This window comes from Dendrobates tinctorius, unplaced genomic scaffold (assembly GCF_039654945.1).
Source record: "Dendrobates tinctorius isolate UK_male_01 unplaced genomic scaffold, ASM3965494v1 ptg000388l, whole genome shotgun sequence".
Classification (NCBI taxonomy): Eukaryota; Metazoa; Chordata; class Amphibia; order Anura; family Dendrobatidae; genus Dendrobates; species Dendrobates tinctorius.
In genome coordinates this window covers 3,143,030-3,215,118 of record NW_027362054.1, presented here as the reverse complement: position 1 = coordinate 3,215,118, position 72,089 = coordinate 3,143,030, and the positions used below count along the sequence as shown (strand labels likewise).

At 43.4% G+C, this 72,089-nt stretch overlaps 1 protein-coding gene across 1 annotated transcript; it reads left to right on the top strand.

The window, feature by feature from the left end:
* Positions 1-12,113: 12,113 nt before the first annotated feature.
* DDN (dendrin) lies at positions 12,114-69,439 on the top strand. Its single transcript, XM_073563478.1, has 3 exons — positions 12,114-12,633; positions 40,155-43,726; positions 68,860-69,439. The coding sequence occupies exons 1-3, from the start codon at positions 12,446-12,448 to the stop codon at positions 68,889-68,891; spliced, it is 3,792 nt and encodes a 1,263-aa protein (XP_073419579.1). The 5' UTR covers positions 12,114-12,445; the 3' UTR covers positions 68,892-69,439.
* The last annotated feature ends 2,650 nt before the right edge of the window (positions 69,440-72,089 follow it).

Here is a 72,089-nt window from a genome sequence, read left to right as displayed (position 1 = left end):
TTTCGAAAAAATATGGTCCGCCTGGATGGCGGTGATATGATTGCTAAGACTCTCAAGTATACCCGGCATAAGGAGTATTGGGGGAGGGGGGAGGGGGGGATGGCTTTGATTGTATTACTACAAGATATGTGAATTGTTACATGTATATTGATATCCACTGTTTATTGTTTAAAATCTTTTGAAACCTAAATAAAAATAACTGGTTTAAAAAAAAAAAAGAAAGAAACCGACTCCATGAGGATGGTCTGAGGGCCTGATGTGAACAGATAGGGGTTGTGTTCACAGCCCAACACCATGCGGCCCTCTAAAGAAATGCCACATCACACCATTACTGACCCACTGCCAAACCAGTCATGCTCAAGGATGTTGCAGGCAGCAGATCGCTCTCCATGGCGTCTCCAGACTGCCATGTCTGTCACGTGCTCAGTGTGAACCTGCGTTCATCTGTGAAGAGCACAGGGTGCCAGTGGCGAATTTGCCAATCCTGGTGTCCTGTGGCAAATGCCATGCGTCCTGCACGGTGTTGGGCTGTGAGCATAACTCCCATCTGTGGACGTCAGGCACTCAGACCATCCTCATGGAGTCGTCTTCTAACCATTTGTGCAGACACATGCACATTTGTGGCCTGCTGAAGGTCATTTTGCAGGGCTCTGGCAGTGCTCTTGTTCCTCCTTGCACAAAGGCTGAGGTAGCGGTCCTGCTGCTGTGTAGTTTCCCTCCTATGGCCCCCTCCACGTCTCTTGGTGTACACAGCAAACCTTCTTGCCACAGCTCGCATTGATGTGCCATCCTGGATGAGCTGCACTACCTGAGCCACTTGTGTGGGTTGTAGAGTCCGTCTCATCCTACCACAAGTGTGAAAGCACAACCAACATTCAAAAGTGACCATCAGTCAGAAAACATTGGTACTGAGATGTGGACTGTGGTCCTCACCTGCAGAACCACTCCTTTATTGAGGGTGTCTTGATAATTTCCAATAATTTCCATCTGTTGTCTATTCCATTTGCACAACAGCATGTGAAATTGATTGTCAATCAGTGTTGCTTCCTAAGTGGACAGCTTGATTTCACAGAAGTTTGATTTACTTGGAGTTATATTCTGTTGTTTGTGTTCCCTTTATTTTTTGAGCAGTGTATAACAAATTTGGCACTCCCTTTCTAATTTCAATGTATAGTTGTTTGGTTTATAGTTAGACAATCAAAAAATGTGACGTTTCGGTCAGACTACATGACCTCACCAGTACCTTGGATTGCAGGAGCTAAGCAGGATGCAGTAGAGAAGCGCAGTCAGTGGCAGTGTGACCACTTTGGGGGGAGGCATGTTTCCTCTTCTAGCTCCTGTAATGACAAAGCTGTCAATTAGGGAAGAGTGGTGCAGAAATAGGTGGATGGGTGCACTGAACTGCTCTGCCAAAATATTGCATATTTAGGGAAATTGCACTTGGTTTGCATAAATGAATGTGCACTTGTCAAATGTTTTACAGGTATTTGACTATAAAAAAAATGATCTCATATAAACAAATTATTTTCTGGTTTCCGACCATGCAGAGCAAATAAAACAAATGTGCGTGTATTTAGTAAATGGCTACTCTACTCTTTCCATAGCAAGAACATAGATGAGATTGCAGGAATCAAATTCAGATTTTTGGAGCAGGTATAAAGCTTTTTTTATAATATTTGATACAGAAACCTTTGCAATTACAGAGGTCAGACGTTTCCTGTAGTTCTTGTTAAAGTGTGCACACGCTGCAGCAGGGATTTTGGCCCACTCCTCCATACAGATTTTCTCCAGATCTTTCTTTTCTTTGATTTACGGTCAGATGGCCATAGATTCTCTTGTCTGAGATAATCGTGATCCTATTCTCTTGGATGACAAAATTGGAGCACACTGTGAGAAGATGGAAAAGAAAATTTCTCCCATCTTCTCCATTCTGTGAGTCTGCTGAAATCGGACTGCACTTTGAAGTCATCCAAGTGCACCTCGATGTTTTCTATGCACCCCGTAGACTTGAATGGCTTAGCGTCACCGGATTTAAAAATAAAATCAGAGCCTGCTGTGATTTCTTTTCATTGACAGATTTTGCACTGCCCCATTGAATAACATTGGTCTGAGGGCTATCAGATAAAATATCGCATTGCACTCATCCAATATATACGCAGGTGTGAATAAGCCCTAACCTGGAGAATCAAATAACCGGATCATTGTTGGGATTGCGTGTTGTTTCACTATTTCCTCCCACCATTTCTGAATACATTATATAATGTCATTCAAAGATACAAATTTTTCTATAAAAAGCAAGCCCGCATATGGCGATGTCAATGGGAATAAGAAGTTATGGTTTCTCTTCCTGGAAGGACAAAAGCTAAAAACAAAAGTGTAAATATAAACATTGGCCCCGTCAGGAGGGGGTAAAGCATTTTCTCCATTATATAGTATAAGCGCATTTATTACCAAAGTACCAAGTTGAAAATCTTGCTGTGATTCCACTGAAGATGGCACAAATGGCGATGCTAAGCCCGCTGCCCCTCTCTTCTGTGACATGAGCCGGGAGTTGTTTTCTCTGAATTCTGCTGAGTACGAGGACCTCTTGTGCGGCTAAATCCCTGTCTGTCCGGTTCAGTGCATTCTGGAACAAAGCCGTGTCCTTTGCTGAGTGGCGGCAGAGTTGGATGGAGGCGCGTACAGTGAGGTTGGAGGTTTTCAGTCCCTGCAGGTGAGTGTATACATGTTCGCCCATAGGTGCAATGGCGCACAAGTCTAGAGGTGGAAGAATGAACGAATTAGAGCATTGTGTAATAAGCCGATTTTTCTTAATTACCGCACTCCATGCCACTTCCTTATCTTTTTGGAGTCTCAAAAAGTCCCACCAGTTCTTAATATAAGAGTTATACTGAACTTTTTCTCCCAACTCTATATATCAGTCTGATCATCTCGTGCTCTATAACATTCTGTACATAGATTCCACAGCGTTTCCAAGCAGATTTTAATCATTAGTAGAGATGAGCGAAAACGTTCAGAAAACGAATCCAAATTTGCCATATTCATACCAAATTCATGCTGATTTTATGTTTGATGATCGTTTCCGAACATACATTATTCGATCATCTGTGCTCCCATTGACTCCAATGGCGTTCTGCTATGTAGGAGAATATTGCAAATATGACGGTCATAATCCGAACAGAATATTGAATTATTCGCTCATCTCTAATCATTAGTAAAAAGTGGTCATTCATAAACAGAGAAATATATTACTGTTTATTGAATCCATGGTAGGAGATCAGGCAATGTCATTGGCTTCTGACATATGGTGCCATCTCCTGTCAGCAGACAGGTTGTAAGTGTACATATGGAATCTATGTTTTTGTGTCTTTAAGTGTGTGTGTGTATATATATATATGTAGAAATTGTTGATGGGTTTTGAATGCTTGTGTGATCCCATCCCAAATTGCTCAGTGTGGGAAGGATCAGCTCAAGGTGGCTGTTATCTTTTAGGAGAATATAGTTTTGTGGGGGAGTGATGGAGGCTTTTGAATTAGGGTATGTGCACACGTTGCGGATTCTCCTGCGGTGTACAGTACCATTAAAGTCAACATAAAATGAAAAACGCTGTGCACATGCTGCAGATTTTTCTGCGGTTTTGAATCCGCAGCATGTCAATTCTTTGTGCTCATTCCGCTACGTTTTTACATCTCTTCCATTATAGGAATTCGCAGGTGTAAAAACGCAGGTGAAATCCGCACAAAAACTGCAGAAAATCCACAGTAAGGGTGTGTGCACACACTGCGGATTCTACTGCGGATTCCACAGCGGTTTTGGTCCTGCGGATCCGCAGCAGTTTCTGCTGTGGTGTACAGTACCATTAAAATCAATGAAAAATGAAAACCGCAATGCAGACAGTGCGGATTTTTCCGTGCGAATTTGCGGATTCAATTCAATTCTTTTGCGGATTCCGCTGCAGTGTGGCACCTGCTGCATGGCAGGTGTCAAACCGCAGGGGAAAACCACAGAAAAACTGCAGATAAACCCGCGGGTCTTTTGACCTGCGTTTTTTGACAAATCCTTGCAGAAAAATTCGCAGGACAATCCGCAGCATGTGCACACACCCTTAATCTGCACTAAATCCGCAGATAAAATGCAGGTCATTTTACCTCGCCTCCATGATGAAGCAGTGCGAAACACGCGTCGGGGCATAAGGGATGCTTAGGAAGCACCACCAGCTTGCGGTATGTAGTAATGGCAACAAACAATACAATCTGGCTTGTTCATTAAGCATGTGACACTGATAGGGATGACATATAGGGGCTATACATGATTGTCCTACTAACTTCAGAAATATGCCTGGTGGTAGTTGAGAGTTGTTATAGGGGACTACATCACTCTATTGTTTATGCCTCTCTTTTTGTGCCTCTCCTTTCTGGGAATGCAATGAAGTAATATCTAATATTTATTATGCCATATATTTATGCCTTTAATCGCTGTAGTGTCGTGCTCCCATAATTAATGGGTTTCTGTCAATGTGGTCTGGCACCTTCTTTTTAATTGGTTTCAATTGTGTATTTTTGTGCAATAAAAATTGTTTTTTTAAGATGTACCATTGTGTGGCACCTGTTCTTAATTAGAAATCAAGGTTGCCACAAGGTGATAATAGTATTGGTTTATGGTATATCACCCTTTCTTGGGGATTCAACAGTGTATGGGCATTTTTTTTGAGAGGATAAGGTCATTTTACCTGCGGATTTAGCAAGATCCGCGTGGAAAAATCCGCAGGGTAATCCGCAACGTATGCACATACCCTTAGACAAATGCGTAATAAATGATCAGAATGACCTGATTGGTCAGGAAATCTTACGTTTAGGAACTCAGACTTGCTCACACTAGTGCATAACACGGTCGAATGCTACCCAATGTTTTATTGGTTAGCACTCGCACCAATGTTATTCTATGGGGCTGTGGTGATCTACATTTTTCTTCTCGTCCCAATTCAGCATGAGAAAAAAAAATCACATTGTGCTACAAGTGACTCCGCCAATTGAATCATGCACACCCATACAAGTCTATGGGTGCGTGTAAACCAGCGGACTCAGACAATGGAGAAGGTTTAGAAATGAACATCTCCATTTTCTCCGCTCTTGTGATACGATTCTTTCATGCGAGAGAATCAGACCACAGTAAACTGATACTTGGATAAAACTGATCAGTGTTTGATCGGCGTGTCAGCTATATAATCTCTAAAGAGAGAATCATCGCTTGTGTGAGTCCTTCCAGGGATAGTCACTTTCAAGAAAATGTGACCCAAATTTTGTAAAATACCTAAAATAAACTAGATATTCTCACCTTCCCTGGGTCCAGCACTGGCTCTCTGCCGCGTCTCCGGGTTTTTAGCTGTAGCGGTGACGTCACCGATCTAGGCCAATCATTGAGCTTAAAGGGAATCTGTCACCCCTGTTTTGAGATATCATATAATTATATCATTCAATTGTGTGTCACATAAGGATTCTCTTAGTACTTTTGCTTCCCCCTTACGCCGCACCTTTCATGCATAAATACCTTTTTTATATCGGTTCAGATGTATGTAAACTGCTGTGGTCCGGTCTGCTGGGTGGGGCTTATTCACCTGCTCCCCCCCCCTGTCTTGCTCTATGCATTTCTTGTGTAGAGCAAGACAGGGAGGGGGGGGAGCAGGTGAATAAGCCCCGCCCATCTGACCGGACCATGGCAGTTTACATACATCTGAACCGATATAAAAAAGGTATTTATGCATGAAAGGTGCGGGGTCAGGGGGAAGCAAAAGTACTAAGAGAATCCTTATGTGACACACAATTGAATGATAGCATTATATGATATCTCAAAAAAGGGGTGACAGATTCCCTTTAACGACACATGACGTTTAATTCTCATTTCCTAGCGTGTCTGCGTGCAGAATCCCTCTTTATTGGAAAATCAGACATTCATTTATATGATGGTCAATTGTGACTGAAACATTACGAATAGAGTGGATTGCAATAGAATATCACTTAAGCCATTTTTTCAGTTCCTCGTTTTGTTAATGATTTTAATCCATGTCACGGATCAAAATCACACAGATGAGTCTGTAACAATCCACGGACAGCACACTGATAGAAGTATTGCAATTTATTTGATTTTTATTTGATTTTCATGTATGGACAGAATAAATATAATACAAAGCTTCCTCTAAAATGTCATTCACGGACAACCCTCAGATCCTTCGCTGACACCATCCGTGTCCAGTCCATGATTTTCACAGACCCATCGACAAGTGCCCGAAATGTTTGCATATACACACGAGGTTATCAAGATTCACACAATTTCTCAAGACCAAGGTTATTCATGTCGATCTTCATATGTGCTCAATTCATATGCCGCGGATTCATAAAGAGGTGCACGCCTCTTTATGAATCTGGAGCATCTGTAAACTGGTGTGTGCCTCCATGCCCCACTCCAGAAATCTTACTCCACTCGGAGTGAGACTTCTGACATGGGGAACGCTACGGCTCATCATGAGTTAGACCAGCTGTGGAGTATCGTGCCAGCTCCGCCAATAGTGTCAGAGTTGGGAGAAACTGACGTGATGACACTAAAAGTTGTAAAATTTAGGTGGAGATCCAAAATTTGCAACTTTTCAAAGCTTTTATGATAGAATATTGGCGCGAAGGCTTTGGCGAATGGTAAGAATTTAAGAAAAAACATATATAAGCAGCCCCACAGACTATAATGGGTACATGTTTTAGGCATGAAAATCATGAAAAGAACACATACATCAAAAAATGGAATCATAGAATCGTAGAGTTGGAAGGGACCTCCTGGGCCATCTGGTCCAACCCCCTGCTCAAAGCAGGATTCGCTAAATCATCCCAGTCAGATGTCTGTCCAGCCTCTGTTTGAAGACTTCCATTGAAGGAGAACTCGCCACTTCTCGTGGCAGCTTGTTCCACTCATTGATCACTCTAACTGTCAAAAAGTTTTTTCTATTATCTAATCTGGACGTCTGGAGGAGACCTTATTCATAGAAGTGATTTTCCAGGTTCCAGATTTGCCATGAAATACAGTGATATGCAGAAAAAGCAGAATAGAAGGAAAGATTGAAGGATAGAATCATGTTTTATTTAGCCCACTTTTTTTATTTGATTACTAAAATACCACGCTTCGGTGACGTTAACAAACTCTGACTGTACAGGTTTCTGTCGTGTGAACATGGAGGAGTTTTGTATGGCGTTAGCCTCAATAATGAAGATTTCATTATTTGTTTGCCTACCACATATTACAGACAATAATTGGGATTCCTTCGTTCGGAGGAGGCTGCCCCAATAGTGATATAACTAGAGGACGCATGCTGACATTGATATTTGTGTGCATGGTCGTGTGCTGCCGTGTCGGCGCTGAGCTTATACTTTGCATATTCTGTTGATCCAACAGCAGGAATCGTGCTGTTGCATCCAGTTCTTGGTGTCTCGCAGTAAGTACTTTATAATTTCCATATTTAACTCATATGTATTATATTTCAGAACGATTTTACTTTTTCAAGGTCACGGTCTATCCATGTGTTCACAAAAATCTGGCTAAAATATAGCGATGGGCGGCATTAATAGCCGTTCTAATACTGAATTTAAAAATTTAATTGTTGCAAATAGTGATGAGCAAGTAGCACTGTTGCTGGGGTTTCCCCGAGCATGCTCAGGTGTCTTCCGAGTATTTTGCCGTGCTCGGAGATTTAGTTTTCCTCGTCTCAGCTGCATGATTTGCGGCTGCTAGACAGGCTAAATACATGTGGAGATTCCCAACAAACAGGCATTCCTCACATGTATTCAGGCTGTCCAGCAGTCGCACATCATGCAGCTGCGTCGACAAACACTAAATCTCCGGGCACGCTAAAATACTTGGTGATCACCCGAGCAACGAGTATGCTCGCTCATCACTAGTTGCAAATATTAAAAGAAGCTAGCGATATAAAGAAAGAAGAAATGTCATCTGTTTACTAGCTTATGCTATATATTGCAGTGGATCCTGAGAAAAAACAAGTAATAATCAGAAAAAAACTTACCCAAACTGCTACTCACTTTGCAGAATTTGTAAGGACGCAGCAACTTTTAGCCTTCAGTATTTTTTTTTTTATTTTTTCAGGATCTCCATATTTAAAAAACCATGATTTTTTTTCTAATCTATTTTTCTGTTGATGTAAGAGCATGTTTTATATGGAACATGTTTTATTTTCAGCAGCTTCATTTTGGGTTATGTATAATATAGTAAGTAACAATTCTCTTTTTTTTAATTTATGTTTATTATTTTTTGGGGGGTTGGGGGAGTAAAAAAAAAACATTAATGCTGCCTTTGGGTTTTTTTTAGCCTTGCTTTTATGGAGTTTATCATTTGATTTAAACAATTTTTTTCTATTTTACTGGTCATTGGTGTCACAGCTATACAAAATTGATAGTTTTTTGTTTGTTTTCTTTACAACTTTTGAATAATAGAAACATATTTGCTTTAAAAAAATGTTTTTGTCATCACAATTTAAAAGGCATAAGTTTTTTTTTTTTTTTTTTATATATATATATATATATATATATATATATATATATATATATTACCATTGATGTAGCTTTTATAGTGGCTTCTTTTTTTTGGGTCAAGTTATAGTTTTCATTGGGGTGCACGAGGTTTATTTATCAGCATTGAGGATGCTACCACACATTATTTTTTGAGCCCAAAATCGGGAGTGAATTTCCTAAATCAACTCTTTGCTTTGATATTTGCATCAGAACTTTTCATGTGAAACTCTCGTATTAGTTTTTATTTGAGGCGGATGCTTGAACAAATAACTGCATTTCTGCGATTGCTTTTTTTTATATGGTATTCATTGTGTAGGATAATTAAATCTATAATTTTATGCTATTTGTTGTTAGGTTGTGACAATACCAATTATGTGTTGTTTATATGTAACAATTTTTTTTAGTCCCGCCAAGGGAATTCAACGTGCAAGACTTAGCTTCTATAAAACTACGCATTACATAGGAACTAATAAGCTCACAGACATGAAGGGTTATAGCGACCTCTACAATATCTTTATGGACACACAGATGGGACCTTTCCCTATGTCTAACCTCTTAGAAGCCATCAGAATGATCTCCAGTCCTGGCCATTGCGTTGGGATGTCAGTTGCAACTTATCAACTGATGAAGGTTCAGAAAACAGTTACTGAGTATGCTAATGGGATTATGCTGCAGAGGACGGGTGGAAGGAGATCAGAGGGGTGGGCATTGTCTATCCATGTGCTATAGGAACCTGCTTAAAGGGGTGATCCAAAACTAAAATTTATCTTAATCTTAAATCTCTACTTTCATTTCCTAATTTAATATTTTTTTCTATATTTTAATTACAAAGTCTCCATTGTTCCATCATTATTTTAACTGCTTTATTATTTTTTTTAACTAGTTCCTGTGTGGTGACGCATCGTTTGAGAATCCCATGCTCTCTTGCCGGGTCTGATGAGAAGTGGCGAGTCTGCAAGAGAGTGCACTGTCAGTGCGCATTGTAAGGAGAGTGCGAGAAGAAGCCAGTGCCACGCCCACAAGAGTCAGTGAGAAAGCGTATTGTCACTGTGCACAGAGATGAATAGTGACAAGACCCTACTGAGCAACCGTCGGAATTGACAACGCATGTTCAGTGAAGAAGGAACTAGCCCAGCCCCTGAAATGGAGGTCACAGATGACTCATCGTTTCAGGGAGGGCCAGAGGGCTGCGGTCACTGTATGCCATGGAATTCTCAAACGAAGCGTCCTCAAACATGGAGTAGTAAAGAAAAAATAAATAAAATAGTTAGAGAATGATAGGGACTTTTTATTTAAAGTGCATTAGAAAAGAGATTAGATTATGATATTAAATAGGCATTTAGGATTAAAATAAATTTGTTTCGGATCATCCATTTAAAAATGCTAACTACATGGAGCATATCAAGTGACATGTTTGCTCCATACATAGGGTTAGACACAAGCCCAACCAAAAGTACCTGCGTCATGTCCTCCATATACAGTGCGGCCAAATGCCACCTATATTTCCCAGTCATCGCTCCTTATCCCTATGCGGAATACTCAACAACTCACAAGTCCCGAATCTCATTAATGGTTTTAGCGTATATTCACATGGTGCAGCGGTTGTAGCAGGGCTTCCGAGAACCACGTTGTAAATGCTGCACGAAGCTTTATTGTACAGCGCAAGTAACAGTTTGGTTTATTAAAACTGGAAAGCCAAAGCAATAGGGTTTTTTTTTTTGTTTTTTATCATCTCAGTCTGCAACTTTGGACTTTGTTTGAACTTTTTCCGTCGCCGTCCGTCATTATGACTGACACAATAGCACAGTCTATAGCGCACTTTGTATTCTTCATAAGACATACAGCGCCAAAAAAAAAGGGGCAAACAGAGTCCAAAGTTCCTGATTTTGGATTCAGTTTGCGCCAATATATTCAATGGTGTCATCCTTGCTCTGTCTAAATCCAGTTTTTCTGGGATTAAGATGGAATCCTCAGAATGAGACCGCAAAGGAGGCAGAAGCGTAATGTAAAAACCCCTCCATACATGGAACTGAATATTTTCCTTTGAATAACAGGTGCAGCTTGAAAGTTAAAACTGGAAACTCTTGCTACAGAAGGTCTGTTTGTAACCTCGGTGTTAGGCTAGGGTCACATGACCATATTTTCTTACAACCGAGAAAATCCGTCCGATTATGCTAATCACACTCTGATCAGAGTTTTAGCACAGTGTGATCCCATTTTCTCTGTTGAAGAGAAGATGGGAAGAAAAATCTCCATTTTCTTCATCTTGTCAGTCCGTGGAAAGTAGGACCACACTTGGGTGACATCTGAGTGTGGTCTGATTTTTTTTTTAATGGACTCATTTACTCTGAAAATTGGATGCAAATCGTGCATGATTCTATTTTTTTCCTCAGACCGACTGAGGAAAAAATCGGACATGTGCACAGCCCCACAGAATAACGGTGGTCTGAGTGCGATCCAATGATTTGTCGGATAGCAGCTGGACAGAAAATACAGGCATCTGAGCGGGCCATTAGGGTATATTCAGTCACGTCATGTTTTTTTCGCACCAATTTTCAGCAAAGTTTCACGTATTTATGTTGATTTAACACTAGTTGCTGTAAATCTGTGACTTATCCGCACCATTTAATTACACATTTACAACCAGAGACTGCCTTTATCTGATCTTTGTAAAGCGGAAATGTCCGCTATCTATATACAGTATAAACAGCTTCTTTATTTCGCAGGGTGCGTTTACACTGGATGATTATCCTAGGAACGTTTGTTTCCCAAAAATCAACTAGTGTAACCAGGCTGCCAATCATCTGACGAATGAGCAAAAAAAAATTAATTGTTGGATGGAATGATTTTTACATACACTTAAAAATCATGGTTCTTGGAAGCAGATCATCTTGTGTAGACTGGACATGTGTTACCAAGAACAGTGATCGTCAAGCGCACAGAACGATAATGTTAACGATCATTCTGTGTACATGGAAGTGTGGTCGACGGGTCTCTAAACAGGTTATTAAGTGATCATCCACTGATTTCTATGTAGATGTTCAATCGTCGCTTAACGCCGTCTTAATCACCCTTCGTTTTGAAAGCAATTTGTCACAAAATCCGATAAAAATGTGAGTATTTGAATTGAATTTTCTACGTTTACTAATTTTGGTCAATTCAATGTAAACCATTGATGGCTTCAACTGGTGTTTTTCTATATTTTCCATTCCGTAAAACACTTAGGCCGGTTTCACATTTGCGTTAAAGGCCGCAGCGTCGGCCTGCGTACGGCTGTCGCTGCTAAGCCTCCGCCGGTAGCTCCACCTCCGGGCGCATGACGCTGCGCTGCATGCGTCATGCGTCCCCTATCTTTATCACTGAAGACGCAGGCTGTGCACAGTATGCATTTTGGCGGCGCCTGCGTCCTTTTGACGGTGCGCTGACCAGTGCCAAACGCAACCTGTTGCAATTTGTTTGCGCTCGGCGCACCGTCAAAAGGACGCAGACGCCGCCAAACGCATACTGCGCACGGCCTGCGTCCTGAGTGATAAAGATAGGGGACGCATACAGCGTCATGCGCCCGGAGGCGGAGCTACCGGCGGAGGAGCGGCAGGGGCAGGGCTTAGCGGCGGCCGTGTGCAGGCAGACGCTGCTGCCTTTAACCAAATGTGAAACCGACCTTAGATAGAGTTATATTCTTCCAATTATACTTTACCGAAGTAAAAAAATAAACCTCACAATCCTAAACCATCTGGATTTGGTTAATGAGACAATAGACTTCACAACACAGCTAAACAATATCTTTACATGCATTCACAAGGAAGTGCTTGTTATCCCTCGTGTGAATAATGTTTCACTAAAGAATTTCTATTTTTCTGCAGTTTTTATAACTTTTTAGGATGGACAGGCTCAGATGGATGGACTTGGACGGCTCATGGGTGTACAGTACAAATCCCAGAAGGCAGCCAGACAATCTCCTGAAATACAGTACTCTACCAAGCAGAAATCATGATAATTACAGAACAGTCGCTGATAGTTCCAGAAGATCAGAAGAGGACAGAGGGAAATATGGCACTATACCTGGCAGGTAATATAAGTATGGAAGTTCTTTATACACAGCTGTCATAGTAGTCGCGCCCATGTTTTTTGTAACATACATTATTTTGCTTGTTTGGTTCTTCCTTCGGTTGTATCGGGGTATTTGCTTTTGCATTACGATTATTCTACCACTGATAATTAGGAAGGGTTGGAAATAAGTATTTGGAACTTATGGCAATTGAAGCCTTTGTTATTTTCTTTGTGTATATTTCATGATTTTTTTCTTTTTTTTTTTTCAGCTTTTTAGTGTGGATATATATATATATTTTCTTTTAATAGCTTTGTCTTGGAGGCTGCTTTGGGATCAGTTTATTCAATATTAGAAAACTGCTGAGCATCTCAAGAGATACATCTGATCCATCCCATTGTGGGCTCTGAAACATTTAAGTTACATAATGCCTTATTAGATTACTAGGATGTTGTGGATCCAAAGGAGAAAAGTCTAAAAATCATTAGAGCTCAGTCACACTAAACAGAAATAGAAGGAGCTGAATTCTAACTTACTATTTAGATAGCACTTGTTTGATGTATACTCTTGTGTGAACGAGCCCTTACATTTATACTGACAGCAAACTGGTACATACCAAGTGCCATTCTTATGTATACACGTGTAAACCATTTCATGTAGTCTAGGGTCAATCACAGTAGTAACCAGACTGTGATACCTATGGGGCACCCAAAACGCATTAGCAACAAGAAGAGGTCTGTAACTATATTAGTCTACAAATCAGTGACTGGTGTCAGTCTGGTCGGAGCCCAAGATTCTCAAGTTGCAACTGAGCAGTTTACACAGACTTTATACTTACATTAAAGGGAGATGATCCAGTATTTAGAATCATCCTGCCCATACAGTCTTAGTATGTAAACTATAAAATGAGGTGTGCACCAATATGTGGACCCAGACTACTGGTAATTCTATGAATCTGGGCCAGCATAAAGCCACAGAATATATTGATTGCCCATCTGTATAGGGTGCCTTTTATATATCATGTAGGTTTATGAGCATTAATGCAGTTTTATAAGTGGAGAAGTGTTTATTGCTCCTTTGCTGTATCTCATTAAATAGGAAGGTGTAAGATTTAATTTGTTTGTGGCCTTTGAAGCTGAGATCAAAATTAAACATATTCCTCCTGGGTGGAGGAATGATATGTAGGCAAGCCTGACAGAGCCGCAGGTGTACCACAGTCCCCAGGAAGGTAGAGACCTGCTGCCCAGGTGAGAAAAGTTTTTGATACAAAGATGGAACATGTCTGTGTAATTCTAGTTTTCCTAAACTGCAGAGATGCTGATCACATTCTCAGTGAATTGTTTTCTTTTTTAATAACTAGGAAAGGTATATACAGGCTCATACATGTCGTAAATGTATAGAAATGCACAGATTGCCATGCCGGCATTTGGAATTATTTGTAAAAGAAAGGTTAAATTAAAAAGGTTGTGGCTACCAATTTTCATAAAGTAAACTGTTATTGGCCATCACATTAGTTTGTTTTTAGCATGTGGCAGATCCTCATGATTTGGGTAGGATTAGTAATGTCTTTTTGATGTCACTTGTATGTTTTAATGAATAAAGCAAACATATCTAACATTAAAAGTTATCTTATATAGGTTTACTATATATTTTTCTATTTACGTTTTCCGTGATGTTAAAGACCTATAGAGCACAGACCCCTTGGGAGCTTGTTTTTGAGGGGATCACAGTGTATTCTACTAATATTGTTGGGAGTACCACTTTAAAAAGGACCTGTGACCAGTATCACGAGTGACCAGATATTGCTCTTAATTTTGTTTTTTACTGCTGCCCCAGAGTATTCTGTTTTTTGTTTTTTTTAAAAAAAAAAACAGATACTGGTCTTTTTATTTAGTGCTAATTTTTATGGTCATTACAAGAAGGCGTGGCTCACTGAACTATTGGGGGCGTGTCGTTATACTGCTCTGCATTTTACCCTATTAGTCACACCCCCTTGGTAAAGATCATAAAAATTAGCAACAATTAAATGTCCCCATATCTCTGGAACTGTATGCCGGATTTCAGAAAAACAAAAAAGCAGAATATTCAAGGGAACCTTAATTAGACTGTTCGGGTTATAACTTGTTCACTATCTTTTTTGGGAAAGGCCAGGTGATGCAAATTTCCCAGATTTATAAAAAGCTATCCTCCTCTAACCTTGTGCCAAAAAACAGGTGCCATGGGTTCTTCTAAGCAGCTGCTTAGCACTCTGATAATGAAAATGGTGGAGGTCCACAAAGCAACTGAAGGCTGGAAGAAGATAGCAAAAGAGTTTTCAGGTTTCCCTTTCCTCAGTTCGAAATGTAATTAAGAAATGGCAGGTAACAGGAAAATGGGAGGCCAAGATAAAGTCTGGAAGACCAAGCAAAATTTCAGTGGGAGCTGCTCGTAGGATTGCTAGAGAGGCAAATCAGAACCCCCGCTTGACTGTAAAAAACCTTCAGAAAGATTTAGCAGACTCTGGAGTTGTGGTAGATTGCTCTACTCGTCAGAGACACCTGCACAAACTCTTCATGGAAGAGTCATCAAAGAATTACAAAAGAAATGTGTCATCTTTAACTTTAGGCCTCTTAAAGATCATTTCATCTTCAACTTGCTTAACTGTTCACAATAACAGTAATTTTTACCAGGAGTGCCCAAACTTTTACATGCCACTGTATGTATAGAGTGTATATACCTTTTGGAATAAAAAGTCAGTAACCGGGGGCGTGGCCTGGATCTCACACAGGGAGGACGTGTTTTATGGCAGCTCCCGCTCCTAGCCACAACATTGCCTTATTTGGCCTGGATAAAAGCGGCAAAAAGGATTTTTAGAGTGCCCCGGGCTTGGAGAAGAAGGTGAGGGGTGGTGTGGAGACGTGGCACCGGAGCGCTGAGCGGCCTCGTGGAGGGTGCTGCGGCGCTGGAGGGAGACGGGCGCCATCTTTATATATCCCCCTGAGCACAAGACCTGGAGATCCGGACCGCAGGAGGCCCTTGGTAGAGGTGTGAGACCACGGAACAGGGAGCGGTCTCGCCCGTTGGAACACAAGGCGGTGAGAGGAAACCCCCGGTGAGCTGTCTGTGGGGCCTGCGGGGATTGCTGTCGCTGCATGCGGTGGAGGAGGGTGCTGGCTCTGGGCCAGACAGGTTGTTGACGGCCCCCGGTTTTGCTGAGACTTTCTGCAAGGCCTGAGTTGTTTTTGGAACGGGGGATATCGCTCCCCCCACATAGAAGTGCTGCTGTCTGCTGATTTATGAGACCCTGGTGAGGAGAACATTGTGTCTTTTCTGAAACGCAGCAGTGGAGAGTTGGCGCTACCCTGTCTCTACCGGCTCCAGCAGATCCCCGCGGATGTTTCCAATTATTAACCCCTCGCCCTCCAAGTTACATGGGGTTATTTTTATATAGAAAAATGCTGTACTAGACTTTTCTTGACGCACGGGTGGTAAATTTTAGGCACGCTTCAACTGAGCAAAATGGTCAAAACTAATAAAGAGCGTGCAAAACCGCTGGCTGCGGAGGTGTATCGAAGCAAACAGGGTGAAATGGATACATTTTTGAAAAACAAATCTGCTACGTCTAAGCCTAATGCTAAAAGGCTCCCTGTAGAAGTTGTGGAGGAGGAGCATGCCGAGGACTCAGACTCCAGTGACGATGCTTCTGGCAGCGATGTCACTCAATCAGACTCTGGGAAACTTTCTAGATCGTTTTTTAAAAAATTATTAGCACAGGCTATGAAACCATTGGTTAATGAAATATCTGGTATGAGAGCGGACTTGTTACACATTGGTAATAGAGTGGAGTCTTTGGAGTCCTCTCAGTCCTCTATCATTAGCCACTCCAATGCCATGAGAGAGCATCTAGATTACCACAGAGTACAGCTTAACAACTCTTTTCTGGCCCTTGAGGATCAGGAAAATCGGAGTCGCAGAAAGAACATACGGATAAAAGGCTTGCCTGAAAGTGTTTCCACAGAGATATTAGAAAAAGCTACTAAAGAGATCTTTGCCCTCTTAATCCCACAAGAAACATGTGACCGAATTGTAATAGAAAGGGTGCATAGATCGCTTAGACCAAAGCCGAAACCAACGGAACCTCCGAGGGATGTGATTTGCGGCCTATTGAGCTATTTGGATACCAATGCTATTTTGTCTGCTTCAAGAGACATTAAAAATCTTTCTTATGAGGGATCTGCTATTCATCTTTATCAGGACGTTGCGCCGTCGACCCTTGCAAAAAGAAGAGTCCTAAGGCCCCTCCTGGAGGTGTTACGCTCGCGTAAAATCTTATATAAATGGCTGTTTCCGTTTGGTATATCTATACAAGGAGATGGTAGGCAAATAATGGTTCGGACCCCTGAAGATTTATCCAAAATATGGGACGCTTTTGGCATTGCCCCTATGGACATTCCTTCCTGGCTACCTCTTGACATGGATCATCGCACACCTCCCCCTGTCCATGCTTTTACTGGAGGACAGGGGGACTGGGTCTTGGGAAAGAGACGCTTGACTCCCAAAAGAGGGAAATCTGGAGCGGAAAAGGAGATACCCCCTTGAGCTTTCTTGTGATTCTCCCGGTTGTATTTGTTTTTTCCATACTGGAGCCGGACCCCTCGGCCCGTTCAGACATACTCTATCTTATTTTAGCTTGCTAAGTTTGACATTTACTCAGGTGTTGATATCATTCAATTGCCGTATAGGTTAACATATGCCACTCGTGTGTCAGAAATGTTTTTTCCTGTTCTGTTATGGGAGGTATTTTTGACCCCCTGCCTCTGCCACAGACAGGTAGTTGGTTCTTGTTGTATTTCTCATGTTTTATCTTAATAATTTTTAGGTTTTTTGTTATTTTTCTCATTTTTTTGTTTTTTTCTTTTAATTTCTGTGGTTTGATGACGGAGGAATCCTTTTTATTACTTTCTTTAACAAACTATGGGTGATAAGGTGAACCTAGCCACTATAACTGTGGCCTCGTATAATGTAAAGGGCTTACGCTCTCCGAATAAGAGAAGCCAAGTGATGAATCTTTTGCACTCAAAGAAGTCTAGTATAGTTTTCATGCAGGAGACACATTTTAAAAAAGGGAGAGTCCCAGATATGTCTAGATCTCGCTACCCGACTTGGTATCACAGTACGGGCGGTTCAGCGTCGGGTGGAGTGAGTATTGCTATAAAGAAAAATGTTCCCTTTATTTTGAGCGATTGTTTATCGGATTCAGAAGGCAGGTACATTATAATTAAGGGCTTTTTGGCTAACACTAAGATTACCTTGTGTAACTTATATGCCCCAAATAGGAACCAGATAGGTTGGCTGTGTAAAACATTGAATGTTTTAGAACTTTTTACTGAGGGTCTGTTGTTGGTGGGAGGGGATTTTAATGTATCTTTGAACCCAGCCTTAGATACTTCGACGGGCAGATCGGCTCTTTCTCAGAGGGCGCTGAGACGATTACACCTTTCATTACAAAAATTGCATCTGATAGACCCTTGGAGAACGCTTTTTCCTTCGGGCAGAGATTACACTTTTTATTCCCATCCGAATAATAGCTATCACAGAATTGATTACCTACTGATACAAACAGCTAATCTCCAATTAGTTAGGAAAGCTAATATAGATATCATTTCTCTCTCAGACCACGCTCCCATTTTTCTTGACATAGAGATAAAAACTCTACCACGGCCGGCTGGGTCGTGGTCACTGAATGAGACTCTTTTGGACTCGGATTCTCACATTGAAAAACTGACAAGCACTCTTGACTTCTTTTTTCAAAATAATTTGCACTCAGGCCCGCCCTTGCCTATGGTATGGGAATCTCATAAAGCAGTAATGAGAGGAGAATTTATAGCCCTAGGCTCCTATTTGAAAAAAGAGCGAACAAAAAAGGTTGTGTCTATTCTACATCAAATTAGTTCCTTCGAGAGACTACATAAGAGATCTCAGGTAAATAAAATATTGTCGGAACTGACAGATCTGAGAACCTCATTAAAAAACCTTTTAAACATTCAATCAGCAAAAATTTATATGAGTAGACAGAAGTTTTATCTCCATGGCAATAAAAGTAGTAAGCTTATGACATCCCTACTTAAGAAACGAAAGGAAAAGACGTTTATTAGACAACTAAGAGCTTTAGATGGCTCTTCAATTCTTGGGACTGCAGATATTGCCAGGGAGTTTAAAACCTTTTATGAAAATTTATACAATTTAAATACACCTGATAGCATGCAGGAGCCAGTCACAGCCTTAGCAAAAATAAGAGAATTCTTGACCTCGTTACATCTCCCTAAAATAACTCTTGAAGGTCAGTCCTTGTTGACTGCCCCAGTTACCCCTACGGAGATCTTAGACACTCTTTCTACTATTCCGAACGGAAAGGCACCGGGCCCAGATGGTCTTCCCATTATCTATTATAAAAAGTTTATAAAACCACTGTTACCTCACCTAGTGTCTTTGTTTAATTCCTATTTAGCAGGCCAGCTCCCCCCTAGACAATCCTTGGAGGCATACATCACAGTCCTCCCTAAGGAGGGTAAAGATCCGAATCTGTGCACTAGCTACAGACCAATATCACTGCTTAATGCAGATATCAAGATGTGGGCTAAAATATTAGCGGGCAGATTAAGCAATTTCTTACCTAAGCTAATTCATGCAGATCAAGTAGGCTTTGTAAGAGGCAGGGAGGGGAAGGATAATTCTACTAAAGTCATTCAGTCTATAATGTTTGCTAAGACCCGGGGTATGCCCTTGATGCTCTTGTCGACGGATGCTGAGAAGGCTTTCGATAGAGTGAGCTGGAGGTTTATGGAACAAGTAATGATTAAGTTTGGCTTCCCTCCTCAATATATAACAGCAGTCCTCTCGCTTTATTCTCAACCGACGGCCAAGGTCAGAGTCAACGGCACCCTGTCAGATAGTTTTGGGATTAGCAACGGGACTAGACACGGTTGCCCCTTGTCGCCTTCTTTGTTCATTTTAGTTATAGAAACTTTGATACAAAGCATCAGACAAGACCAACGTATAGAGGGGTTGACGGTGGGTCGGAGGTCACTTAAAACTCTAGCTTTCGCAGACGATTTGCTTTTCCTTATCTCCAATCCATCCCAGGCCTTTCCAATTATCCTTCAGGCCTCTCATCATTTTGGTCTCCTTTCTAATTTTAAAATCAATTTGTCAAAATCTGAAGTGCTAAACATTGGTCTCCCTCACTCTCAGACCTCCACCATTCGTACGCAGATTCCATTCTCTTGGGCCACTAATTCTATTAGATATTTGGGAATAATGATAACTAGAGACCCCACCAACCTATTCCATGACAATTACACTCCTTTAATTCAAAAGGTCAAAAACCTGATACAGAAGTATAGCTTACCCACTTTATCCTGGATGGGTCGTATTAATGTGTTTAAGGCATATATAATGCCTATTATACTATATACCATGAACATGGTTCCGATTCGGATTCCCCTGACATTTTTTGGAACATTAAAATCCCTTATCGGAAAATTTATTTGGAAAGATAAAAGGGCTAGGTTACCATATAAGTTTCTTTCTCGCCCTATCTCTTTTGGAGGGTTGGGGGTTCCAGACCTTCTTTTATATTATAAGGCTATTCATCTCAGTAGATGGTTAAAGGTGGTGTCCTGTGCTGAAAAGGAGGAGGGGGATAGTGTTGACTGGGCTTTATTGGGCCCGAGAGGTTTGCCGTATCTCTGGACTAGGGCTAAACCGCCGGCCTCTCTTAGGTTGGATGACGTAACTGCAACTACGTTGCGTATTAAAAGATTGGTAATGGGAGAGTTCCCGGAAGATACTTTCCCCTCCACATTGACACCGATTGGCTCAATTCCCTATTTGTTAGAGTTAGACTTTCAAGATCCATACAATTTATGGTCCAACCTCCCTAGAGAAACGTTAAATAGTTTTTATGGTAATAACACCTTGCGGGAGGGGTCTTGGCCACAGGGGGCATCGACCCAACCAACAAATTTTCTCCAGAAACAACACATCAAACGCATACTTTTACAGTTTGGACGGAGATTCCCGTCTAAATCTAATTGGTCCTGGTTAGATATTATGATTAAACTTCCATCCCCACGGCTGAAAATTATATCCCGCATTTACTCACATCTCATCTCTCCGAATGTACATTCTAAACCCTCATTTATACACTCGTGGGAAATTGAACTTAATATCACGTTTACAGAGGATCAAATATCTAAAATGCTGTCAAATGCTCGGGGTTTTTCCAGATGTGTACTTTTGCAGGAGAATTCTTATAAAATATTAACTAGGTGGCATTTAACTCCAGCTAAGTTGTTCCAGTTAGGCCTCGTGGATAATGATGATTGTTGGCGATGCCTCAATCCTAGAGGACATCATACGCATATATTCTGGGAATGTCCTAGATTGCGAGTTTTTTGGGAGGGAGTTGAGCAAGTTCTCAAAAAATTAGGATTAATAAAGGTTGATCTTAGAGCCACGGAAGCTCTCCTTTCATGCCCGTCAAAAGATTTTTTACCAAAAAAACATGGGCTTCTTCCACTGATGTTGAGTGCGGCGAGACAGTTGATAGCTACCCATTGGAAGGATGTAGCTCCTCCCACGTTGGGAGAATGGTATGCGAAAATAAATCAGATTTATCGTTTAGAGGAGCTGTCTAGCTGGGAAATTTATAATCATAGAGCTTTCGTGTCGACTTGGGCCCCTTGGAATAGATACTTAGAAGACAACCCTCTTTAGGAACATTTTAGAGTTTTTTGTTTTGTTAAGTTCTACTGAATTAGGTGGCTTCTGTTTTTGGGGCTCCTAGCCTCACTACCCCATATTAGATAGCCCAATTGTAATACTTGGAGATGCGTTATTTTCTGAAGTGCACCCATTCAATGATTGTGCTCATGTTGTCAACCACATGTTGTTATTGTTAATGTTGTTGATATTGTATATGAATATGTACCCTTTTCCCCTTCCCTTTCTTTTTTCCTTTCCTCCCCTACCTATTTTTTCCTTATTTTTTCCTTATTTTCTCCTCCCTTCTCGCCCTAAACCAGACACTATTTAATATGTCGCCAACTGTACCTGAGAATTGGTGTTGTGTTTAATGGTGATGTTCAAAAACTTCAAAAATTTTAAAATAAAGAATTTACAAAAAAAAAAAGTCAGTAACCGCTGGAGAGAATGAGGCTTTAGAAAAAATTATGATGATTAGAGTAGCAGGGAGAAATTATACTATTGTTATTAGATTACAAATGATATATTTTGTAAGCAGAACTAGTTTTGAGGACTGTATATATACAGTTGAAACAGGAAGTTTACATACTCTATATAAAAAGACACATGCATATTTTTCTCAATATCTGACATGAAATCAGAATACATTTTTCCCGTTTAGGTCAATTAGGATTACCATAATTATTAATATTTGCCAAATGCCAGAATAATGAGAGAGAATATTTTAAGGCATTTTTATTACTGCAAAGTGAAAAGTTTACATACATTTCATTAGTATTTGGCACCATTGCCCTTAAACTGAATGACTTGGTCGAACGTTTGGTATATTCTTCCACAAACTTCTCACAATAGTTGGTCGGAATTTGGGCCCATTCCTCCTGATAAAACTGGTGTAACTGATCCAGGTTTGTAGGTTGCCTTGCTCGCACCGGCCTTTTCAGCTTTGTCCATAAATTTTCAATAGGATTGAGATCAGAGCTTTATGATGGTCGCTCCAAAACATTGACTTTGTTATCCTTAAGCCACTTTATTACCATTTTGTCAGTATGTTTCAGGTCATTGTCCATTTGGAAGAGGCATTTCCGCCCAAGCTTTTTAACTTCCTGGCTGATGTCTTGAGATGTTGTTTCAGTATTGCCACAAAATCTTCTTTAATCATGATGCCATCTATTTTGAGAAGTGCACCAGTCCCTCCTGCAGCAAAACAACTCCCGTGTTTCACAGTTGGGATGGTGTTCTTAGACTTCCAAGCTTCTCCCCTTTTTCTCCAAACGTAAAGATGGTCATTATGTCCAAAAAGTTCAAATTTAGCTTCATCAGAAATCAGGACATGTGTCCAAAAATAAAGGTCTGTGTTCTTGAGTGCATTTACAAACATTAATCTGGCTTTTTTGTTTCGTTTGGAATAATGGCTTCTTCCTGGCAGTGGCCTTTCAGCCCATGTTGATACACAATCTTACCAACTTCTGTTATCATTTTCACAAAGTCTTTCACTTTTGTCCTTGTGTTGATATGCACATGTCGGACCAAAGCATGTTCATCTCTGAGACTCAGAACCCGTCTCCTTCCTTATCGGTATGATGGTTGGACATTCCCATCTTGTTTGTACTTGCTTATAATTGTTTGTACAAATGGAGGCACCTTCAGGTATCTTGAAATTGTACTCAAGGATGAGCCAGACTTGGGCAAGTCCACAATCCACTTAATGATATCTTTGCTGATTTCTTAAAACTTTCCCATGTTCCTGCACAAAGAAGCAGTGTGTTTCAGGTGTGAATTGTTTAAAGGTAAAGTAATTTTAGTGTATGTAAAGTTTAGACTTTGCAGTAAGTAATACAAATGCCTTAAAACATTCTTTCACATTATTCTGGCATTTGGCAATTATTAACCCCTTCACAACATGCGCCATACATGTACGGCGAATGTCGGGTCTCTCTCTTTGATGTGGGCTCCAGTGGGGAGCCCACATTTTTCCCCAGCTGATATGTGCCCCTAACAACTGCAGGTGGAATCGCGATCCACCCGTGGCCGTTAACCTGTTAAATGCTGCTGTCAATCTCTGACAGCGGCATTTAATGTGATTGCGCTGGAAGCGTGTCAATAATCCCGCCCATCAGCGACCCTCAGTCATATGTTGGAATGACAGCCCCGGGGTCTGCAGCAGACCACTGTGGTTGTCATTGCCGGATTGCTATGAGCGCTGTCCAGCAGTCTATGCTCATAGCAAGTGAGCATTTCTGCTACATAGAGCAGGGCTGTAGCCCTGTTCTATGTAGCACAAGCAGATGATCAGATGATCGCAGCTTCTAGTCTCCCATGGAGGCTATTGAAACAAGCGAAAAGTAGAAAAAAGAACAAGTTTTTAAAAATATATAAAAGTTGAAATCACCCACCATTCAAAATAAAACAATAAAAAAAAATACACATATCTGGTACCACCGTGTTCAGAATTGCCCGATCTATCAATAAAAAGAATTAATCCGATTGGTAAACAAGAAAAAAAGTCAAAACATCGGAATTACATTTTTTTTAAATGGAATAACGGGACATTAAAAGATCAAATCTACACCAAAATGGTATAAATAAAAATGTCAGCTTGGTACTCAAAAAAAAAAAAAAAAAAGGTCTCACCCAGCCCCAGATTACAAAAAATGGAGATGCTACGGGTCTCAAAAAATGACAATTTTTTTTTTAACAAATTTTGGAATTTTTATTCACCACTTAAATAAAAAAAAAACATATACATTTTTGGTAGCTACAAATTTGTAATGACCTGGAGAATCATAATGGCAGGTCAATTTTTGCATTTGTTGAACATGAGAAAAGAAAAAAAAAAAGTTATGGAATTGCTCTTTTTTTGCAATTTCACCACACTTGGAATTTTTTTCCTGTTTTCCAGTAAACAATATGGTAAAACCAGTGGTGTCTCTCATAAGTACAACTTGTCCCACAAAAAACAAGCCCTCACATGGCCATATTGACGGAAAAATAAAAAAGTTATGGCTCTGGGAAGAAGGGGAGCAAAAAACAGGAATGCAATAACTGACAATGGCCTGGGGGTGAAGGAGTTTATAATTATGGTAATCCTAATTTACCTAAAACAGGAAAGGTTTATTCTGATTTTATGTCAGATATTGAGAAAAACATGCATGTGTGTCGTCTCAGTGTATGTAAACTTCTGGTTTCAACTGCACATATTTAGGGCCATATAAAAAGGGGTTAATCTGACCACTTAGGGCAGCATTTTTGCAGCTTTATTTTTTCTGCAGAAAAAAAGCTGCATTTTATATCAGCAGAAGCTCTAAGATTTTCAATTCTTTCAGCGTTTTTGCAGCATTTTTTACCCATTGAAAGCAAGGAGAAAATGCAAATATGCTGCAAAAAAATGCAGCAAACATGTTTTGTGTTTTTGCTGAAATTTTTTTGGTCCATTTTTGGTGAATAAAACTAACTTTATTAAACATGCACTGTAGACAAATCACAGTAAAACCTGTGTTTTGAACACTGCATGTGAATATAGCTTTATAGGTCTAATTTACCTATATTTTTTGCAATGAATGTGCTGTTCCATCTAAAGTTTTGACTATATGCTTATATAGATTGTGTTATGTTACCATTCTTTGTGTTCAGTTTTGCAATTGGTCTGCTGCCACCTGCTGTCCTTTTTCTGTATAGCAGACAGCAGCTAATTAATTCTAGTACATGCCTTCCACTTCCAGGTCAGGTGACTCCATCTCTTCCTGCCGGTGGCCATTACTAGTTTCATTTTCTCCTGGGAGAGACATGCTTACCAGGCTGTGAAAGGCATCAGTTTTTTTACCATAATTTCACATACAAATCCGTTGCTGTACCACCTTGGTCGTTATACCTGCATTTCTGGAGAAGTACTGCATTACCAATCATACGCTGTATGTCCAGATTTCCAATAAACAAGTCTGGACTTCACAATATCTGGTGTGTATCATCTCTCCGGACGCATGAACAGCAAAATAGCAACAATGGTCCTGTCTGCTCTGCATTAAGGAAACGGAAGGTAGGAATCTCTCCCAACCCCAATCAACTACACCTCCATTCGCCTCATGTGGGGACAGAACAGTCAAAAAACTGCCTTGAAGCCCGGCAAAAATCACCCTTATATCCTAACCCGTCTGACCGCTTACATACTGCAGCCCTGCTCTGCTAAGAAACTCTGCAGTGTCACCCCAGACCGCATTGTGCATAGAGAGACTGTCTGTATATTATACAACATTGCTGCAGATTGTCGGACTGCAAAACCCCACAATTCTCTAAAAACACATTGGGGATCTCATCAGGACGTCTTAACTAAGCTGCACTGCGATTTCCAGCCCCCAATTCAAAAGTTCAGTTTCTTAAAGAGACAGTGCACCTTAAATCAAAATGGCCGGAAAAGACACTGCACAGTCTCCCACTGCTGAAACAGAGCAAATACTACCCGATACTGTCCATTATGAAGAGGGGGAAACGAGCCAGCTTCAGAAACAGACCAAGATTCACAGCCAAGACGCTCTGTCAAACCAACCATAAAGGTTGTCGAAAACTATCACAGTACAAAGGATGAGTTCAATGACAACCTGGACGACCTATGGGAACGAGTCACTTCCCTCATGTCAAGCATCCAATGCCACAAAAGTGATGCAGCGAATCTACAGGACACTATAAAATGGCTAGACATGGCCTACGGAAGATACAAGAGAGTGTCCGCAAGGTACGCCGCCTTCCTAAAAGACTCTAATATTGATGAAGCCTCATCAGAATTAAGCAAAGTAGATTCCACAGAAAGAGAAAAGGACGCCGCTGTGCAAGACGCCAAAGATAAAGCGGAGCTCCGTATTGCTCATCTGCAAGAATCAAGATGCCACAGGTCAGGCTCATCCAGACACTCTGCTCGGTCATACAAATCATCCTGCTCAAGAACTTCAGCCCTCAGCGACAGAATCCTAGAGGACCGTTTAAATGTAGAGCGATCCAAACTAAGACGCTCCTACACAGAAAAGAAAATGAAGGCAGAGGCAAAGATCCTTCAAACAGAAGCAGAGGCCCAAGCAAAGACTCTTCAAACAGAAATTGAGGAAAAAATCGCATTAGCTGAAGTGAAAATACTTGTGAAAGCATTGAATCAAACCCTCGACCCGATTTGCCTACCACCACTGGAAGAAGAGGACCCAGCCGTCCGTACCAGTGATTACGTGCAGAAACAGATATCTGCAGCACACACCTTCTCCAGCGACGTTCAACCCAACAATGTGGAAACGTCCAAGTCAGTCCAACTTACGGTGCCAGTGTTACCCACAGCATCTGCAGAGACCCAAGACCAACGCCATAATGTGTCCCCTCAGGTGCAGCAATCATCACAAGACGACCACAAGATGCACTCCAGTCCATCTCCACAGTTCAAGCCGCAGTTATCGAAATCTTCAGAGGTTAAACCACAGCTCAACCCTGCAGCAACCTCATTCTACCCGGGAACAATTCACCCTTCCGTGCCACACAGCTTATACGCCCGAGAGGCAACACAAGCTAACATGGTAACAAGGAGTGAAGGATCGGATATGCCCGAGTTAGCCAGGTTTATGGTGAGCAAAGATCTAATCAGCACCAGCCTCTCAAAGTTTGACGACTGTGCAAAGAACTATAGAGCCTGGAAAGCAACCTTCAAGGCAACCATTGCTGACCTCAATCTATCTGCAGAACGGGAGCTCGACCTCATGGTAAAATGGTTGGGTCCTGACTCCACAAACCGTATCAAGAGTGTTCGGACCGTCTACGTGGGGCAAGCTGAAGCAGGTCTCACTGCTGCCGGGCTGAGACTCGAAATAACCTGTGGCAGTGCTGAAGCCATAGAAAAGTCCCTATTCAAGAGACTGCAGAACGCTCCAAGGATCAACCTTAAGGATGCCCACAAGCTTCTGGACTTAAGTGATCTTCTTATGGAACTGGAACTTGCAAAAAGAGACCCTCGTCTGTCTGGATTATGCTACCTGAACACTGCCCATGGGGTGAACCCAATCGTCTCAAAGCTGCCGCATAGTCTGCAAGAGAAGTGAGCAGAATGCGTTTCCAGGTACAAAAGATCACATGATGTCACCTTTCCTCTGTTCGATCATTTCTACAAGTTTGTCAACAGGCCCAAATGAGGAACGACCCTAGCCTAGACTTCCTGCAGTCTATCACTGCAGCTCCAGCAACACCGTCATCAAGGTATGAAAGCGTCTCACATAGACACAGGGACTTGAGGAGCAGTATAAGTGTCAGAAAGACTAATCTGCCACCACCTGCAGTAACTGCAGATAAACAGTACACTATTCCATCGAGAGTAAAGTCTTTCAATCGTGAGTGTCCCATTCACAAAAAACCGCACTAACTGAATAAATGTAGAGGCTTCAGCTCCAAAACCATGCAGGAGCGCAAGAAAATCCTCAGAGAACTTGGGGTATGTTTCAAGTGCTGTGCCTCATTAGAACACATGGCCAAGGACTGTAACTCTGCCATTAAGTGTGAAGAGTGCCATAGTGACAAACACCCATCAGCTTTGCATCCAACCTCAGCCACCAGCGATCCAGTAGTCGCAGTTACCTCTAGTCCGGCTACAAGCTGTGGCGGGGAGCCACAGAACAACGCCAAGTCTACCACGGCTGTCTCCTGCTCATGCTCAGAGGTATGTGGGGAGAGCCAAAGTGATAACTGCTGTGCCAGGATATGCCTAATCAGAGTTTATCTAGAAGGGCAACCAGAGAAGGCAGTAAAAATGTACGCCATCATTGACGATCAGAGCAATCGATCCCTAGCTGGACCTAAGTTCTTTGAAGCCTTTGGAATCAAGGGACCAGCAACGCCATATACTCTGAACACTTGCTCAGGCCGCATAGAGTCTAGCGGCAGGAGGGCACAAGGTTTCATTGCTTCTCCTGTCAACGGAGGCGTAGAAATACCCTTACCTACGCTAATCGAATATGATCAAATACCCGACCAAAGGGATGAAATTCCTACCCCACAAACTGCGTTCCACCAACCACACCTAAGGCACCTAGTCAGTGTTATCCCACCTATGGACCCAGATGCTGAAATCCTACTTCTGCTCGGCAGAGACAATTTAAGGATACATAAGGTCCGCCAACAGTGCAATGGTCCCGTCTATGCCCCCTACGCACAGAGACTCGACTTGGGGTGGGTAATCATAGGAAATGTGTGCTTGGACCGAACAAGAGTCGATTCCTTTAAGACCTATGTACGCAGAGACGGATGAGCTGCTTTCTGCAAACCATGCCCTCATCACTATGATGTGAAAGAGAAGTCTCCAGATCCAGCACAGCTGCCTGATGTCATTCCTTCTCCCTATGCAGACGACTTGGGAAGGATCAGTGTTTCATACAACTAAGGATGACAACAATGCAGCCCCGTCAATGGAAGACAAGGAATTTGTCAGGATAATAGACAATGAGTTCCTTAAGGACGAGACCAATCACTGGATTTTTCCCCTACCCTTCCGAGCTACCAGGGTAAGACTCCCGAACAATCGTGAACAAGCCTTGTCCAGATTCAACTCTCTCCAGCGCACACTTAGCAACAAACCGGAGATGAAAGAACACATTGTCACCTTCATGAGCAAGATATTCCGGAATAACCATGCAGAGCCAGCGCCTCCCTTAAAGGAAAACGAGGAGTGCTGGTACATACCCTCATTCGGAGTATATCACCCACGGAAACCTAAGCAAATTAGAGTTGTCTTTGATTCAAGCGCCAAACAATAAGGTGTATCTCTCAACGAAGTCCTCCTCACGGGTCCTAAACTTACAAACAACCTAGTAGGAGTATTGATGAGGTTCTGGAAAGAGCCCATCGCCATCACCACCGACATTGAACAGATGTTCCACTGTTTCATAGTCAGAGAGGACCACAGGAATTTCCTCAGGTTCCTGTGGTACAAGGACAATGACCCCAGCAAAGAGATGGTCGAGTGTTGTGAACTCATTTTCTGGTTTACCTCTGGCTTCTGGTGAGGGTGGTGGAGCTGGCTGTGTTGACAGAGGAGTCGTGAGTTCTCCATCCGGGCTCCCTCTGGTGGTGACAGCAGGTAATGAAGCTGATCTAAATGGCAGAGACCTGCCACCTGTGGAGGAGGACTGTGAGTGGACATCAGGAGTCTCTGACTGGATTTAAGACAGCTGACTCCCTAATTTTGTGCTGGTGATTTTTTCCTGCCCTGAGGTTCTGGTTTCCAGTTCTGTTCCTGCCTTCTCAAGCTAAGTGTGCTCTGCTATTTTTTCACATGAGATTTGGTCTGGTTTACTCAGTTTTTGTGGTCAGCCAGCCTGCTGGGGCTGTGCTGAATTTCCATTCTTATGTCTCTGTTTATGCCAGTTTGCTTTTTGTCCCTGATCAGATTGGTCTCTTTTTGCTGTGTCTTCAGAATATACCAGAGTGCTGATATAGGGAATTGAAGTCTAGCAACTTCAGGGTTTTTGTTAACAGAAAGTGTTGGACATTTTTTGGCAGGGTTTTGTGCGTGATTGCAGACAGCATCTTTCCTGTCCTGCCCTTTCTAGTTAGTGTGGGCCCCATCGTTTGCTCAGCCTATTTTTCGATCTGTGTTTGTGTTTTCATCTTGTCTCACTGACAATACATGTTTGGGGGCTGTGACGAGGCATCTAGGATCATCGTAGGTACGCTCCATGGCTACTGCTAGTTGTGTGGATAGGATCAGGGGTCTGCAATCCGCTTAGTTACCATCCTCTCTGGTTTTCTGGGGCTTAGCTTGTTTTTGTTTTTCCTCCTCGGTGATTCATTCATAACAGAATCACCAGCCATACCACAGATTCTAGGGTACTCAAAAGCAGGAAAAAAAAATTGTAAAAAAAAAGTGTCAGAATTTTTTGTTTTTTTAATATGTATTTTTTCCTCTTTTTCTCTGGGGCCATAGGAGGATTTTTTCCTTAATGGAGATTAAGCAATTATCTGATCATGTGGAGCAGCTTGCTGCTGAAGTGCGGGGAATTTCCACCTATCTCGCTCAATCACATGCTGTTGAACCAAAAATCCCTACTCCTGATGTGTTTTCTGGGGATCAATCTAAATTTTTGAATTTTAGGTATAATTGTATATTATTTCTTGCCTTGAAGCCTAACTCATCGGGGAGCTCTGTGCAGCAGGTTAAAATTGTCATCTCCTTGCTGCGTGGCAATCCCCAGGATTGGGCGTTATCTTTGACACCTGAAAATCCTATTCTGACTAATGTGGATGCATTTTTTCAAGCCTTGGGGTTGTTGTATGATGAACCTAATGCTATTGATCAAGCTGAGAAAGTCCTATTGGCATTGAACCAGGATCAGGATTCTGCAGAGTTATACTGTCAAAAATTCCGAAAGTGGGCAGTCCTTACTACATGGAATGATGGTGCCTTGGCAGCTCTCTTTCACAAGGACTTATCAGAAACCGCAAAAGATATGGTGGGATTTCCTGTTCCCTCTGGTCTTGACGATTCTATGTCATTAGCCATTCAAGTTGATCGGCGTTTACGTGAGCATAAAACTACACGAGGTGTTGCCACCTTTTCAACAAATGTCTGAACCTATGTAATGTGATAGAGTTTTGTCTAGGGTGCAACGTCAGGAGTATAGAAGGCGCAATAAGCTGTGTTTTTTCTGTGGAGATGCCTCTCATATTATTTCTGTCTGCCCTAAACGAGAGAAACGCTTTGCGCACACATTTGCTGTGGGTGGCGTACAACCTAAGTTTCTTTTGGCAATTACTCTGATCTGTTCCTTATCCACATTTTCCGCCAAGGCTTTTGTGGATTCAGGAGCGGCTTTGAATCTGATGGATTTGGATTTTGTTAAACGTTGTGGTTTTCCCATGATACCTCTGCAGATGCCTATTCCTTTGAGGGGGTATTGATGCTACTCCTTTGGCAGAGAATAAAGCTCAGTTTTGGACCCAGGTAATAATGCGGGTCGCCCCAGACCACCAAGAAAATTGTAGATTTTTGGTACTGCATAATTTGCATGATACTATTGTTCTGGGTTTTCCCTGGCTGCAAATCCATAATCCAGTTTTGGATTGGAAATCTGTGTCTGTGGTGAGTTGGGGCTGTCGGTGTGCTCTTGGTGACACTCCTGTTTTCTCCACTTCTCCCCAGTCTCATGATGTTCCTGACTATTTGGCTGATTTTTATGATGTATTTAGTGAGAGTAAGTCTGTGTCCCTGCCTCCTCATAGGAGTTATGACTGTGCAATTGAGTTGAGGCCTGGGTGTAAATTTCCCAAGGGTCGGCTTTTCAACTTATCTGCACCTGAACACGAGGCTATGCGATCTTATATTAAGGAGTCGTTGGAGAAGGGTCATATTAGACCATCTTCTTCACCCTTAGGTGCTGGGTTTTTTTTCGTGGCTAAGAAAGATGGTTCATTAAGGCCTTGTATTGACTATCGTTCCCTTAACAAGATTACGGTTAAATATCAGTATCCGATACCCCTGATTTATGATTTATTCTCCAGAGTTAAAGGTGCCTGCTGGTCTACTAAGCTTGACCTCAGGGAGGCGTATAATCTTATTCGCATCAAGCATGGAGATGAATGGAAGACGGCGTTTAATACTCCGGAGGGACATTTTGAGTACCTGGTGATGCCTTTTGGGCTCACTAATGCCCCTTCTGTCTTCCAATCCTTCATGAATGATATTTTCCCGGACTTTGTGGAAAAGTTTTTGATCATCTATTTGGATGATATTCTGATCTTTTCCAGTGATTGGGATTCTCATGTGGAACATGTACGGACTGTGTTCCGGATTTTGAGGGAGAATTCCCTGTATGTTAAGGGATCGAAATGCCTTTTTGGTGTACAGAGGATTTCATTTTTGGGATTTATTTTGTCTCCGTAAACTATTGAAATGGACCCAGCCAAGGTACAGGCCATTTATGATTGGGTTTAGCCCACTTCTTTGAAGGCTCTCCAGAAGTTTTTGGGTTTTGCTAATTTTTATCGTAAATTTATAGCTAATTTTTCTGGTATTGCAAAACCACTGACTGATCTGACCAAGAAGGGCGCTGATTTGCTGAATTGGTCTCCAGAGGCTGTTTTGGCATTTCAGGAGCTGAAGTGGAGGTTCACTTCTTCTCCGGTTTTACAGCAACCTGATGTCTCACTTCCATTTCAGGTAGAGGTAGATGCTTCGGAATTGGTGCAGGAGCTGTTTTGTCCCAAAAAGATTCGGTGACTTCTAAAATTAATCCCTGTGCCTTCTTTTCCCGAAAGTTCTCCCCATCTGAACGCAACTATGATGTGGGGAATCGGGAATTGTTGGCCATGAAGTAGGCATTTGAGGAGTGGCGACATTGGTTGGAGGGAGCTAGACATCAAGTTGTGGTCCTCACTGACCACAACAATTTGATTTACCTGGAGTCGGCCAAACACTTGAATCCTAGACAGGCTAGGTGGGCCTTGTTTTTCACTCGTTTTGATTTTGTTGTCTCCTTTCTTCCGGGCACTAAGAATGTTAAGGCAGACGCTGTTATGAATGAGTCACCGTAGGAGGCAAAAACAGAAATACTAGCTAAGTCCAGAAAACCAGAGAAGTTGGCAGCTATCGGATTGCAGACCCCTGAACCTATCAACAACAACTAGCAGTAGCCGTGGGGGGTTCCTCCGTGCCCTAGACCCCTCGATCACAGCCGGAGAACTACATAGCCTAAAGACAGAAAGGGGAATCTAAACTGCCCCAGAGCAGACCCCTGAGCAATAGGCAGACCCCAACATATAATGACGGTGAAGCAAGATGAAAAAACACTCACACAGATAGAAAGATAGGCTGAGCAAATGATGGGGCCCAAGCTAACTAAACAGGACAGGATAGAAAAGCTGCTGTCTGCAATCCACCCAAAACCCTATCAAAACAAGAGCCAACAGACTGATAGGGAAATAAGCCCTGAAGACGCTAGGCTTCAAAAAGACTATATCAGTACTCAGGTATTTTCTGAAGACAGAGCAAAAAGGAATTCAGCTCACCCCAGCAGGGAATGGCAGAAACCCAGAAAAACAAGGCAAAACAAAACCAAAACACAAATGCAAAAAGCAGAGCAGAAAACAGCTTTTGAGGAGCAGGAATCAGACTGGTCTCCTAGAATCCCTCAGAGAAATCACTCGCAAGGCAGAAGGGCGTCGGCTGCCTTATATCCAGTCAGCAATTCCAGTCACCCAGTCATCATCCTGCACAGGTGCTTGGTAATCAGCCTCACTACCTTCCTTCACCAGAAGAGAGAGTTCATCAGACCTCAATGGTGAAGGGGAAAATGAACTCACAACAAGACGTCCTTTCTAGGAGTTTCTTTGCTGATTCTCCTATTGTGACCAAACCTACTACCATCCTAGGTGAGGGGGTAGTTCTTTCTGCCATCTCGCCCGATTTGAGACGTGCCCTGGAAGAATTTCGGGAGGACAAACCTGAGCGTTGTCCTATGGGAAAATTGTATGTTCCTGACCAGTGGAGGAAGAGAGTGATGTCTGAAGTTCATTTCTCCGCGTTGGCTGGTCATCCAGGTATTTTTGGTACCAGAGATTAGGTGAGTCGGTCTTTTTGGTGGCCTTCATTATCTCGTGATGTCAGGAATTTTGTGCGGTCTTGTGGGACTTGTTCACGGGCTAAACCCTGTTCTCGTTCTAGTGGGTTGTTGATGCCCTTGCCGGTGCCCAAGAGGCCATGGACCCATATCTCAATGGATTTTATTTCTGATCTTCCTGTCTCTCAGAGAATAACTGTTATCTTGGTGATTTGTGATAGATTTTCTAAGATGGTCCATCTTGTACCACTCCCAAAGCTGCCATCTTCCTCAGAGTTGATGCCCTTGTTTTTACAACAGGTGGTTCGGTTGCATGGGATTCCTGAGAACATTGTGTCGGACAGAGGAGTCCAGTTTGTCTCCAGATTTTGGAAAGCCTTTTGTTCCAAGCTGGGAATTCAGTTATCCTCCTCTGCGAAAAAAACGAGCACCAAGGCAGGCAGATCACAGAAGGCAAGTTACGGTCTGCACAGCTTTGGATCATTGGTATGAAAATACGTGTAGCAGGATCACTACATCGCTGTGTGCAATGTCGGAAAACCAGAGGAAAACGGGTACATCAACAAATGGCCGACCTGCCCTCTGACAGATTGAGTGCCGAGCCGCCTTTCACCTACGTTGGCCTAGATGTCTTTGGGCCATGGATGGTATCTGCACGCAGAACTCGAGGTGGCCATGCCAACAGCAAACGATGGGCCGTACTATTCACTTGCATGAGTGTCCGTGCCGTCCACATAGAGGTAAGAGTCTATGGACACATCCAGCCTGATCAACGCTCTCCGGTGGTTTCTAGCGATCAGAGGACCGGTGAAACAGTTAAGGTCTGACCGCGGAAGCAACTTCATCGGTACATGTCGAGAGCTGGATATTGACATCAAGCCAATTCAGGATCAACTGGCAGAAAGAGGTTGCACCTGGATCTTCAATCCTCCGCATAGTTCTCACATGGGAGGTTCCTGGGAAAGGATGATCGGGATCTCACGCAACATCCTGAATTCTATGTTTATGGACGTAAACTCTTCAAGGCTTTCGCATGAGACCTTGGTTACTCTTCTGGCTGAAGTTTCCGCCATAATCCACTCAAGACCACTTGTCCCAGTGTCCTTGGATCCCGAAAAACCGACCATTCTTACGCCAGCTACTCTTCTCACCCAAAAGATCGGGAACTCGCTAACAGTTAGTGGAAAGTTTACTCACGCAAACACCTACCGGAAACAGTGGAAACGTGTGCAGTACCTCGCTGACTACTTCTGGAACCAGTGGAGAAAGGAGTATCTCGTGATCCTCCAATGAAGAAGAAAATGGCGACAGAATAAACCGAACTTGAAAGAAGGAGACGTGGTACTAATGAAAGTACAACAAGCCCGAAGGATCGACTGGCCTATGGGAATCGTTACAAAGACTTTCCCTAGTCAAGACGGTAGGGTCCGGAAGGTGGAGCTGAAAGTCCTTAGGAAAGGCGAGCCTAAGATATTTCAGAGGCCAATCCACGAGCTCATATTGATACTACCAATTGAGGACATTCCGGTAGGATGAACCATGAACAGAACACTGCCCTACTACTTCATCAATTGGATTACCGTTGGGTCGGAGACAGTTTGGCCTAGTGCGGCTTCTCCGATCTGAAGATGGGTTTTCATTGGATTGTCTCAGGAATTGACTGTCATCTACCTCATTTTGAAGTTGTTATTACTGCATGCATATTTCTGTTTATTTTCCAGGTTATTGAACTTTACTTAAACAAAAAACATTAATATAGTGAAATCCCTTTTGGAATTTCAGACGGGGAGTGTGCTGTTCCATCTAAAGTTATGACTATATGCTTATATAGATTGTGTTAAGTTACCATTCTTTGTGTTCAGTTTTGCATTTGGTCTGCTGCCACCTGCTGTCCTTTTTCTGTATAGCAGACAGCAGCTAATTAATTCTAGTACATGCCTTCCACTTCCAGGTCAGGTCAGTCCTTCTCTTCCTGCCGGTGGCCATTACTAGTTTCATTTTCTCCTGGGACAGACACCCTTACCAGGCTGTGAAAGGCATCAGTTTTTTTACCATAATTTCACATACAAATCCGTTGCTCACCTTGCTGCATCTTGCTGTACCACCTTGGTCGTTATACCTGCAATTCTGGAGAAGTACTGCATTACCAATCATATGCTGTATGTCCAGATTTCCAATAAACAAGTCTGGACTTCACAATATCTGGTGTGTATCATCTCTCCGGACGCATGAACAGCAAAACCGCAACAATGGTCCTGTCTGCTCTGCATTGATGAAACGGAAGGTAGGAATCTCTCCCAACCCCAATCAACTACACCTCCATTCGCCTCATGTGGGAACAGAACAATGAAATGAGAGTGTAAGAAGGGGCACATTAGGAAATTCTTCAAATTACTTAACATTATGACTTTAACGTGACATAGTTTTTTCCAGCAAGGTATAACCAAATTGAATGTAGTATGGAATGGGGCAAAGTGTTCATCAATGTGTGAAAAAGGGGTTTTCAGGGAATATTTTTTAACTGTTTGATTGGTTTAAAATAATTAAAGGGGATTATACCACATTACCAATATACCAATATTATATTATTTTGGAAGTCTCCCTTTCTATAATGATGTAATCATATTTTGGGTATTTACGGAATCTATTTTGGTTACCTGCTTCCTGAAGCCAAATAACCTCTCTAAAGTAATCCGTCCATGCCTTCAGATCCTTGTTGGCCATTCTTTGTCCTCTTTGTGGCTCCTACTAGCGAACTTGTTCGGAAAACATTCTTCAATGTCAAATTCGGCACCAACGTTGCACATTCGGATTTGTGTTCAGATTCCCGAGCTTTTTTCCTAAATATCGGCAAAAGTCAGCCAAAGTTTGGTAAATGACCGAGTTCACAAAACGTCCTGCACACATGCACACTGATGACACACAGATGACATCCCTGTGTCATCAGTGAGACACATACCGGCGCCTGGGAATCAGCTGTACTGTTTGCGTTGTTACCTGGCATTTGGGTGCTGAAGTGAAGACAGCTCACATCACTGTCCCCTGCTCACACTACCATCAGCGCAAGCAGGGGACAATGTTTAATTTTGTATTCAACTGTTAACAGCAAGAGCAGGTGGCTGCTGATGGAAGAATTCATCAGCCGCTGCTGCTCAGTATCTTGCGGTGAACTCCTATGACCTGACTGATGTCACCAACAGCGAGAGAAAGTTCTCATACTCGCAGTGCCATTAGAAAGGTCCAGGAAGTTGATAGCCTATTTACTCAGTTCAACACACTGATGTCAGCATGAGCGCCATGGAAAATTTGTGCCTTGTCTGGGGCTGCTGTGGGGGCCCATATCCATGGCCCCTTACCAGCTTGAGAATACTACACCCCAGCTGTCAGCTTTAGCTTGGCTGATTGTCAAAAATGGGGAGGACTCCAAACCGTTTTTTAAAAATTATTTATTTAAATTAAAAAAAAACAGCATGGGGACCCATCTACTGTATTTTTCATAACCAGCCTTGTTAACCCTGCAGCTGAAGGTTGCAGCCTGCAGCTGTCAGTTTTGCCTGGCTGGCTATCAAAAAATTCAGAGCAACCCACGTCTATTTTTTAAAAATTATTTATTTATAACGCAATTGATACAACCTGGTGTCTGCCCCTAATTTTAGCTATTTTGACAGCTTTTTGGCCCCTTGAAGGTGTTGTCTATGCATTTGGTTTTGCGTCTCATTGAAGTCAGTGGGGTTCGGGTTTGTTTGTCGAATTGTTCAGTGAACATAGGGACATTCGCTGAACCTAGCCAAATCTTGAAAGATTAGCTCATCTCTAGCTCATACTTCTCCATACCTGCACCACTCTGCTCAGTATGAAGTGGGCGGTCCTTCACTGATGACCATGTGATCAGGGTAAATTACATTTCCCACAAGCACCTGCTTCTTCTTTAGGACTCCTACTAGTGATGAGCAAACGTACTTGGACAAGGTGTTATCTGACCATGCTTGTGTGCTAACCGAGTGACCTCGGCGTGCTCGAAAACTACATTTGAGTCCCCGCAGCTGCATGTCTCACGGCGGTTCGCCAGCCGCAACACATGCAGAGATTTAACAAACAGGCTATCCCTGCATATGATAAGAACAAAGTCCACTGATACATACCAATATATGTCAATTAGCAAAACAATGCCTATCTCAAGGGACAGATTCAATAGTCAATTGGACACTCCAAACAAGCCTAGATCCTACAAAACAGAGCACTTAAGTCCACAATTTAGTAAAAATTGATTTATTAATCCAAATAAATAACATATAATAAACAGACTCAATAGAAACAAAGTTTAATACAAAAGCTCATGTGTGCTAGGACCAAGACAACATTGTTGTAAAAGCATGGGAACAACTAGCAAACTTCAATGAATTGTTTTACTCACAAATAATGTGCACAAAGTGCCAAGTGCATGTAAGGTGCCTATAAGGTGGAAAAGGGCTAAATAGTAGTCTCCATTATTCTTTAGTTAATTGGCATCACAAACCCAATCCCAATAGAGACCAAAACTAGAGGTATACATGTCTTACCCATAATAAGGCTGCCAGTGTGTGTCCTATAGCAGCCCGTTTCGCGTGGGCTTCCTCGGGGGGCTGTGCACATGAACATATTTTGCGAGCATGCCGAATACAATTGGTTAGCACACAAGCATGGTCAGATAACACCTTATCCAAGTACATTTGCTCATCACTACTCCCTACACTTTCCTTTGCATAGCTAACATTAACGACTCCTCCAATCTACGAGAGGCAGAGCTGACGGGAGAAGACATGAGAATGGCAATAGTTATAAATTTAATTTTTTTTTAGTATTTTTTTAATAGTTACATCAATAAATGTAACTCTTTTCTGTCCCCACCATGCTGTGCATACGTTCATAATCTGCTACCGAATAATTCTGTATGAGTTTTAGATATATTTCCGCTACGTGTGCTCCCCTGCTTTGTGTTGTCCATAGCAACCAATCACAGCACAGCTTTCATTTCACTTGTGCTTTTTAAAAAAATGAAGCCTGGATGAAAATTGGTTTCTGTAGGCAACAAAGACGGTTTCTCTTTCAAATACTACAGGCAGAGGCCCAGTTGTATTTATACTGTGTTTATGGGTTTGAGGTGTCATTGTAACAAATATGGACAGAACTATTCATGCTATTAATGAGCAAAACCATTAGTAGTTTAGTAGCTGGTATTTCTGTGCTTGCTCTGCTGCGTCTACCATACAGCCGAGCAGCACAGTTGGAGAGGAAGAAAGCTGTACCTTCTTGGATCGTAGCTGGCGCATATTGCCGCTGTCCACCCTGTGCAGTGAGATTGATGCAACTATGCATGAACTATCTCACTGCACAGTACAATTGCTAGAAGAATAACAGGTCTCTACTGAGCATGTGCGACCAGTCCATAAAAGAAATTCAAAGACATATCCATGGAGAACCAGGTGAGCAAAATTGATTGCATTTGACAAGACAGATGCTCAACTAGTTTCTGCTAGTTTATTTCCTTGTACTGCCCAGAATACACACTGGAAACTGTCAGAAATGCCCACAAGCATTTCCAGTGTGTCAAGGACTGTACTATGAAACACAGACCAGCAGGGATTAATGGGAACCTGTCATGTCCGATTACCCTATTAACCTGCAGATATAGGGTTAATCTGCAAAAATGAACATAATTTTTCTCGGAAGCTGCCAGCTTTCAGTCATGTAGGCTTGCCGGAAGCAATTACAGTCTACACTCACAGCACTGAGAGCGGCGGCTGTGTGCACGCCCCGGCACTAATTTACAGCTGGCTCTATAGTGATGCACTGCAGTGCCGGGGCGTGCTCTCAGTGTTCTGAGCGGAGATTGTAATTGCTTCAGGCATGCCTGCATGACTGAAAGTTGGTGGCTCCTGGTAGAAATAGTTATTTTTTTCCCAGGTGCACCCTGGAGTAAAAGGACTTTATTTCTCCTGAGAGCCTTTGACTTTCAGTACTGCAGGCAGACACTTTCATGATACTGTTTACCTACAGATTAACCGTATATCTGCAGGTTAATGGCGTTATTGGACAACCGTTTTCCCATAAAAAATCAATATTGCTCGGAGCTCAAAGAATAAAAATGTCACATGAAATTAGTGAAATAAAAGGTAACCATAAGAAAATGTTAGCTAAAAAGTTATTTTATTAATAAGGCTAAATATGATCTATTTGTTTGTTTTTAAGGTACGTTAACAAAACACCAATGAGTGGTCAGTCTCCTTATAGACTATGGTCTGCCTCCAGACTGCAACAAGGAACAGTTTTGCAAGATTCTACAAACTGGGGTTCCAATCTGCCGCCAATTCACGGAGGATTAAAAGTAGGAAGAATGGATCAAAATGCTGATAAAAAAAGTGATGCACGAATAAGAGAACAGATCCATTACAAGTGGGATAATAATATAGCTGGAACGTATCCTGCTGAATTTGAAAGGAACAGACAAAAGGTGTCTAGTGATTCACGTGGCGAACTAATAAACCATTACCTTCCCAGTAAGCGGAGGCAAAAAGGGAAACTGATACAGATGGACTCTATTTATGGAAAATGGGAAGCAGATTATATATTGGAGCAAAAGATGAAAGAGCTAAAGTATGATGAGTGGGAACCATTACATATTTTGCCCAAAGCTCTACAAAACCAACTCTTATCACAAACAAGCAAAGTGGAATATCCGGAGACAGAAAAAATTAAATCTCCTGTGACAAATTCTGGAGATACAAGTCTGGAGAAAAGAAGTTGGTGGTCTAAGCTTGTGAAATCGTCTAAATCAGGAATAAGTAATCCAACGATTTCAGAGACCTCTCAGGACAAAGTAGCTAAAACAATTGTGGAACACGGCCCCTCAATAAATCACAAACAGGAAATACGAAAAGAAAACCGTCCACAGTTAAGAAAACGAAAAGTTCCCCCACCTTATGTTCCTCCTCCTTCTTATGATTACCCACATCATATCTTCCCTATTAAAAAAGAAAAAGATAATCACATTATAGGATTCAGACAAAAGCTAAGTAATAAAATTTTACCTTTACATGACACAGCGGACTATCACGAAAGTAGAGAAAAAGTGCCAAGGTATAGTATGGAGAGAAGTAGAGCGGCCAACACAAATTCAACATCAAGTACAAATGTGCAGAAAGTGGAAGCAGGGGATAAGCAAAAGTTTGACCCAACTTTGGAGAGCATAATACAAGGCAGAAAACTTCCTCGAGCTCATAGCATGTGGACAGGACCCGCATCTGATGAGTTTCTTGATCATGTATATGAGAGTGTAGAAGGCAGACGTTCTCCTCTTTCTAACAATATACCTAATTTTCCAAAAATAAACTCTAAACTTGAGTTCCAGACCGATAACATGATATATGGAACAGTTTCATTGCCTCTTCAAAGGGACATATCAATGCCATACACAAACAGCAAAACACTTTATGATATAAATGAAGCACCTAACAGAAAAAATATGCATTCTGCAATTAACAGCCAACTCCCAATGGCTCCCTTTGATGCTCGTCCACCAATTCCTCAGCACAGAGTAAAGCTGCCAAGAGAGTTAGGTTTTAGTTACGCAAGTGGAAACTTTCAAAATGCTGATAAAAAGATCAGAGGGGAATATATAAACATTAATAAACAAGATAGGGAACAAGGACATGAGGGGAGAAGACCATTAAGAGTTATATCAAGCAAAGAATCAAAGACAAGAGGTCCTTTAAAGTTGCCTTCAAATAAGGTTGAATTTGGACGATCTAGTCATACTCTTCCCTTGAAAAAACAATATCTGAAACCATATATATTGGATGAAGCAAAACATGGTGATTCTAAAAAGCAAAGAAAGACTTATAAAGATACAGAATTTCCTAGGTGGAGAGAACCTGGAAATGTCAACACTTTACCAGGAAGGAGCCATGATCAAAACTGTTGGAGAAGTCATGATGGATTGAGATTTGGTAAAAAATACAATACATCTGAACATTCTTCTATACATCAAAGTGATCAAGGCAGAGGTCATGCAAAGGAGCACGTAACAGAGAAAACTCAGCCTGCATTATCAAATGAGGGCGAGGGGCTTTTTGTCATTGATGCAACTTGTGTAGTTGTTAGGGCAGAATTTATTTTTCCACCAATAACAGAGCAAGTTAAATATGTACCTAATAAGAAATTGAAAGGGGAAACCTTGTCCATTCAAGGTCATTCTAAGAGTCTTGTCAAGAAAGGGAGAGCACCTTACTCACCTTCCAATTCAAAGCCTCGTTCAAGTTTACCACTACAACCAATCCCTCAAACCCAACATTACAACCCACATTACATAGGGAGAGAACCTTCAACCCTAAAAGAAAGAGCAGTACGTATTTTAGGACTTTCCATTGGAGAATTAGATTCTCTGAGTGAAGCGCAATATGGGCCTAACAGATCAGAAGCTGATAACACTGATCAAGGACACGCAGATAATGAACAAGAGCATGAAGTATTATTTAAAAACGGAAGTAATAGAAAAGAGAGCAAGATAAGGAATTATAAAGAAATTCCATGCATTTTAGAGGATCCTCTGTCAGTGGCTTCAGTGGCTGGTACTGATAATGTATGCATGTATAATTGCCCAAAATTTAATAACCGTTCTGAAGAGATTACAGAACTTGGGTCAGAAGTACATGTGCTTATTCCTGACATACAGAATGCATGTACCAATGAAAACTGTTCAGAATCCTCTAACATAAGAGTTCAGAATGATCAAATTCTTGAAACACCGAAGCCCCAAGAAACTAACTTGCATACGGTAAACCCTGTTGAAATGAGTACATATCCACATGTGGTTTCCCACCATATGCAACTTGAGTCAATCATCAATGAAGAGACAACAGAAAATGTGGAAACTATTGTAACTGAACAGAACTGTAAACCATTAGCTGAACCACTGGATTTACAGATCCCAGAAAAGCTAAAACTAAGTGAGGGTATGTTAGTAGAGTCAGTGGAAGAAGAATGTATTGTTAGACAAAAATCAACATCAATGGTTACTGAGAGGAACACATGTGAAGAAAATCCTATGATATCAATTATCACACAGGAAAATCTCCCAAAAGAAAATCAATGGAAAACAAAAAAAAGCAATACTGCAAAATATGCATCAAATTTTAGAAATTATAACTTATGTGGGGAGCCAGCTGTACAACATAGGCAAACGAGTGGTAGTGTTTGCTTGGATTCTCAAATAAATGAAACATCATCTTCTAGGGGCACAGTGAAAGTGTATTCAAGAAGGCCAAATTTCTATGCCAAAGATCTCAGGGAGGCTGTTTCCCGTATCAGGCGCCACACGGCCCCTGATTCTGACACGGATGAAGATCTGGAGACACCCTCTTCTGACTCTATAGAGCAGGCTTCAGATGAATGTGTGACTTCGTGCAGCTCAGACACTTCAGACTCTGAAGTGACAGTGATACTGAGTAAAGAAGAAAAGGATGAAGACACATTACCCATCACTGAAGAAACAAGTAGCGAAGGAACAAATGGACATGGTGAAAATTTGCTCACAAAAGACCTTGTGGTAGCAGAAGCTTCACCACTAAAATTGCATGAAGGTGAAGAAGTAGGACAGTCTAATATATTCCAGGTGCCTGAAAAAGTAGCTGTATATGATCTGAACAGCTGCATTAAGGAAATTCTTCAGGATCTGAATAAAACCGAACAAGAATTCTTCTCAAGTTGTGAAGATCAAAGTAAAGTGTCGGCAAATTCTGGGATTCAAGACCTACTAACAACAGGTAACTATCACTGTTAATTAATGTATTTTTATAGCGGACCCTTCAACTCTCAACATCTGTTTTAGTAAATATGTGTATTTCACGTGTAGTAACAATCCTGAAGAATCCTTTCCCAGAATTGTGCAGCATCATTTAATTACTCCTCATGGGAAAGTATGAATAAGTCAATAACTTGATTTTACCATTCTCGTTATCAATGGAGCATATTCCTTCAAACTTATAAATTATTCAATATTTGATGAATGCCAGACTAAGCATTGACAGCACCCTATTTAAATAGTAAACTTTTTTCAATGTGATTTGCATTTATGTATGAAAATATAAAAAATTTGACAAAAAAAGGTGAAAATTTTGCAATTTTAAAACTTTGAATTTTTATGCCATTAAGCCAGAGAGTAATACCACAGAAAATAGTTAATAGCATCTACCACATGCTTTCTATACATCAGCGTCATTTTTGAAACATCAGTTTATGTTAGGAAGTTAGAATCGTTAGTTTTATTAGCAATTTTTCATTTTTCTAACAAAATTTACATGAAAATTATTTTTGGGGGACCAGATCTTTTTTGAAGTGACTTTGAGGGGCCTATGTGGCAGAAAATGCCCAAAAGTGACATTTTAAAAACTGCACCCCTCAAAGGGATTAAAACACACTCAAGAAGTTTCTTAACCCTTTAGGTGCTTCACAGTAATTAAAGCAATAATTTTTCCAACAACAAATTTTCACAAGGGTAACAGAAGAAAGTGGACTATACAATTTGTTGTGGAATTGTTCTTTAGTACACCGATACCCCGTATGTGGAGGAAAAATAACATTTTTCCCACAAAAATGTTGTTTTAGCCACAAATTTTTCATTTTCATAAATGTAACAGGAGAAAATGGATCATACAATTTGTTGCGTAATTTCTTTTGAGTACACCGATACTCCATATATGGTGCAAAACTACTGTTTGGACACACAGCAGGGCTTGGTAGGAGCACCATTCAACTTTTGGAGCTCAAAATGGCTGGAATAGATAACAGATACCATGTCGCATTTGCAGAGCACCTGATATGTCTAAACAGTGGAAACCCTCTAGAAGTGACCTCATTTTGTCAACTACACCCCTCAAAAAATGTATCTAGATCTGTGGTTAGCAGATAGAGCCCACTGGTGCTTCATAGAATTTTATAACATTGAGCTGTGAAAATGAAATAATATATTTTTCTTTCAAAATGTTTTAGCCCCAAATTTTTCATTTTCACAAAGGTAACAGGAAAAATGGACTGTACAATTTGTTGTGCAATTTTGTCGGTCAATTACTCCTGAGTACACTGAAATCCTATATGTGGGGGAAAATTATTATTTGGGCATATGGCAGGGCTCGAAGGGAAGGAGTACTACTTGAAATTTGGAGCGTAATTTTGGCTGCAATAGATTATGGACACCATATCATATTTGAAGAGTACCTGATCCCTACAAGTGACCCCATTTTGGAAGCCACACCTCTCGATGAATTCTAGGGGTGCAGTGAGCATTTATAACCCTCAGGTGATTCACAGAGTTGTATAACATTGGGCTGAATAAATGAAAAATTACAATATTTCCACTAAAATGTTGCAATGGCCCCAAGTTTTTAATTTTCAAAAGGGATAATAGGAAAAAATGAATGGGGTCGAAAACTACTTTTGAGGTACAGTGCAAAGCTCAGAAGGGAAGTAGAGCTATATTGTAATGCACATTTTGTTAGAATGGTTTGAGGGGTGCCATGTCACATTGTCAGAGCCCCTGAGGTGCCAGATCAGCAGAACCTCCCATAAGGGCCCCGTCACTCATAGCGACTCACCAGCGATCCCGACAACGATGTGAACTTGTCAGGATCACTGGTGTGTCGCTACATGATCACTGGTGAGCTGCCAAACAGGCAGCTTCACCAGCGATCAGCACCAGCGACACGCGGGTAACAAGCGACGCACGTCGCTTAGTTACCCACTGTGTACCTTAGTTACCAGCGCGCTGGTGCAGGGAGCTGGTAACAAAGGTATACATCGGGTTTCTAAGCGCCGTTTCTATAATTCCACACCAAACATAAAAAAGAGGGTGGACAAAAGTATTGGCACTGTTCGAAAAATCGTGAAGCTTCTCTAATTTGTGTAATTAACAGCACCTGTAACTTACCTGTGGCACCTAACAGGTGTTGGCAATAACTAAATCACACTTGCAGCCAGTTGACATGGATTAAAGTTGACTCAACCTCTGTCCTGTGTCCCTTGTGTGTACCACTTTGAGCATGGAGAAAAGAAAGAAGACCAAAGAACTGTCTGAGGACTTGAGAAACCAAATTGTGAGGAAGCATGAGCAATCTCAAGGCTACAAGGCCATCTCCAAAGACCTGAATGTTCCTGTGTCTACCGTCCGCAGTGTCATCAAGAAGTTTAAAGTCCATGGCACTGTGGCTAACCTCCCTAGATGTGGACGGAAAAGAAAAATTGACAAGCGATTTCAACGCAAGATTGTGCGGATGTTGGATAAAGAACATCCAAACAAGTTCAAGCTGCCCTACAGTCCGAGGGTACAACAGTGTCAACCCGTACTATCTGTCGGCATCTGAATGAAAAGGGACTGTATGGTAGGAGACCCAGGAAGACCCCACTTCTTACCCCGAGACATAAAAAAGCCAGGCTGGAGTTTGCCAAAACGTACCTGAAAAAGCCTAAAACGTTTTGTAAGAATGTTCTCTGGTCAGATGAGACAAAAGTAGAGCTTTTTGGGCAAAGGCATCAACATAGAGTTTACAGGAGAAAAAAAGAGGCATTCAAAGAAAAGAACACGGTCCCTACAGTCAAACATGGTGGAGGTTCCCTGATGTTTTGGGGTTGCTTTGCTGCCTCTGGCACTGGACTGCTTGACCGTGTGCATGGCATTATGAAGTCTGAAGACTACCAACAAATTTTGCAGCATAATGTAGGGCCCAGTGTGAGAAAGCTGGGTCTCCCTCAGAGGTCATGGGTCTTCCAGCAGGACAATGACCCAAAACACACTTCAAAAAGCACTAGAAAATGGTTTGAGAGAAAGCACTGGAGACTTGTAAGGTGGCCAGCAATGAGTTCAGACCTAAATCCCATATAACACCTGTGGAGAGATCTAAAAATGGCAGTTTGGAGAAGGCACCCTTCAAATATCAGGGACCTGGAGCAGTTTGCCAAAGAAGAATGGTCTAAAATTCCAGCAGAGCATTGTAAGAAACTCATTGATGGTTACCGGAAGCGGTTGGTCGCAGTTATTTTGGCTAAAGGTTGTGCAACCAAGTATTAGGCTGAGGGTGCCAATAGTTTTGTCTGGCCCATTTTTGTAGTTTTGTGTGAAATGATCAATGTTTAACTTTTCGCTTCATTCTATTTTGTGTTTTGTCATCTAAGACAAATGAAATGAAGATAATAATACCAAAGAATTTGTGTTTGCAATCATTTTCAGGAAGAAACTGAGTATTATCTGACAGAATTGCAGGGGTGTCAATACTTTTGGCCACAACTGTATTTTATTGAAAAAAAAAAACACAGTTTAAGTTGGGATTACGGTGGGATTGAACAGAGTAACAGTTTTATAGATCAGGTCATTCTGGATGTGGTGATACCAAATACACGTACCGTACTTTTTTGTTTATAATTGTTCTTACAAAAAAAATTTATCTTTTGGCATGAGATTTTTTCACGATTTTTTTTACTTTTTTTTTTCTTAGTTCCTCTATGGGACTTCAGCTTTTATTACTGTGATCACTGATATAATGTATTGCAATGCGTCGACACTGCAAAGCATTATAGCGGTCAGTGTTACATTTACAAAACATCTTTGTAATCATGCTCCTGGCATGGTTTAACAGGCCATCGTAGCTGGTAAACCCGTAGGTCATCGTAACAATGATTGGCAGCTTGCAATGACATCATGTTGCGTGTTGATCTGCGGAATGTACCTGTGGCGTAGCACCTACTACAGTATGTGTGTTGCGTAACACTCGCTTGGCAGTGGATTAACGTAGCCAGGCACAGGTTTTTCACACAAAACAGTCCATACGGTTTATTTAAACATCATAAACCGCACCACAAGCCAGGTTGCACATCACCAGCTTACACATAGTCCACTATTTCATCACATATGACTTTATACAGCATTTACTAGTCACAGCAGACTCTGTCCAGTCACCAGGTGACCGCACAGCTCAGTAACTGATCATTGTCAATGCACATAATTCTTTCCCCATACCCGGGGTTACCTCTCAGGAGCTCCTGCTCCACAGGCTGACTCCTCGTCAGTCCAAGGTCCTCAACAGGACAGTGTCTTTCTCCGTGTGGGGCCGTCCCAGGCTCTGCATACACATGTGGCCTGACCGGGTGCTATTCATGACACTTGTCCAACACCCAGGCCACCAGGTCCAAGGTCTCACCACGTGCTCCAGGAATCTGATCCTACTCCCAGGATTCTCCAACACAGACCTTCTAGGACCTTGTACCCTGAACTATTCAGGTACACATACTATTTCCATGTGACCAGACCTCAGTCACATTATATGGTTGTAACCACCCCCATGGATGGCCGGTACATGTGTGGTTAGTCAATTCCCGTCCAGCTCTTTGACTAACCCTATAAGTCATCCTTATAAGTCATATACAACAAATACTTGTGGAACTATAAGTCCAAGCATAACCATATCATTTTGGGCTTACAGCACAGAGAACTTCTGTGACACATACCGGCCATTTACAATAATGCCAGTCCCTAATTCACCATCTTAATTATGCCTCCAAGCACATCCTGAGGCGTGCACACAGCGCCCCCTAGCTGTAACAGAGGTTACTGCATCACATACCCTCCCCCCCTGTTCAAACTTGTGGGGTTGAACATTTGTCACACACTAAGTGCCTTGAGACCGGGTACCCATTGTCACCTTGCCCTACAAGTCGAGAGGATCATCTTAGTCTGGTTTGGGCATCATTCAGCATCATATCTTTGTTAGGCCTCCCCAGTATATTGGCCTTGGGCTTTGGCCCTCAAGTCACAGTCTGTCTGTGTCACCAGACCCTTTTTAGTCTCCACACTTTGCCAGTATGCCCTGTCACCCGACTTTTCTCTCCATGGCTGGCTCCCCCGGCTGGTGCGGTCATAAGTCCCACTTACAGTCAAGCCCACTGTCTGGTCTGAGTCTGACCCATCTAGTGCATCACAGGAGCTGCTGTCCAGGTCTCTCAGGCTCATACTGAGAGTAGAACTGCCACTTGCAGATTCTCGACGTTCTTGTCTTGCTGAAAGTCTTCGGCTACCTGCCATTTTATTATTTGGAGGGTACCTTCTGGTGCTTATACCTCGGGATGAAGACGACCACCACCTCATGTTCTGCGTCTATTATTCTGCAGTCGGTCCAGTCTTAACCATCTCCCTCAGGTACGTTACCCGATATTCCAAGAGCATTCGGATGTTCCTAAGTCTTTCTACGGAGCCAACAACAATGAATGGAACCATGCCACCTTCACTAGATACCTGGACTTCACCATCAGGTGGGATCCTCACTCTCACCACACCATATCTATTCACAAGCTCTTGCATCACTTTTCCAAGCCTCCCAATGACTTTCCCTGCCAGATGTCTAGATACTGTAATTACGTCTTCTACTAAGCCCAGACGATTTTTAGCTTCCCTCACAAGCTCCAGACGTCGAGCAGCTTTCATATTACTCAACATGATCATCTTTTTCATGCGGAGACACTGTAGATGCATATCCATCAGGACAGCCACCTGCTTCACTGTGTCTTCCCTGATCAACAGTACGACCAACTGCTGAGTCTCAGGTGCCCAGTGCACCTTACACACTTCAACCGCCTTTTTAAAGGCCTCATGCTCAGCTTCACTGGTACAGGCTTCTTGCATGTTTTTGGGGTACCTCTATCACGCACTTGAAAATCGAAGGCTCAGTCTCCATGGACGGAAGGCTCTCGCTTTGCCACAGACTTTTCCATCAAGACCTCTACTACGACCAGGTGACAGTCTTGTTCCATCCTCAGCGCACACTCTTCCTTAGTTTTACACTCTTCCTTAGTTTTACACTCTTCCTTAGTTTTACACTCTTCCTTAGTTTTACACTCTTCCTTAGTTTTACACTCTTCAGACCCCCTCGCTAAGATGGGCATTTGTAGCTCTGCCTTGTTATCCCTCGGACACGGCCGCTGTAAGTCTTCAACCACCAACTTCTCTTCTTGTAAAAGACCTCTTAAGGCTTCTCTGATTACTTCCACATCTTCCCTTAAGGCCTCATCTACCCTTTGCCACGTTGACAGGTGACCTCTGAACTCAGAGACTTCCTTCACCAGCTCATCCACTCGGTGCTCAGACGTCTGTCTCAGGGCCTTTACTTGTTCGACATGCTCTTTCATTGTCATTACATTGGCCTGTAAACCTGCCACCTTCAAAGTCTCCTTCACCAGCTGTTGATAGACCTCTTTGTGCTCTTTCTCCAAGCTTTGGAAACGTGCTTCTACCTGGTGGAAACTGTCAGCTCCCTCTTTCCACCTGCACATTTCCTTTGTTAGCTTGTCGATTTGTTCCTCTAATTGTCCTGTGACAGTGGTCAAATTGGATAGCTTCTCCTGCAGCCCTTCTATTTTCTCCAAGGGTGCAGTTTATTCAGCCCCTTTTCGGCCTTTACGCCTCTGGCGACGGGAGGAAGACTTGCCATTTAGACCCAATCAGTCTTACTGCACTTCTTTCCACTGTGTCCAAGTTTCTGTCTGCATAACATTGTACTCAGCCCTAGTGGTTGCTACTGGCAATAACACGTCACGGTCACCCCCTGGAGTCTGTCACACCCCACAGTATGTGAACCCTCAAGTTGCTCTCTATCTGGGTGTCAGCTCCGCTCTTTTTATCTACAACATCATTATCTGTCGCACTGTGGTGGTAGCCTTCAGGTGACATCAGGTCAGTAAATAGGGCATACGCACCCTTTCCTCCGGTCACCCCAGAGTATGACCCGTCAATTTCTGGGGTCGCATTCTCCCCATATTTACCACCTATACATATTACCTCTACAGACACTTTACCAGTTTTCCACCAGTCCCACAGGGCTTCCAAGTCCTGACCTATCACCATAACAAACTGTAAGTTCGGGACCAACCCCACTTCATGATATGTGAACTCCTCAGCTGTGTTAATGTAGAGGTAGGCTGTCAAAGGTCCTTTAATGATCCGCCCGGAGCCATTCATTCTTGGCCCCGTCTCTGGTGACACAGACCTCTGATGCCCTTTCACGACACCCCACCAGCTCCTGCTGGCACTGCCACCGCTCCTGCTGTAGCCAAAACCCGTCGGCATCTCCGGCTGCCGATCACAAGTGGTGTCACTGCTGCTCATGCTGCTGTAGAACCTCTTGCTGCAACTGTAACTGCAGCTCCTGCTACCACAAGGCCCTGCACGCTTCCACTGCGCTGTCTTCATGGACTTGCCGATCCACAGCAACCTTCGTAATCCCGCCGAGTTACAGCCAGACGCTTGTCACCTTCGTGACCCCACTGAGCCACAGCAACCTTCGTAACCCCGCCGAGTTAAAGCCAGACGCTTGTCACCTTTGTGACCCCGCCGAGCCACAGCAAGCTGACTTGAGAAAAAACTTTGTGACCCAGCCGAGCCACAGCAAACACCTCACACGTGCTTTTTGAACCGTTGCCCGCAGTCTCGCACCAAATGTGGCGTAGCGCCTACTATGTGTGTTGGGGAACACTCGTTTAGCAGCAGAATAACATAGTCAGGCACAGGTTTTTCACACAAAACAGTCCATACGGTTTATTTAAACATCATAAAACACACCACAAGCCTGGTTGCACATCACCAGCTTACATATAGTCCATTAATTCATCACATATGGCTTTATACAGGATTCACTAGTCACGGCAGACTCTCTCCAGTTACCAGGTGACCGCTCAGCTCATTAACTGATCATTTTCAACGCACATAGTTCTTTGCCCATACCCATGGTTACCTCTCAGGAGCTCTTGCTCCACAGGCTGACTCCTCGTCAGTCCAAGGTCCTCAACAGGACAGGGTCTTTCTCAGTGTGGGGCCGTCCCAGGCTCTGCACACACATGTGGCCTGACCGGGTTCTATTCAGGACACTTGTCCAGCACCCAGGCCACCAGGTCCAAGGTCTCACCACGTGCTCTAGGAATCCCAGGACCTTGCACCCTGAACCATTCAGGTACACACACTTTGTCCTTGTGACCAGACCTCAGTCACATTATATGGTTGTAACCACCCCCATGGATGGGCGGTACATGAGTGGTTAGTCAATTCCCGTCCAGCTCTCTGACTAACCCTATAAGCCGCCCTTATAAGTAATACACAACAACTACTTGTGGAACTATAAGTCCCAGCATAACCATATCATTTTGGGCTTACAGCGCAGATAACCTCTGCGACACATACCGGCCATTTACAATAATGCCAGTCCCTAATTCACCATCATAATTATGCCTCCAAGCATATCCTGAAGCGCACACAGTACCCCCTAGCTGTAACAGAGGTTACTGCATCACAGTACCCCAGAACACTTAATAATCCATGGATGAGCAATATAATACGAAAAAAATGTTAATTTTTTTGCGAGTTAGATACCACCAAAATGTACCTACGAACACGTAATACTCTACGAATGAGCAATATAATACCGAAAAAAATTAACTTGTTTTGCGGATTATATACCACTAAAATGTACTCCAGAGCACATTATGCTCTAAGGATGAGCAATAAAATACCAAAACATTTTTGAACAATGTTTTGGAGGGTTAGATAATACCGAAATCTACTCAAAAACATGTAACATCCTATGGATGAGCAATATAATAAAAAAACAAAACCTTTTTTTGAGGATTAAATACCACCAAAATGTATCCCAGAACATGTTATACTCTATGGATGAGCAATATAATAACAAAACATTTTTTAACAATTTTTTGGAGAGTTAGATACCACTGAAATATACTCACACATGTAATACTGCATGGATGAGCAATATAATACCCCCAAAAAGTAACCATTTTTGAGGGTTATTTACCACTAAAATGTAGCCAAGAACACATTATACTCTAAGGATGAGTGTCACGTACACAGGTGGTACTCGTGGTTCTTGAACCCAATATGCCACAGAGCGGACTGACCCTTGAGAGACATGATTAAGCAGCTAACTTGGTGTTCACTGGAGCCTCTAGAGGTGAGGACAGACTTGTGCGGCAGGTAACTGCCAGATGCCACTCCAGGGTGAGGGCCGGCAGCAGCAGTAGACCCCAAGGGTCTAAGGCTAGTTTCACACTAGCGTTTTTGAGCGCAGCGACGGCCTGCGCACGGCCGCCGCTAAGCCCCGCCCCCTGCCGCGCCTCCGCCGGTAGCTCCGCCTACCGGCGCATGATGCATGTGCCCTGCGTCCCCTATCTTTATCACTGGGGGCGCAGGCCGTGCGCTGTATGCGTTTGGCGGCGCATGCGTCCTTTTGACGGTGCGCCGACCTGCGCCAAACGCAACCTGCTGCAGTTTGGTTGCGCATGTGCCGCCAAACGTATACTGCACACGGCCTGCGCCCCCAGTGAAAAAGATAGGGAACGCAGGGCGCATGCAGCGTCATGCGCCGGTAGGCGGAGCTACCGGCGGAGGCGCGGCAGGGAGCGGGGCTTAGCGGCGGCCGTGCGCAGGCCGTCGCTGCGCTCAAAAACGCTAGTGTGAAACTAGCCTCACTCATTGACTCAGATTCCTAGACAAGGCTGGATGGCCACTTGGAATAAGTTCAGACTATGCCGACAGGATGGCCATTTGGAACCGGTTCAGATTGTGCAGTCACCTGATAGGTGCGACAGCCACATGGACAGGTTAGTCGCACTGGTCTCAGGAAACAGTTCAGGTACAGCCGATGTGGTTTCAGGGTACGAACACCGCCGAAGTGGACATTGGAGCAAGAACTAACTATACTGGACAAATGGGACACAGGATACAGGAAACTGGAAACATTAACAGACTAAGGACAGAGGACCTGGCAACATACAATTGCACACACTAAACCACCTAACATAAAGTTCAGGGGTTGCTCAAGCATGGTGAGGGTGTCTTTTATACAATATGCCTCCCAGCTATTAGCTGGGAGACATCTTGCATGCGCAAATATTAACTAACTGCCTCCCAGCTGTTAGCTAGTGGCATTTTACAATGTATGCACCCTGCCCCTTTAAGAACTGAGGAGCGTGTTGGCACGGCATGCCACCGGAACACTGTACAGCATGCAGAAGGAAAGAGGAGGGACTTTTTGAGGAAGCTGCTATGGTTGGGGCAGTGAGTAAGTCTGCGCCCCTGCATGGTTGGAGGAGGGGAAGCATGCGGAGGCACCTGCAGACGTAACAATGAGCAATATTATACCCAACAATTTTTGAACGATTTTTTGAAGGCATTGTGCATGGATGAGTAATTTTATACCGAAAAATGTTTGAATACTTTTTTGAAGGGTTATATACCACTGCAATGTATCCCAGAGCACGTAATAGTAGATAGATGAGTAATTACATCCAGATAACTTTTCAACTCTTTTTTTTTTAGAGGGTTAGATATCACCGCAGTGCACCTAAGAACACGTAATAGTATACAGATGATTAATTGAATCTAGTTAACTTTTTCAATGCTTTTTTTGAGGGTTAGATACCAACGCAATGTACCCAAGAGGACGTAATAAACTGTGTTCCAAATTGTTATGCAAAAAGAGTTTAGGAGTGATAAGGTTAGAATTTTTTTGTTTGTCATTTAAACTCATTGATGGTGATGTGTGTCAGGGCTCTTTATATCACTGAAAGCAATTGCAGATACCTGTGCAAATTAGTTTGGCAGGTGTGTCCAAATAAAGGCAAGACTATTTAAGAAGGCTGTTCCACATTATTAAGCAGCCTACATTTTTTGCCAAAATGGGAAAGAAAAAGGATGTGTCGGCTGCTGAGAAGCAACAAATTGTGGAGTATATAGGTTAAGGCATGACTACAATCAACATTGCCAATACACTTCATCGTGATCATCGCACAATCAAGAAGTATGTAGCTGATTCCCAGCACACACGTGTGCGTGCTGATAAGGAAAAATTGAGGACTCTTTCCAACAGGCAATTGCGTCAGGTTAAAAGAGCAGCTGCAAAAATGCCTTGTCATAGCAGCAGACAAGTTTTTGAAGCTCCTGGTGCCTCCAATGTCCCCCGAACAACAAGATGCAGGGTCCTTCAGAGGTTTGCAGCTGTGCGTAAGCCATCCTGTCGACCACCTCTATCCACTGCACACAAGCAGAAACGGCTCCAGTGGGCCAAACGATACATGAAGACTGACTTCCAAACTGTTTTGTTCACCGATGAGTACCGTGCAACGCTCGATGGTCCAGATGGATGGAGTGGAGGATGGGTGGTTGATGGACACCCCATGAAAACACGGCTAAGGAGACAACAAGGAGGAGGTGGAGTAATGTTTTGGGCTGGAATCATGGGGAGAGAGATTGTCGGCCCCTTTAGGATCCCTGAAGGGGTAAAGATGAACTCCATAATCTATGTGGAGTTTCTAAAACAGCACTTCCTGCCATGGTTCAAGAGGAAGAACCGTGCTTTCCACAGCAAGATCATTTTCATGCATGATAATGCACCGTCTCATGCTGCAAATAGCACATCTGCATCTCTGGCTGCTATGGGAGGACAAACCTATGGTGTGGCCACCATCTTCCCCTGACCTCAACCCCATTGAGAACCTCTGGAGCATCATCAAAAGGAGTGTCTATGATGGCGGGAGGCAGTTCACATCTAAGCAACAGCTCTGGGAGGGTATTCTGTCCACATGCAAAACAATTGAAGCACAAACCATCCAAAAACTGACAAATTCAATGGACGAGAGAGTTCAGAAGCTTCTTTCGAACAAGGGGTCCTATGTACAAATGTAACAGCACCTAGAATAAAGTTTTGACTTGAAAACTATTTGATTTCATTTTGTAATAAGCTGATAATGCTTATAATTTCACAATTGACCATTTTTTTGTTCAAAATAAAAATAAAAAGGTTGAAAACTCTGCTGTGCATAATAATTTGGAACATGCATTTTGAGTGTTTATTATTTTTAAAAATATACTGTTTTCATAGGCAGTTTGTTCAAATACATTGCAATTATACTAGAATAGTAGATGACTGGAAAATAACAATAACTGCAATTCATATAGGTAATTTAGAGAAAATATGAGGAAATATTTTTTGCATAATAATTTGAAACACAGTGTAGTATATGGATGAGCAATTTAATCCAGGTAACTTTTTGAACTCTGTTTTGGAGTGATGTACACCACCGTAATGTACCCAAGAACACGTAATAGTATATGGACAATTAATTTTATACCGAAAAACCTTTGACCGCTTTTTGAAGGGTTACATACTACCAAAACTTACCTCAAAGCAACTAATAGTCTGTAGATGAGTAATTAAATCCAGAAATATTTTTCAACACTAGTTTTACATACCACCTTAATGTTGCAATAATCGTGTTCAACTGTATGGATGACAAAATTGAATCCAGAAAAATGTATTTAACATAAATATTTTGAAAGTGTAGTTAATGCACTTCTATAATCAGGAGAAAGACTGGGCTGCGGGTACCTGTATTATGCTGGGTCAGGAACTGTCAGGGCTGCGTCCAATGTTGCCAGGGGGAAAGGATGGGGAACCGGACAGGACTTATGACCTGTAGAGAGGAGGCATGGTGAGCAGAGGGAGGAGAGAGCAGAAAGCACCAGAAGTTTCCTGCCAGTGGAGTGGAGACAGGTGTGAGCCGCACTGTGCAGACACAGGAGGAGCACGGAGCTGAGACCTGTTCGGGGTTACGTGAGGGACCCACAGGAACAGAGCGCGCAGAGCGTTGGGTGCACTGCCAGTGTGAGGTGCTCGCAGAAAGGAATGGGTGCCAGATCGTGAGCTCTATTCCCCGGCGTGGACAGGCGTGCGGCGGAGCACGAGCCGGGTAGAGATTTCCATGGTGTTGTCCCCTTCAGTGCTACAGATTAATGGACTAGGGGCTCAATGGGTAAAACCGGAGACTGCCCATTGCCACCAGAAGCTTGTTCGTGAGTTGGTGGGAAACGCCTGAGGACACCGTACCGGCTGTTGCTGGTACTACACTGCAGTCGGCTGAGGAACTTTGGAGTCACGATAAGTTTAATAACAAGACTGTTGTGCTATATTGCAATTCCAGTTGTTAATTACCTGTTGTCTCCCTGCGAGGAGTTTACCCTATTGCTATAATTAAACTGCATTACTATTAACCCTTGCTCTGCATTCCCTGCGTTCTTGCGTCCTCTTACTTGCTTACATTTGGCATAGTCGGCACGATGCAGTCTATGAACGCAGAGGCAGCAGACCAATCGGTCATGAGTGCCCCGAGGTCCAGCTTACCACTGGGGGCCAGGCTTAACAATCTCCAGAAATTCACGGGGACTGAACTGAGCGGGTTAAAGACATATTGAGGATGCATCTTATGACCCCTGTTATGCAAGCAGAGATTGCTATGATGGCCCTGGATGGAGAGGCTCTGTAATGTTTCGGCCACTCTGACCAAGGTATTACGAATTTTGGAAGAGATGCATGGGGATCCCACCGATGGGGAATTGCGAATGCGATTGTTTCATCGCATTCAGTCGGAGGGTGAATCAGTGACTCAATACATAAATTCCTAACAAGAGGTGCGCGCGTCTATTGCCAAATGGGATGATGTGGGGGCAAAAGGAGTGGGGCCTCATGATGTGATATCGAGGGACCAATTTGTGGCAGGCCTCAGGGACGCATTGCCTCAAGCAAGCTTTGCGGGAGCGCCTGTGTACCATTCCGCTAATGACCTTCCTAGAGATTGGGGCAGAAGAGCACGTGAGTGAGCAAGAGCAGGGGACAGCAGCCTTAACAGTGATGGTCCGGAGCAATGAGGTACACTCCCTGACAGAAGTTATGTTGCTTATCCATGTTACGTAAATAAAAGCTTATAACCTGACATTAAATTCATTCATTGGTTGTATAAATTATTCTTTTGAAAGCTGAACCCTCCGAAATGTGGCTTAGGTTAAGAAAATAAATTGGCATCAATGCAGAAATATTGATCATTTAATGGACACAGAATGGTCAGATTTTGGCAAGACAAAAGTTTTGTCTCCCACAGAAAGTTATGTGATATTCAATTTTATTTTTCATATTCTATCTCTAAATGTAAAAATTAATCTACCCTTAAAATTATAGATTGTTCGTGTCTTTGTCAGTGGGCAAACTTACAAAATCAGCAAGGGATCAAATACTTATTTCCCCCATTGTAACTATTGGAATTGCTCAGGCACCTCCTTATTGGGGAGGGTGCTTTTTATGCAAGATGTCTCCAAGCTATTGGATAGGAGACATGTTGCAAGTGAACACACATTTAACTAAATGCCTCCCAACTGTTGCTGGGAGCATTTACCATGTGCGCGTGATGCCCCTTCTAGAACAGGGGAGCGTACGCACACGCACCCTAGGCACACCGTCGGGACACAGTACAGCATGCATAGTGGAGAAGGCAGGAGCATGCTGTAGACAGCCCCATGGGCCGATGAGTTAGCTGGCGTCCCTGCATGGAGGGAGGAGGGGAAACCATGTCGGGCATAGCGCTAACTGCCCCTTTCTCTGATAATTTGCCTTGTTCTTCTGCAACACATGAAAAACACAGATTCTACTCACCTTTCTTCACTCCCACGCCACATGGCGTCCTCTTCTGCAACTGGCGCAAGAGCTGCTAGCTGACTTTGGCAACCCCACCATTGCTTATGTCTTCACTGCCATATGCCGCCCAGTCGTAGGCACACTGAGGTCAGATGCTGGATGCAAATTAGTCAGTGGCGTGTACTGCAGCGGAACTGGCGTATCCCCTGCGCTGTAATATATTTCAGCTGAATGTGCGTCTGAGGATGCAGATCGAGCTGAAATATTTGCTGGTGTCGGTGGCCTCACTCCACTTGTGGGCCCAATGCAGCCACACCGGCGATTTGTCTGGCCCCGAGAATGATCTGTTAAAGTGAACCTTTCAGCAGGTTTGGCCTATATAAGATGCGGCCACCGCCTTTCAGGGCTTATCTACAGCATTCTATAGGGCTGTTGATAAGCCCCCAATCTGACCTGAAAGAGAAGAAGAAGAACTTTTATTATACTCACCTGCTGGGCGGTCCGATGGATATCGCAGGTTTGGCACCTCCCATCTTCTTATGATCGCCACCCTCCTGCTTACTTCATGGCTATCCTGGAATTGCGCTCCTGCGCAGGTGTACTTATTTGTCCTGAGTAAAGTACTGCAGTGCAGGCGCTGGGAAAGGTCAGAAAGACCCAGCGCCTGTGTGGCGCCCCCAGGAGTATGGTCGCCACAGTGGTATTACCTTCCTCCTAGGGAGTGTGATGGCATGCTTGGAAGCAATAAAGGGTCTGTCTGTCAGGTAAATTCAACACACAGCACGGTTCCCACTCCAGGCCAGCAGAGGGAGCCCTGAACCAAAGCTGGGGAGGAGCTGCTCTCTGGGGGCCGGGAAGGGGAAGTTAGTTAGTCCATGTGAGGAGGGCGAAGTGTGTGGACGAGAGAAGAAGAGCTGGAGGATTGAGCAGAGTTCAGGCTCACTTCTAGCGTAGCGCATGGTCCATAGTCCGGTCTCCGAGGTTGTATGGATACTGATGTTCCTGCAGAAGAAACCGTAGGAATAGGAAGCTGTAAATGCTCTGTTCCCACATAAGATTCGGAGGCACAACAGTAGCGTGTGAGCCAGAAGAAGGAGGTTACAGCTGTCTGCCATACCAGGGTTTTCTAAAAGAGAGCAAGCAAGGGGAACTTTAGTGTAACTCAGAACTGCATGTACCTCAGATAAGCGCTAGAAAGGAGACTACACAACCCATCTGCATAGAGAGATTCCTAAGTTGCTTCCAGGCTGGCCACCTCCTGTTCCATCTGTAATCTGGATCCTGGACTGCACTTGCAAAGCAAAGTAAAGGTAAAGGAAACTGCACCCTGTTGTGTCATTGCCTTCATCCTGCAACCCCTTCAGCACTGCTACATCTCTGTGCCTAGTCAGACAGCTAAAAGAGAAAAAGCGCAATAGGGTCTTACCCGAGTGGAGGTTGATATAAATCAAATCATTAAACTCACCTTATGCAGGGGAGATTCAGACATATAGGAACAGAAAGTCAGGCTGCTGCACATCCAAAGGGCCACTCCGTGACCACGAATCATCAGATTACAAAGGAGAAGGTTTATGGATTAAACGTGCGCTGCTTGACAGATCACTCCTTCCAGATTGTGTTAATTGTACTTTAATTTTCCAACGCGTTTCGAAGTTTACACTTCTTCCCCCACAGCGCCGAAAGATGCAGGGGCAAGCACAGCTGCGGCTCCAATGGCACCGCAAAATCCAGCGGCCAGTGCTGCCTCCAGAGCGCAGCAGGAACAAGCGCCCACCACAGCAGTCCCCATAATGCCGCTGTTCATGCCCTATATACCGGGAGCAGCCTGGCTACTGCAGTACTCAGGGGAGTCACATACCCTGAGTGAATTCAAAGAGAGACTCTGCAGTTTGAGGTGTATCCTCTCTCTGAAAGCCAGAAAGTGAACATCCTTATTGGACAGCTAACTGGTGCAGCGCAAAGGGAAGTAAAAGCCTGGCAGGACACTGATAAAGAGACTGTTAAAAAGATCCTGGCTAAGCTATGAAGCACCTTTGACACACTGCAGCTGAAATAAAAATGAAATTCTTTGGGTGTAAGCAGAGAGCGCAGAACAGTATACGGAACTATGCTCTTAACCTGCAGGAGGAGCTGCGAGTCATAAAGCAGATTGACCCAGACCGTGTGAAAGATGGAGACAGACTGTTAAAGGAGCAATTTATTGAGGGACTCCTATCCAGTACCCACTGAGCACAGCTGCACATCATAGCCCTACAAAACCCTGACCTAGACTTTGCAGACTTCAAAGACAGGGCTATCCGGGTGCTGCATGAACCAAATGTCAGCTGTCCAGCGCCCCCTAGGCGCCCAGCGATCACATACCAAGAAGCAGCATATTTCCCTCCCAGCCCTGTGGGGGCTGATGCACAGACTCTGGATAATGATCCATCTACAGAACTGCGCCTTCAGGTCCAAGAGCTGACCAAAAGTATGGCTGCACTTGACAAAACTGTGCAGTCCATGCAGGTGTCCTCAAAGGAGAAGATCCAGCTGCCCTCCAGTCCAGAGGATGTCGGTTACGGAAGAAGAGGATCCCGCCACTCCGAGGGAGGAACAACAATCGCTATTACCAGGACGGACGTCCCATCTGTCGTCACTGCCACAAGGCAGGCCACATCGTAAGATTCTTTTATTTAAACGAGCAACCCCTGGGGCAGAGGGCCAACCCCCAGGAGTAGGACCACAAGGCCCAAAGAACTGGCGAGCCAAGTATGTTGGAAGGCGACCGGTCCTCCCAGTGGTGATTGACGGCATCCCCATGAACGCTTTGCTGGACACTGGCTCTCAGGTGACGACTAAGCCATATGTCCTTTACAAGCGGTATTGGGCTGACTCTGAACTTACCCGTAGCCCAAGTGATGAAGTGACAGTAGTTGCCAGCAATGGTCAGTCTTTGCCGCAAGTAAGATGTAAAGAGATTACCATTAAAGTGGTGCGAGTAGAGTTAAAATTTCAAGGTCTGATAGTTGAAGACATTGATCGACGAGAATGTAACCTAATGATGACCTTAGGTACTAATGTGATTGAAAATTGTTTTGCCGAGGTTATTGTTTTGTTGCAACAGGTAGCCGAGACAGCTGGTTCCAGTGAACAACGAGTCCTGCAGAAGGAAATCAAGGCTCTGATGCAAAGACAGCAGGTAGAACTGTCTGGTGGAGAAATTGTCAGCGTCAGAGTGAGTGATTCTTTCCCCATTGCGATACCCCCCAGATGTGAAATGTTAATTTGGTGTCGGGCAGCCATAGGCCTCAGAGGAAAAGATTACCAAGCCTTGGTAGAGCCAGTGTACTCTGATAGCAGGCCCACTGTCCTGACAGCCAGAGGGGTAGTTGATGTTCGCAAAGGGAGAGTACCTGTACGCCTCTTGAATTGTGGGGAAGAGGAGGCCACAATACCTCGGTATGCCACAGTTGCTAAGCTGTTTACTGTCAGTAACAACGCAATACAGGCAGCAGAGCCCTTGGTCTCATCTAACCAGGTGGAGGACAATGGCTCTGTAAAGCAGCTGGAGGAGTGGTGTCAGCAGCTGCATGTGGGAACTGACTCCACCCCTTCATACCAAAAGAATGATATTTACCGAGTGGCTCAGGGGTATGATCGAGTATTCAGTAAACACCCTCTAGACTTTGGGAAGGCAAAAGGGGTTCAACACCATATCCCCACTGAAGATCACCTACCCATTAAAGAAAGGTACCGGCCTATACCCCCAACAAAATATCAATGTGCCAAAAGTATGTTGTGGGAAATGAAGGAGGCTGGGATGATCAGAGACAGTTGTAGCCCCTGGGCAGCTCCAATAGTCTTTGTGAAAAAGAAAGATGGTACCATGCGAGTGTGTGTTGATTACTGAAAAATTAACAGCATTACACATAAGGATGCCTACCCATTACCCAGAATTGAGTCATTAGCCGCATTTAAAACTGCTAACTATTTTTCCACCTTAGATCTCACTAGTGGGTATTGGCAGGTTCCCGTGGCAGAGGCAGACAAGGAGAAAACAGCGTTTACTACACCAATGGGCCTCTGTGAGTTCAACTACATGCCGTTCGGGCTCTGCACCGCCCCAGGGACATTTCAATGGCTAATGGAGTGCTGTCTTGAACACAAGAACTTTGAGACAGTCCTGTTGTACCTTGATGATGTCATTATTTTCTCCAAGACTTATGAAGACCATCTGAAGCACCTGGCTGAGGTGTTTGAAGACTTGTCCAACTTTGGCCTGAAAGAGAAGCCATCCAAATGACACCTCCTGAAGCCCAAGGTACAGTACCTCGGTCATGTAGTGAGTGCAGAAGGTGTGGCACCAGATCCTGACAAAGTCACTGTCATCCGGGACTGGCAGAAGCCCAGCAACCTCCATGAGGTACATCAATTCCTCGGGTTGGTAGGCTACTACCGAAGGTTCATCAAAGGCTTCACTGAGATAGACACGCCTATGCAAAATCTTCTGGTGGGCCAGCCCAAGAAAGCCAGGAAGAAGAGTCCTACATTTGAATGGAATGAGGAACTGGAGAGGTCCTTCACTCGACTGAAGATGGCTCTCACAGGAGAAGAAGTTCTGGCCTACCCAGATTATGACCAACCATTTGTTTTGTATACTGATGCCAGCAACGTGGGACTGGGAGCAGTACTATCACAGGTACAGGATGGCAAAGAAAGAGTGATCTTCTACGCCAGCAGGAAGCTTCGTCCCATTGAAAGGAACCCTGACAACTACAGTTCCTTCAAAATGGAGTTTCTCGCCATAGTCTGGGCTGTGACTGAACGATTGAAGCATTACCTAGCTTCAACCAAGTTTACCATCTTCACTGACAACAACCCGTTGACTCACTTGGAAACTGCCAAACTAGGTGCACTGGAGCAGCGATGGATGGCCCGGCTGACTATGAAATCACCATCAAGTACCGAGTGGGGCACAAGAATGCCAATGCTGATGCGCTGTCCAGAATGCCCAATCTGCCAGATGCAGGAGAAGACCCTGAGGCACTCGAAGAAATAGTTACCTGCCTTCCACCGGCCAATTGCGGCCCAGCATGCCCAAGGAGTGAGAAACAGACGGTCTATCGTGAAAGAGGCCACCCTAAATCCATTGCCCCATCATGACTGGGCAGAAACGCAGGATAGCGACCCCGCAGTCCACCTGGTAAAGGAGCTACTGTCACAAGTTGACTCACGCCCTGGTCCAGATGCTCCTGAAGAAACCCAGAAGTTGTGGAAGGAAAGAGGCAGACTGTTCCTCTATGAGGGAAAGCTGTGCCGGAGGAGTATCAATGCCCGCACTCATGAGTTGATCTGGCAAGTGGTAGTCCCAAAGAGGAAGGCATCAATGGTCTTGGAAGAATATCACAATGGAGCTGGACACTTCGGATGGAAGAAGTTGGAGGCCTTGCTCCGGGAGAGATTCTACTGGGCTGGTATGAGGAAGGCCATTGAAAATTGGTGCCGGGAGTGTGGACAATGCAACCTGCGCAACCTGGACCGTAACAGTCAGCGAGCTCCATTGCAGCCAATAATAGCTAAGCAGCCACTCGAGTTGGTAGCCCTGGACCATGTGAAGCTGGTCCCAAGCCGTTCAGGCTATGTTTGTGCTCTTACCATCGTTGACCACTACTCGAGATTCCTGGTAGGCGTGCCTGTCAAGGATCAAATAGCCAGGACAGCAGCCAGAGCATTCCAACAGCACTTTTGTCGACCACACGGATACCCTGAGCGAGTGCTTACAGATCAAGGTCCAGCCTTTGAGGCAGAAGTGTTCCAGGAATTCTGTAATTTGTACGGTTGCAAGAAGATCAGGACAACACCGTACCATTCACAGACCAATGGCATGTGTGAAAAGATGAATCAGGTGGTGATCAATCTACTGAAGACCTTGCCTTTGGAAGAGAGGAATCTGTGGCCAGAGAAGTTGCCAGATCTGGTAGACCTCTACAATTACATTCCTGTGAATTCCACCAAGTGCACTCCAGCCTACCTAATGAGAGCGAGGCCTGGCAAGTTGCCTATTGATTTGGATATGGGAGTCCTTACACCTGAGGTGACATCACCAGATGCTGACTGGGACACAGAGAGGCAGCAGCAGTACCGTAGAGTACAAGAGTGCATAGAAAAGAGTCTAGCTCAGGCGAGATAAAAACAGGAAAAGACCTACAATCAACATGCACCTGCAGTTCCCTTGTCACCAGGAGAACAAGTCCTAAAGAGGAAAAGAAGGATGCATAAATAGGATGTCCAATGGGAAGCTGAACTCTACACCGTCTTACCATCAAACTTCGACAACACCAAAGTGTGCCTTATCATTAAGGACGGAGGAGAAACCTCATCAGCAGTATCGAGGGATCATCTGAAACTGTGCCCTGACCAACTAAAGGACAGAATGGAAAAGCAAAACAACCTTCAGCCCATAGAGGAATAAGAAGAAAAGGTCAGTACTGTACTCTGAGAATTCCCTGCAAATTGGACTAGAGCGAATGAAGCCATAGTGGTGCCAGTTTTGACCTTTCCCCAACTGACAGTGCAAGAAGAAGTGACTCAAGACCACCCTGAAAACCAGCAAGTACAGGCAGCAGATGCCACACCAGCAGTGGAAAAAGAGAATTCTCACCCTGCCAGTGGTGAATCTGTCATGCCCACAGTGAGTAGAAGTGGTCCTAGGAAATCTAGTATCCCTGTGCTGCGCAGAACCACCAGTAGTGTAACCAGTACAACACACACTACACCAATAGTTAACACAAGGCATCCAGTAAGGTCCCCAACAACACCAGTGCTATGTAGGTCTGTCCGTAGTACCCAAGGTATACCACCCCTAAGGTTTCGTATAGAAATAAGTTATGTAAATGGTAAACTGTAAATATGCAACTTTTCAAGCCTACGTGCCTACAGAGACTCTGTAAGAACCTTTTGGAAATATCAGTTTGTTTTTGATGGACAAATGGGCCACAGGACTATGTGTGGTCAAAACTCTACTTGTACATAGTTTGCCAACTGCTCAGGAAATGGACCATGGACATTGACGCATGGACTAATCGTCATCAGGACTATTTTTGAGCTTTGGTTTTTGTAATTTTTCATTTTTGAAATCTTGTTACACTTACAATTGTTCATTTGTTAATGTTTTCCATGTTTTCTTCAGTCCGGGAGTACTGAATTGCACTAGGGGGAATATGGCGCCCCCAGGAGTATGTTCGCCACAGTGGCATTACCTTCCTCCTAGGGAGTGCAATGTCATGCTTGGAAGCAATAAAGGGTCTCTCTGTCAGGTAAATTCAACACACAGCACGGTTCCCACTCCAGGCCAGCAGAGGGAGCCCTGAACCAAAGCTGGGGAGGAGCTGCTCTCTGGGGGCCGGGAAGGGGAAGTTAGTCCATGTGAGGAGGGCGAAGTGTGTGGACGAGAGAAGAAGAGCTGGAGGATTGAGCAGAGTTCAGGCTCACTTCTAGCGTAGCGCATGGTCCATAGTCCGGTCTCCGAGGTTGTATGGATACTGATGTTCCTGCAGCAGAAACCGTAGGAATAGGAAGCTGTAAATGCTCTGTTCCCACATAAGACTCGTAGGCACAACAGTAACGTGTGAGCCAGAAGAAGGAGGTTACAGCTGTCTGCCATACCAGGGTTTTCTAAAAGAGAGCAAGCAAGGGGAACTTTAGTGTAACTCAGTACTGCATGTACCTCAGATAAGCGCTAGAAAGGAGACTACACAACCCATCTGCATAGAGAGATTCCTAAGTTGCTTCCAGGCTGGCCAACTCCTGTTCCATCTGCAATCTGGATCCTGGACTGCACTTGCAAAGCAAAGTGGGCAGGGGTGTCAGGTCATACTTACCCGTCCTGACGCTGTCTCTTGAGCCCCCAGCTTCTCCGCGCTCTCTTCCTGCTCTCTTCCTGCCTTCAGCGGTCACGCGGTACCGCTCATTAAAACTCATGAATATGCACATATTCATGAGTTTTAATGAGCGGTATCACATGACCGCTGAACGCAGGAAGAGAGCGCGGAGAAGCTGGGGCTCAAGAGACAGCGTCAGGACGGGTAAGTATAGCGATACTTACCTGTCCTGCGTCCATGGCTGCTTGCTGCTGTCTGTCATCGGTCAGTGACTTCAGACAGCAGAGGGAGCGGTGACGTGATTAGTGTGCACCGCGCCCCCTGCAGTCTGAACGTCACTGACCGATGACGTGGCAGATAGCGGTGAGCAGCCATGGACGCAGGACAGGTGAGTATCTGACACCCAGCGACGGAGAGGCGAGTATGTCTTTTTTTTTATTTTTACATGCAGCTGCAGCAGCGGCAGCACATGGGGGAATAATCTAAGGAGCTTCTTATGGGGTCAGCACATGGGGAATAATCTAAGGAGCTTCTTATGGGGTCAGCATATGGGGGAATAATCTAAGGAGCTTCTTATGGGGTCAGCATATGGGGGAATAATCTAAGGAGCTTCTTATGGGGTCAGCATATGGGGAATAATCTAAGGAGCTTCTTGTGGGGTCAGCATATGGGGGAATAATCTAAGGAGCTTCTTATGGGGTCAGCATATGGGGAATAATCTAAGGAGCTTCTTATGGGGTCAGCATATGGGGGAATAATCTATGGAGCTTCTTATGGGGTCAGCATATGGGGGAATAATCTATGGAGCTTCTTCTGGGGACACCATATGTGGGAATAATCTATGGAGCATTTCCCACACTAGGCTTATACTCGAGTCAATAAGTTTTCCCAGTTTTTTGTGGCAAAATTAGGTGGGTCAGCTTATACTCGGGTCGGCTTATACTCAAGTATATACGGTGTGTATATATATATATATATATATATATATAGCGTACTGTGATTATCACACATACACCTACAGATAGGCACAGTACTGGTATATATATATATATACATGCTTTTATAAACAGATAATAGTAAATCTGTACACATTTTATTACTTACATGTGGTCCCTCTGGCAGGTGCATTCATCTCCAGTAGCTCCATTATGGTGGTCTTCAGTCCATCCATCAGCACTTACTGGCCAGATCTCCAGCTGTCACCAGTCCTTCTGCCTCGTCACTACCTCTGATAGCTGTAGAGAGCAGCCTCCTAGCAGTCAGTACATCTGACACTTCTCCTCCTCCTGAGATGTTCTGGCAGGTGTCTGACCCATGTAAACGTTGGCCATCACATCACCTGTAGCCACTTACCACCCCCTGTACTGAGGGGTCTTTATTGAGGAATGGCTGCACTGGTCCAGTCAGGCAGCATTCACATTGCAGCTCCTGCTTCTGAATGGGCCAGTGCAGCAGTTTTCTAATAAAGCCCCCTCAGTACAGGGGGTGCAGGCAGCTACAGGTGGGATTTATGTGATAGATCATGTGAACATTGATCAGACAGTTCAGTTGTCAGCACTGCTCAGGAGGCAACAGAGGTGTCAGCTGTACTGACTGCTCAGAGGCTGTTCCCAGCAGCAGTCAGAGGCAGTGAGGAGGCAGCAGACAGGATGGACTGAGATCAGCCATACTTACCAGGCCCGTCCTTGCCTGCACCATAGAGAAGCCGGGGCGTTTCCAGGGATTCCAGGGGCGTGTCCAGGACTCTCGGGCGCCTGCATAATAGAGCGAGCGGCAGCATCAACTCAGAGGAGAGGAAGGGGCCCCTCTCTGATGGCAAAATACTCGGGTATGGGCCCCCTTCCTCTCCTTTCAGTGTAGATGCTGCCACTGAGAACAAAATGTTTCACCAACTGATCGGGCCCCCTGTCCTCCTGGGCCCCTGTGCAGCTGCACCGGCTGCACATGTGGTATGTCCACCCATGGACAGTGCAGGTTATGTGAGAAGTCAAATGTGTCTTTGTTGTAATCGCTGCTGCCGAGTCGGGGCTGGAGAAGTTGTCATGTCAGTCTGGGCCAGATGGAAAAGATAGGAAACCAGAACGATTTCATCAGAAAGAACATAAGCTGTAAGTTACTATCTGTAACTGTACTGTAATCTATTACATATTTAGCAAGACTGGTATCTACCACAATATGGTCACCATATGGCGGTAATATCAGTGTTGGTCTTTGTATAGAGATTATTTTCAGTAATAGCCCGGTCATGTGCTGAGGTTCTCCTACATCCACTATTAGGATGCGCCACGATAGTTGTAGCCAGCGTTAGCTGGTTAGGGGCCCACTCAGAAGTTTCACCCCCCTTGAATCAAAACCCTAGCTACGCCTCTGGTCAGCCGGTGTCCCTGAATTAGGTGGTTTCAGATGCCTTTAATGTGTATGAAGTAGACATACCTTTCCATGTGTAAATCTAAACCTAGGGTCATCTGGCTTGTAATAGGCGATTGTGAAATATCAGTGATCTGTTCTCATGTTCTCTTTCTTTCATCACAGTTATTAATATGGATTCCTCTACAACAGAGTGAGGGTGAGGAGAGAAATCAGCAGAGGAAACACAAAGAAGTGGACGTTGGCATCTTCCCATCTTGTTCTGGAACCATTTCTGGCTTTTGAAAAAATGTTTTATATGGATGTTGGATTGGTAAAGAAGTACATAGAATGTAGAAATCTGGATCAGTGTCTTTATTTTACCATTAGGAAGAATGCTGTCTATACAGTTGGCTTTCTTTTATTCTGTGTATCAGCCATACTAGGTGATGGTATTATTGCAGTGATATCTATGGTACATGTATGAAGATATACCGTACTTAACTAGACATGAATGATCGCCATTATTCTGGAGCTGTTCTTGCTGAACATAAATTCATAGTTTTGATTTTGTCTTATTCTTGTAGAAGCAACATTTGTCTAAATATGACACACAATATGGCCACATGGATGAACATAATTTAGGTAATTGTTCACAAAGAAAACAGCAATACTATATTTTGATGCGGAAAGGGACTTTGTTATTATCGCTCTGAGAAATGTCTATATACCATTATAAATAAAAAAAAAAACAATGGAACCACAACTTGTACTCAGCGCTTATTATTGTGGTACTTAATATAACACTGGGACAAAAAATTATAGGGTATTAAAGTGAGTATGTAAAGTATTCAGACCCCTTTAAATTTTTCACTCTTTGTTTCATTGCAGTCATTTGGTAAATTAAAAAAAGTTCAATTTTTTTTCTCATTAATGTACACTCTGCACCCCATCTTGACTGAAAAAAAAGAAATGTAGAATTTTTTGCAAATGTATTAAAGAAAAACTGAAATATCACGTGATCATTATAAGTATTCAGACCCTTTGCTCAGACACTCATATTTAAGTCACATGGTGTTCATTTCCTTGTGATCCTCTTTGGGATGGTTCTACTCCTTCATTGGAGTCCAGCTGTGTTTAATTAAACTGATAGGATTTGATTTGTAAAGGAACACACCTGTCTATATAAGATCTCACAGCTCATGTCAGACCAAATGAGAATCATGAGGTCAAAGGAACTGGCAAGGGGCTCAGACACAGAATTGTGGCAAGGCACAGATCTGGCCAAGGGCACAAAAGAATTTCTGCAGTACTCAAGGTCCCTAAGAGCACAGTGGCCTCCATAATCCTTAAATGGAAGAAGTTTGGGACCACCAGAAGTCTTCCTAGACCTGGCGTTCCAATCAAATTGAGCAATCATGGGAGAAGAGCCTTGGTGAGAGAGGTAAAGAAGAACCCCAAGATCACTGTGGCTGAGCCCCACAAATGCAGTAGGGAGATGGGAGAAAGTTCCACAAAGTCCACTATCACTGCAGCCCTCCAACAGACAGGCCTTTATGGCAGAGTAGCCCAACGGAAGCCTCTCCTCAGTGCCAGACATATGAAAACCTGCATATAGTTTGCTAAAAAAACACATGAAGGACTCCCAGACTATGAGAAATAAGATTCTCTGGTCTGATGAGACAAACATAGAACTTTTTGGTGATAAGTCTGAGCGGTATGTGTGGAGAAAACCAGTTACTGCTCATCACCTGCCCAATACAATCCCAACAGTGAAATGTGGTGGTGGCATCATTCTGTGGGGGAGTTTTTCAGCTGCAGGGACAGGACCACTGTTTGAAATTGAAGGAAACATGAATGCGGCCAAGTACAGAGATATCCTGGATGAAAATCTCTTCCAGAGTGCTCTGGACCTCAGACTTGGCCGAAGATTCACCTTCCAACAAGACATTGACCCTAAGCACACAGCTAAAATAACAAAGGAGTGGCTTCAGAACAACTCTGTGACCAATCTTGACTAGCCCAGCCAGAGCCCTGACCTAAACCCAATTGAGCATCTCTGGAGAGACCTGAAAATGGCTGTCCATCAACGTTCACCATCCAACCTGGCAGAACTGGAGAGGATCTGCATGGAAGAATGGCAGAGAATCCCCAAATCTAGGTGTGAAAAACTTGTTGCATCATTCCCAAGAAGACTCATGGCTGTACTAGCTCAAAAGGGTGCTTCTACTCAATACTGAGCAAAGGGTCGTCTGAATACTAATGACCATGGGATATTTCAGTTTTTCTTTTTTAATAAATTTGCAAAAATTTCTACATTTCTGTTTATTTTTCAGTGACGATGGGGTGCAGAGTGTACATTAATGAGAAAAAAATGACCTTTTTTGAATTTACCAAATGGCTGAAATGAAACAAGGAGTGAAATATTTAAATGTGTGTGAATACTTTCCGTACCCACTGTATATTTTTTATTTATGATCATTTCCATTTCCATATTTATATATCAGCGGTGGCCAAATATACAAAATGCTTACAAGCCTGTCACAAATGTTAGGAATCTGGTTTCTACCATGCCTATGCAGGAATCCAGATTTTCACATTTATCTCCAGAGGCTAAGTCCTTTGTGCCATCTTCTGAGCATGTTCACGGGACGGGCTCCCATTGGAGTTCAGGAGTCAGGTCCTCAGGTCCTGCTCCGGATCCTATTGGCTCCTTTTGAAGACCTGGAGATTTCCGGCAGGTCCCGTACGCTATAAAAAGTGCGCATGGCCGTTCCGCCATGCGCTAGTATTTTCATACGGCAGCTGCATGTATGGTGATGGATGCTTGGACTGGTGACTGACTTATTAAGAACCTCTTCCCTCTGATAATACGTCTGTGTGAGTGTTTGGGCATCAGCCAGCATTAGCGTCAGCGCGCTCAAGCTTCATCTTTGCCAGCAGCTAGCGTCCTGCATCGCGCTTGCAGCATAGCGTTGCTTTCTCTGCGGCTCAGTTCACGCCACGCTGCGGTTGCAGTCTGTCGGGCGTTCGCAGTTGCGACATTCCGCATCCTATTTTTACGGTAGGTCTGTCGGGGTCGTAAACGACAATGAATCCTCATTCACCAGTCATTCCAAATCATTGTGCGAGCGCAAAACATCTGGTACCGATTAAGAATGACTCAGACACGCAGCTGATTCAGTCTTAGCTAATGTCCCGCATCCACACCTGTCAGGAGCAGTACAACAACTGGCTTTATTTACAAATACACAATACTATATTGAGTGTTAGGGGAAGGCGTGCATTAGGCGGGGTTTATGCAGTATACATCTAGTGTCCAGTCTCTCTCTGATTCGTCAAAACGTCTCCCGATGGTTACTCCTTCTTCACATTCCTGAGTTATCTTTTTTAGGAGAAATGAAACTTAACTTAAC

Bases quoted from the DNA above. Each gene is read 5' to 3' on its own strand.
- DDN (XM_073563478.1), top strand. From the start codon at position 12,446: ATGGACAGGCTCAGATGGATGGACTTGGACGGCTCATGGGTGTACAGT. The intron at 12,634-40,154 runs GTAATATAAGTA...TTTGTTTTTAAG, and splicing joins TATGGCACTATACCTGGCAG to GTACGTTAACAAAACACCAA. The intron at 43,727-68,859 runs GTAACTATCACT...CTTTCATCACAG, and splicing joins TCAAGACCTACTAACAACAG to TTATTAATATGGATTCCTCT.